Source organism: Vipera berus, assembly GCF_964194415.1.
Source record: "Vipera berus genome assembly, chromosome: Z".
Taxonomy (NCBI): Eukaryota; Metazoa; Chordata; class Lepidosauria; order Squamata; family Viperidae; genus Vipera; species Vipera berus.
The window spans coordinates 113,088,129-113,151,669 of record NC_138205.1 but is presented as its reverse complement, the minus strand read 5'-3'; the positions used below and the strand labels follow the sequence as shown (position 1 = coordinate 113,151,669).

Here is a 63,541-nt window from a genome sequence, read left to right as displayed (position 1 = left end):
TCTGCTGCTTCATCCCCACCCTGAGGACCTTCAGCACATCCTCCCTGGGTCAGTGAAAATTTGCAGGCACTGCCTAAAGCAGACTTAACCCCTCCCAATGTATATTTTTCATAACACCAGCCCTATATTTATTACTCAAGGTGGCCCATAATGGCAAGCCTGTTCTCTGCTGTTTCATAAAAGGCAGCATTTAGGATCTTTGGAAAAATACTCACCACCTGTCTCATTTTGATACCTCTGAAAACAATGCATCAATTCCACTGAGAAGGCAAGAGTTATTAAAGTGGACAGGGTTGACAGATGAGTGTGCGCACATGTGTTTGAAGTGATGACATGCTTTCAGTTTTCACACCCAGATATGTAGATAACCACCCATCCTGTTTCTTCTTTGCTCTTAAAACTGACTATTCAAAGCAACCAAAGTAAAACAAGCCAGGATTTGTATTAAACGTACTGTGTGCTTCAGTGTCCCATGCACCCAAGTATAGCAACAATAATATGATGTTGTTATGAATGAGGTTGGTTGAATATATGAAAAAATCGAGTCCATTCACAGGAGGAGGCAGTTTTATGATTTTAATAGAAATGAAATCTATTTAAAAGCATTAGGGAGGCTAGTAAATGTTCACTGAAGAAGACCAGGCAAAGATGGCATTTAGTTTCTGCCTGGGCAGGATGCTGAGTAAGCAGGCATTAACTGCAACATGTCAGAGGAAGAGGGTGGAGAAGATGAAAACAGCATTGGCCTCTTAAAATCCCTGCAGTGTAAACTGTTCTAAATTTATTTGGAAACCTACTTCAAAATCAGGGAAGACCGAATGTCAACCACGGCTGGGAGAGGAAAGAGGCAACAAGGCTTCTGAGTCAGCCATACCCAGAATACAGGCTGAAGAGATTCTCACTTTATTTGGTGCTCTACATTTTCTTAAGAGTCTTTCCCCACTATTGAGATGTTATCCACAAAACCAAACCATATAAAAGCAGCTATTTCCATTGCTGAATCCTATCTTGCTACTACTAACTAGGCATCAATTTGCGCTCCTATACAATCATCTTTGTAACCAATTTTTGCAAATTTTGCAAATCCTGTGGTTGCATTGGAACTGAGGTTGCGGGGAGGGGGGGAGTTTTGCTAGAAATTAATTTTCTTTGCATTATTGTGGCTAAAAATAATTTAAGGGTGTTTCATCTGTCACCTGGAAAGGAGATAAATGTAATGTCATAGACAGGCAACAGTGTGTGTTCAAGTCACCTTTAGGTACAAATAGGAAAAAGGACATTCCTCACTGCCCACTTAAAGCGTTATCCACAGATTTCAGCCAAGAGAATGGATGTTGACTCCAGCATACAATTTGCTGACCCAACTTGTGATCCAAATACTGCCAGATGAGAGATACTGTTAAATGCTATTGTCCTTATTTAAGGCATACAGGTCATGGTAAAAGCAGAGTTTGCGAAATTCCCCCATCTTCATTTATCACTCACTCCCCTGCCCCATTAACTAAACACTCTGCTTAATGGGAGCAGGGACTGGGGAAAGAAGTCAGTTGACTGGCTGTTTAGTCATCTGTCAAAACCTGCTCTGATTTTTCACAAGTGTTTTGCTGATTTCAGATACTTACATAGCTGGGCTACTTTTGAATGTACAGAATAGTGTTGGAAGATATGACGGCACCATGCTAAAGACCAGAAGGTGCTGGGTTGATACATGTCTAGAAAATGTATTCAGTGCCCAGATGGTAAAGTGTATCGAACTGAACCCATAGCAAAACCCTACATCAGGCCTCCCCAACCTGTGGGCCAGGGCCCACTATCGGGCCGTGGCCTATTGGCAACCAGGCTGCGTGAGTGCCAGGCACCGGCACTCACAGCCCCACTCATACGAGTGGTGGGCACTGATGCTTGCAGTCACACACGAGCGGTGGGCACTGGGACTCACAGCCTTACTCACATGAGCGGCAGGCACTGGCACTCACACCCACCGCTCACACAAATGAAGCTGTGCGCAGGTGCACCTACCCCTCGCACAAAACCATCCCTCTTCCTCCCCTTCCTCTCCTGCTCTGGGCTATCAACCTGGAAAGGTTGGGGAACCCTGCCCTACATAAAGGAAATATACTACTCCAACATTGCCATAGGTAAAAGCAGCTTTATGCCTATCTCACTCCTAAGCTGATGATCAGAGGAAGGCAATGTCATGAATACCTTAAAAAAAGATTATAGGTGACTCATAAAGGGGGTTTCCATTTGCAGCAAATGGAAATTTTTGCCATATTGTAAGAACAGAATATTATCCAGTGTAAAATACTTACTTTGTACATGTCAATTATTTGATATTTCTGGTGAAATGCCTTACAGACCAGCAGGACTATACGGTAAACCAGGGGTCTTCAAATTTGCCCGTTATGACTTGTGGACTTCAACTCCCAGAATTCCTCAGCCAGGCATGCTGGCTGAGGAATTCTGGGAGTTGAAGTCCACAAGTCATAAACGGGCCAAGTTTGAAGACTACTGTGGTAAACAATTGTCAGAAATGACACAACAGGAAGTTCTCTGCCTCGATAGAATAAAATACCTGTAGCTCAGGTTTAAACTTGGTTCATGGTGCTCTCTGAGCTCGACTGTTTGCTTGCGGCATTTCATCACATGTAATCCTCAGTTAGGCACAATTGTGAACAGTAACTCCATTGACTGTAACAGACTTATGTCAATTCTGCTACAGACATTAAGCAATGGTTGTAAATGCCCACCAGTTGCAAAGTGCCCCCATGTCACATAGGGCCAGATTTGGCCATCAGACCACAGGGATAAACTTAATTTTCTCACTACCATCGTAACTTTGAACAATCACTAAACAGGACCGTCATTAAGTGAGGTCTACCAGTACACAACTAGGTGACATCATTACTGTGGGGGAAGGTGGTGTGTGCTACCTATTTATATTTCCTCAGGTTTCTTTGACAAAATTACACCTCAACCAAAACTGGCAGGGCAAGCTACTCTATATAAACAGGCAGCAAAGCTCACAATTCCTATTAGCACTGATGATGTTACCTAGTTGGATAATTAAATATCTGCAAGCAAATAACCAAGCTCAGAGAGCACCAAGGACTCCACTGTTTTTGCTCTCCATGATCTGAATTAATGGAAGATTCTTTCATCTGTAGATATCATACCTTGGGGTCCCAGGGACACAAAGTCACCATAATTTTACTTGTCTATTTTTGTCTATTTTCTATTTTCTTTCTTTTCGCACTTTTTTACAGCCTTCATTTTTAAGATTGGAAGAATTAGTGAATCTCCTGATAACTAAATATGGGCCACATCCAACACAAGGGGGGGGGGGAGAGAGAGAGATCACCCTGCTTCTGTGAAATTACTTTTTTATGATTGGTTAAGTTTACAGGTTAGTTTGTAATCTGTCCCTTTATTCCATTATTTGGGATGATTTTGTCTATTCTTTGTTTTTCCTTAGCATTTTCAATAGGGATGTGTGCATCAATAGGGATGTATGTTTAAACTAAACTAGCCTGTTTTACCAAGATCATGGCATCTGGCCCTCTCAATTCCTGGCAAATAGATGGGGAAGAAATGGAGGTAGTGACAGATTTTATTTTCCTGGGCTCCAAGATCACTGCAGATGGGGACTGTAGCCAAGAAATTAAAAGATGCTTGCTCCTCGGGAGGAAAGCCATGGCAAATCTAGACAGCACACTAAAAAGCAGAGACATCACCCTGTCAACAAAAGTGCGTATAGTCAAGGCTATGGTCTTCCCAGTTGCAATGTATGGCAGTGAAAGTTGGACCATAAGAAAGGCTGAGCGCCAAAGAATTGAGGCCTTTGAACTATGGTGCTGGAGAAGACTCCTGCGAGTCCCTTGGACTGCAAGGCAATCAAACCGGTCAGTCCTAGAGGAGATCAATCCTGACTGCTCTTTAGAAGGCCAGATCCTGAAGCTAAAACTCAAATACTTTGGCCACCTAATGAGAAGGAAGGACTCACTGGAGAAAAGCCTAATGCTGGGAAAGATCGAGGGCAATAGAAGAAGGGGACGACAGAGAATGAGGTGGCTGGATGGAGTCACTGAAGCAGTAGGTGTGAGCTTAAATGGACTCCAGAAGATGGTAGACGACAGAAAGGCCTGGAGGAATGTTGTCCATAGGGTCGCGATGGGTCGGACACGACTTCGCAGCTAACAACAACAAGCCTGTTTTAAGGTTCCGTTCATTTTTGTATTCGTCCTCAAGATGTGGCGAATTGGTTGGTCTAATTGATCTTTGGCAGTTCTGATAGAAGGCTCTAGGACTGCCAAAAACCAGTTACAGTTCTTTTAACACGAGGCCCATGGCCAGTTACGCAAACCTGAAGTGATATAATTTAGGGCAGAGGCCTAATTTGCGGCTGCTACTGTTCAAAGTTGGGAATTAGGAATCCTTTCTGTTCCACTATAGGTATCACCCAATATCTGCCAGTAAACCCTGATCTAGCTTCTGTCCTACAAAGGCACTTCTGAAAGGTTTCAACCACACCCTTGTGCTATTTTGAGATAAGCCCTGAGTTGTGACTTCCACCTGTGTGGGCCAGGAGCTCTCTGTTCATTTATTCTATGATTAAAATCTGATTCTGCTGGTGGCATAGGCTGTCAGTGAATTAAATTTGCAAATGAATTTGCAGGGATTGCAATGAATTTGGAGTTGCTATCCCAGCATAAATGGTAGTATAGTACTATAAGTATTCTTCAGTTGCATTTGTAACCATTTTCAGAAATACTACAAGACTTTACATTTATATGACAAAGTCTCATCTTCATTTGCTATTCAGGTTATTGTCTGTTTTGTTGATTGCAGATGGAAAAATATAGACTGCAACATTAGCATGTAGGTTGCAGAATGTACTACAATCAAAAATACATCATGGTTTTGTGAAAAAATCTCAACCCTTCTGGGTGAAGGCTGGGCCTGATACTATCAGTATGAGGATTATACTCAGTTATGCATCTCAACCCTGGGTCATCCAGGTTATGTTGTCAGTCTCTTGTCCATGTCTGGAAGCAGTTCAGGTTCAATTCTGACCAGACTGAATAGCTGTAGATGTTTGCATCCTTGGATCTGGGAGCTTTCCATCTTTAGTCTTGGAGGAAGTAGCATAAGAATATAAGCGGTCCTTACTGGATCAAACCCCTGATGCAGAAGGAACACTACTAGCCTCTCAGCACTGCCTTTACAGCTAATAGATATTGAACCAATATACACGTGATGGCTTGACCAAGAAGGCTTTGCAGTTATCTGACGTGCCAGTCCCATTTCTAGTTATGCCCTTTTCAACTCAGAAATGGACTATTAGAATGCAGCTTCATGAGGCTGCCCTTGAAGATCACTCAGAAATTACTGCTGATCCAGAATGTGGTAGCCTAGGCAATGATGGGCATGTTGCGGTATGTTCATGTGTCTGCTACTCTCTAAGCTTCACTGATTGCCAGTTGGTTTCCAAGTACAATTTAAGGTGCTTGTTACTATGTATAAAATGCTTCAAGGACATTTGAGGGACCCAGAACTATTTGAGGGAGCTCTGATAGCTTCTGACCATCCAGAGAGAGTGGGTAGAATGGGTGTGCTCCAGAATCCTTCAATTAAATAGTATTACCTATTGAGACTTAGACTCACCATTTCTGTCATGGTGCTTTCCCTCTGGAACAGAACCCCCTCCTCCCCGCCAAAAAACTCCTGTATGAAATAGCACCCTGATGCTATTTCAAAAGTCACTGAAAACCTCCAAGTTTTAGAGTACATTATATTTTCCTTCTTTGATATGCTAGGGATGCTTTTTCTGAATTTGCATGATACCTGTTTTATTTTATCATCTTTTAAAGGTGTAAGTTGTCCAGAGTCCTCAGGATGCCTTTACATTTAATGAAATGTAAAATTTCTCTTATTACTTCGGGTTTCCTTTTCTCCACCCTGATCATGAATGAGCCAAATGACACATAGCCAGAGGTGTGTCCTTTCCATACACGTGCTGTGTGAAAAATCCTTTTGAATGCCCCTGCTCCATTAATTATAGTGTTTTTCCAATAGACTCTCGTGACCTGCCCTTGTAAATCTGCCAAGGTAGCTTCAGAAACAGACGCCTCTCTTTCCTGTGAAGCCAACTTTAAAAGACGAAGTCTTCATTACAATTAATTATGAGCTTAAACATAGTAAAGATTCTGACAGGTTTTTTTTTAAAAAAAATTAATGACATTTTGAGGCCTGCTGGGGAGAAGCTGCATGTCTCCTGGTTTCACCTTCACGAATCATGCTCCTTAATCCTCTTCCTTTGACGTCCTCCACCCTCACTTGCACTAGGTTCACATCAAAAGTAGAATTTTAGAAAGAAACTTGCTGAAATAGAGCAAGATGTAAGAGATTAACTGGATCAATTAATTACCTCAGTGTTCAACAAGGTAGTCAATGATGAGTTCAAGAAAGGAATAAAATGTTATCTCAAACAGAGCTGACTTTAGATATTTATTCTGGAAAAGCAAACTCATTTTAACTCATATTATTTTGTTGTAAACATTTCTATACCACTTCATTATACTTGAATATAATCACTATACATAAAAATGTAAGACTATTATATAATCATTATATATGAATATATACCTCCAGCTAGATTAGCAAAAATGTTTAAAAATGTATCAGGCAAATGTTGGAAATGTAAACATAATTTAGGTACATATTATCATATTTGGTGGACATGTGACAAAGTAAAGGCTTATTGGAAACAAATACATGCTTGGCTAGAAAAAATATTAGGAGAACATGTAGCATTTAATCCTAATTTTTTTTATTAGGTATAGTACCAGAAAAGACTAACAAACAAAATTTATACTTGGTTTTACATATTGTAACTGCAGCAAGAATAAGTTATGCACAATGCTGGAAAAATGAACAAACACCGCCAGAAGGAGAGGTAATAAAGAAGATATTGGAATGCGCAGAGATGGACAGATTAACTATGAGATTAAAAGACAAAGAAGAAACAGAATATTATCAAAGCTGGAATCTATTTTATAAATGGTTGGAAGAGAGAACCAAAGAGTAGAATTTGTATATGTATTAGCGTGTTATGAACCCAGCTCGCATGCTGTTTGAAAAACTAACATATGTATGTAGAGAATAAAAAATAACAATAAAAACTTTATACAAAAAAAAAGAATATAATCATCCATCACTGGAGGCTTTTAAGAAGAGACTAGACAGCTACTTGTCTAAAATGGCATAGCGTGTCCTGCTTGAACCGGGGATTGAACTAGGAGACTTCCAAGGTCCCTTCCAATTCTGTTATTCTGCTCTATATAGTAGGGTTCCGGGATGGTGTATATTACATAAAGATAATGCTTAATTTACCTTTGGCTTGAACTCAACTCCTTATGATGGCAATGTGCATTTAAAAAGAACCAATATGGGAATGGCTTGTCATTGCCTTCTTTGAGGGATCTAGTCTACAGCCCTAATGTTTCTCAATGGTATCCTTATCCAAGCATTAACTCCGGTTAGTTTTTCAACAACAACAAACATCAAGTTGATTTTGCTTCCTTGCTGGATGGACATTATACAAATGATTATACAATTGTTTGAAACCGATCTTTTGTATAGGAAGATGTAATACATAGACCTATAATAAAAGGCCTCCATAAAAAGTCATTTTATTTCGATAAAGAAATAGTGATGTCAGATAAATGCTTTATTGTAGTGCTGAGATGACAGTATCTAAGGTGCTAGGTTTATTTCCAGAGGAAGTCAATTCATTCATATCTTTTATCTGATTAATAATTCTTACTGGAGCAGTTCTATTTCCCCCCTTCTCCCCAGTCCTTAGCTGCTGATCTAAGAATGCCACCCTGATTTAGCATTTTCATGGATGTTTGATGCTAAAATAATCTCACGAGTCAGCAAAGGGCTCAACTCAAGAGAGATTTGAGTTTAAATCTTCACTTGGGAGTTATTTTAGCCTCATTGACTAGAAGTTAAATACTGTGAAGTATGCCTCAGTAAATTGGAGTAGATCTGACTGGAAAATCACGTACAACAAAGTGGGACATTTGTAGCTGGCAGAAAGCTCTTTACCACTTCCTGGGCAACCCCCAGGTTTCTGGAGAAATCTCCCCATTCTGCTATCAACTGATCAGTGACCAGCTATATATGGATATGGGGAAAGCCATCAGTTCACTAAAGTCATAGTTTTAGCAGAGAGGAAATGAGATTTTAATCTTGGTCTCCATTTTCCAAAAATCATGATGCATTCAAGATTCCCATTGTCTACATTTGAAGCAGCGACTTTTATCACCATCACTGGAGGAGGTGACACTTATCCTCATCTTCCACACACACTTTCCCCCCTCACTCTCAGCATTTCTTCATCATTGTGTTTCAATATAGATATCTCTTATTGGTGCAGCTTAGCTACTAATACTATTGCAGAGGAATAATGACAAAACAACCATGTCCCTATCAACTTGTGAGCACCCAAAAGGTGCCTAGTTAGCTATTAGAAGTAAATTCTGCTCTACAATGGACATTGGCTTGGTCTGTCTAATTTCTGTGAGCATCCACAAGATGGGACAGAAGATGCAGTTGAATCCCACACCTATCCTCAGATTCATAAAATAACATAAAATAACCACTTTAGATACCAAAATGTCCTTCCTTCCTTCCTTCCTTCCTTCCTTCCTTCCCATACTTCCAGTTTAAACAACTCTAATTTGCAATAAAATAAAACAGCAATTAATATGGCTACCCAACCAACATGTCACATTACTTAACTCCACATGCCCACGCCAACAGTATTGTTCAACTGCCTTATAGACTACACGCAGACACGTTTGTAGACCAAAAGAGAGGCATATCGCAGATATTTCTGGGGGCAAATTTGAAGGATTGCCGCAAGGCCCTTATCCCTGATTTCTTGCTGGATTGGGATTTGAAGCATTTTCTCTAGATATGACTGGGCTGATTCCACTTGGAAGAGATGGCTCCAAGGTACCCTGGAGCTGAGCCAAGCTGAGAGTTCTCCCACTGTCAGTAAAAAACAACATAACTGCAAATTTACTGGCAGATCCAAAGAGGGAATCAGGTGATTCATTAACTGGGGTAGGAAGGAAAACTACAGGTAATCTTCAATTTGCAACCATTCATTTAGTGGGCCTTATTCATGATGACAATGTGGAAGCTTACCGCAAGGAGGTTGAGGGGTTGAGCCTTGGTGGAGCAGTGGGCTAATGCCTCCTTAAGTAACACCAGCTGCCTGCAATTAGTGCAGGTTCGCATCCCACCAGGCTCAAGGTTGACTCAGCCTTCCATCCTTCCGAGGTAGGTAAAATGAGGACCCAGATTGTTGGGGGCAATTAAGCTGACTTTGTAATAATGCCGCTTGGGGGTTATGTGAAAGCCCTAATAAGCAGGCATATACATAGAATGAAGGCTACTGCTAAGTTTGTAAGCCGCCCTGAGTCTTCGGAGAAGGGCGGGATATAAATGGAATTAAAATAAATAAAAATAAATAAACTGGTGTAAGGAAAACAGCCTAGTTTTAAATACTGGAAAAACCAAAGAGATCATTGTCGATTTCAGAAAAGGCAGGCACAGCCACACTTCTCTGTGCATTAATGATTCAGCTTTGGAGATGGTTACCAGCATCAAATTCCTGGGTGTGCAGCTAACGAGTAGGCTGGCTTGGTCGCTCAACGGTGAGACACTGGTGAAGTGGGCACAGCAGCACCTGCATTTTCTGCATCGGATGAGAAAAGCACATCTTCCTTCCCCTGTCCTTACCACTCTCTACAGAGGGATAATTGAGAGCATCCTATCATACAGCATCACAGTCTGGTTTGGAAGCATCACTGCTTCAGGCAGGAAGGCAGTGCAGAGAGTGGTGAGGATAGCCGAAAAAATCATTGGCTGTTCCTCCCTTCCATCCAGGACATAGCACAGAAGTGTTGCTTGAATAGGGTCCACAAGATTGTCTGGGACATTACACATCCTCTTCACAACCTGTTTTCCTTGTTACCTTCTGGGAAGAGGCTCTGTGGTATCTATAGCAGAGCATCCAGATTCAGCCACAGCTTCATTCCATACATTATGAACTCTCAAGCTTCCTCCTTCCGTTATATATTCAAGATGGTATTAATAATTAATACCATTTAATATTCATTTGTATTTAATATTCATTTGTTATGTACATGTAGGGGTGTGGGTCTATACATATGCTGTATATAGTGTTTAGGTGTGTGTCATGTATGTGTTTAATTTTGAGAGCGGGCAACTAAATTTCATTTTTGATGTGTACCGTTGTGCCCACAGTAAAAAAATGACAATAAAGGTTATCTTCATTTAGTGACCAAAGTTACAACAGCACTGAAAAAAGTGACAATTGTTTTTCACACAACTGCTGCAACATCCCCATGGTCACATGATCAAAATTCATATACTTGGCAACTGGTAAGTATATTACTAACTTAACAACTGCAGTGATTCACATAGGAAATCTGACAAAAAAAGTCACAAAATGGGGCAAAACGTACTTAACAAGTGTCTTGCTTAGCAATGGAACTTTTGGGCTTAATTGTGGTTATAAGCTGAGGGCTATGTGAGTTTGTTCTTGATCCAAGGCAATTGCTGAATTTAATTTGATATGGCTTCCTTTTCTTCAATAAACATTCTTATTCAGAAGTTCTTGGATGTCTCGTGAGCTAGCTCTAGGTATTCATTCATTTGGGAAGTAAAACTTGACCATGTTTACCTCCTATTCTGCTTTTTTGAATTCCAAAAAGAAGATTATATAAAAACAATTAATTCATAGTCTGAAGAAGGAATTTCATGGTTAATTTTTTACAGAATGGAAGGTTCCTTTTTAAAAATAAACAAAACCTTCTTTGGAGGAAAAATATGTCGATTAAGATTCTTGTTCATCTGCATTAACAGAGGGATAGAATCAAGATCACGTGAAGTATTAATACCACTTTACAATGCCTTGGTAAGGCCACACTTGGAATACTGCATCCAGTTTTGGTCACCACGATGTAAAAAAGATGTTGAGACTCTGGAAAGAGTACAGAGAAGAGCAACAAAGATGATTAGGGGACTGGAGGCTAAAACGTATAAGGAATGGCTGCTGGAATTGGGTATGTCTAGTTTAATGAAGAGAAGGACGAGGAGAGACATGACAGCATTGTTCCAATATCTCAGGGGCTGCCACAAAGAAGAAAGAATCAAGCTATTCTCCAAAGCACCTGAAAGCAGGACAAGAAGCAACGGATGGAAACTAATCAAGGAGAGAAGCAACCTAGAACTAAGGAGAAACTTCCTGACAGTTAGAACAATTAACCAGTGGAACAACCTGCCTCCAGAAGCAGTGAAAGCTCCAACACTGAAAGTTTTTAAGAAGAGACTAGACAGCCATTTGTCCAAAATGGTATAGGGTTTCCTGCCTGAGCAAGGGGTTGGACTAGATGACCTCCAAGGTCCCTTCCAACAACAAATTATTATTATTATTATTATTATTATTATTATTATTATTATTATTATTATTATTATTATTTAAAGTTGTCTAGAAAATTTAATCATGGCAACTAAATTTATTTATTTTTTGTTGGTTTGAGGGAAATAATTCTTTGGAGGGAAGGAATTGCTATTCTATAAACGCAATTCAGGAATCCAGGATTTCAAGCTTGCTATAATTGAGTGTGTCTATGTCAATATACAAAAAGTGAAATGTCCTTTAAGTCAAACACAGCTCTTGCTGACTTTCTGGATGTCTCCATGTATATTACTTAGCTATGATTCAGAAGCCAGTGCCTTCTTCAGATTTTTTTGACTATCCATTCTACTACACAACTCTAGTCTCCCTAAGGACTAGCCAGGCTCAACTTTGCTTTGCTGATATGTACACACATTTGCCAATTTATATCAGATATTCTTCGTATTGGCATCTGGAAGCTACAAGTGGGACAAAGAGCCACGGAAAGATACATGCTCGGCATTACAAGACAAGATGGAAAGACCTTCACATGGATCACTAGAGAACAAACGAAAGTATACAATATCATCATGAGAGTAAAAGAATTGAAATGGAAATGGGCTGGTCACATAGCAAGAAGAACTGATGGCAGGTGGACCAAGGCAGTCATGATAAAAAGCATCCATGAAATGGATACTTTCTTGGCCAAGAGAGATCGGATACACCCAGAGAATTTGTCTCAGAAGAAACCTAAAACAAGATAGATCTATGACATCAGCACATATTGCGGGTCCAATAGGCAAAAGAAAGCTCAAGACCGTATTGGTTGGAAACATGCAGAAGAGGCCTTCATCCTGCAGTGGATAGAGTAGACAATGGCTAAAATGATGATGATGATGATGATGATGATCCTTCGTATGATAATATAAGTGTATTAACACTTAGACAATGTTAACTCAGTATATACGGTGCCACTTAGCTCTTCTCCTTTTTCTTTAATTCTGTTTATATTGTGAAAACCAGAAAACATGCATAAAAGGAACAGAGTTCAGTTTTCTTCAAAACTGTACATTTCAACATAAAATATTGTTTGTTTGTTGTTGTTAGTTGCGAGGTTGTGTCCAACCCATCGTGACCCCATGGACAACATTCCTCCAGGCCTTCCTGTCCTCTACCATCTACTTCAGTGACTCCATCCAGCCACCTCATTCTCTGTCATCCCCTTCTTCTCTTGTCCTCAACCTTTCCCAGCATGAGGCTCTTCTCCAGTGAGTCAGGATCTGGCCTTCTAAAGAGCAGTCAGGATTGATCTCCACTAGGACTGACCAGTTTGACTGCCTTGCAGTCCAGGGTACTCACAGAAGTCTTCTCCAGCACCATAGTTCAAAGGCCTCAATTCTTTGGTGCTTTCTTATGGTCCAACTTTCACAGCCATACATTGCAACTGGAAAAACCATGGCCTTGACTATATGCAATTTTGTTGGCAGGGTGATGTCTCTGCTTTTTAGTATGCTGTCTAGATTTGCCATGGCTTCCCCCCCCCCAGGAGCGTCTTAATTTCTTAGCTGCAGTCCCCATCTGCGGTGATCTTGGAGCCCAGGAAAATAAAATCTGTTACTACCTCCATTTCTTCCTCATCTATTTGCCAGGAATTGAGAGGACCAGATGTCATGATCTTGGTTTTCTTAATGTTGAGTTTCAAGCCCATTTTTGCACTCTCCCTTTTCACCAGCAACAAGAGGCTCTTTAGTTCCTCTTCTCTTTCTGCCATTAGAGTTGTATCATCTGCATATCTTAGGTTGTTGATATTTCTCCCAGCAATCTTAATTCCAACTTTTGATTCATCTAGCCCTGCCTTTCTCATGATGTGCTCTGCAGTATACAGCCTTGCCAGACTCCTTTCCCAATTTTGAACCAATCAGTGGTTCCATGTCCAGTTCTCACTGTTGCTTCTTGACCCGCATATAGGTTTCTCAAGAGACAAATAAGATGGTCTGGTACTCCCATCTCTTTAAGAATTTGCCACAATTTGTTGTGATCTACACAATCAAAGGCTTTAGCATAGTCAATGAAGCAGAAGTAGATGTTCTTCTGGAACTCCCTAGCTTTCTCCATGATCCAGCATATGTTGGCAATTTGATCTCTAGTTCCTCTGCCTCTTCGAAATCCTGCTTGTACTTCTCGTTGTTCTCGATCCACATACTGCTGGAGTCTAGTTTGTAGGATTTTAAGCATAACTTTACTAGCATGTGAAATGAGTGCAATGGTGTGATAGTTTGAACAATCTTTGGCATTGCCTTTCTTTGGAATTGGAATGTAAACTGACATTTTCCAATCCTGTGGCCACTGTTGAATTTTCCAAATTTGCAGACCTCCATCCATAATTCTTCAGGCACTCTGTCTATCAGATCTAATTCCTTAAATCTATTTGTCACCTCTACTGTGTATTCATCAGGGATATGATTTAGTTCATATCTGAGTTGCCTAGTGCTTTTCCCTACTTTCTTCAATTTAAGCCTAAACTTTGCAACGAGAAGCTCAGGATCTGAGCCACAGTCAGCTCCTGGTCTTGTTTTTACTGACTGTATAGTTTGTCCATCTTTGGCTGCAGAGCACATAGTCAATCTGTGTTGGCCGTCTGGTGATGTCCATGTGTAGAGCCATCTCTTGGGTTGTTGGAAAAGAGTGTTTGCTATGACAATCGTATTCTCTTGATAAAATTATATCAGCCTGTGCCCTGCTTCATTTTGTACTCCAAGGCCAAACTTGCCTGTTATTCCAGTTATCTTTTGGCTTTCTATTTTAGCATTCCAATCCCCCATGATGATAAGGACATCATTTTTTGGTGTTAATTCTATAAGGTGCTGTAGGGCTTCATAGAACTGGTCAATTTCATCCTCTTCAGCATTGGTGGTTGGGGCATAGACTTGGACTACTGTGATATTGAATGGTTTGTCTTGGATTCGAACTGAGGTCATTCTGTCATTTTGGGGGTTGTTATCCCAGTATTGCTTTTCCTCCTTTTTTATTGACTATGAAGGCTACTTCATTTCTTCTGAGGGATTCTTGCCCGCAGTAGTATACCTGATGGTCCTCTGAATTAAATTCACCCATTCCTGTCCATTTTAGTTCGCTGATTCCTAAGATGTCGATGTTCAGTCTTGTCATCTCTTGTTTGACCACATCCAGCTTGCCTTGATTCATGGATCTTATATTCCAGGTTCCTATAGAGAAAAAATCTTTACAGCATCGGACTTTCCTTTCACCACCAGACACATCCACAGCTGAGCGGCCTTTTGGCTTTGGCCCAGTCGCTTCATTCTTTCTGGCGCTACTAGTAGTAGCCCTCTGCTCTTCCCCAGTAGCATATTGGACGCCTTCTGACGTGAGGGGCTCATCTTCCAGCGTCATATCTTTTTGCCTTTTGGTACTGTCCATGGGGTTTTTATGGCAAAGATACTGGAGTGGGTTGCCATTTCCTTCTCCAGTGGATCACATTTTGTCAGAACTCTCTGCTATGACTTGTCCATCTTGGGTGGCCCTGCACGCCATAGCTCATAGCTTCATTGAGTTACACAAGCCCCTTCACCACGACAAGGCAGTAATCCATAATCCATATTGTTGCATCTGTACAAATCCATGTTTTTTTAAAAAATCAAGTAAGATGGATAGCATGGGATACATTCAATGTGAACTGTGAGCAGGTACTATATCCACTAGCTTAAAGTTTTGTTTCAGTTTCAGTTTCTATATTCCTGAATCTTACATACATTACAAATCTTCTCAGGGATTTCCCCAAATCTCCACAGTAAATTTTTAGGTTGGCCGTGTATATTAAGAGGAAAAAATTTCCTCTGTTGCATCCCATTATCATCAGTAGAATGTTAACTAATTCAGGATTTCCCAACCTTGGCAATTTTCAAGACACCTCTAGAATTCTCTAGCCACTCATGCTTAACCCACACTGGCTGGGGAATTCTGGGAGTTGAAGTCCATACAAAGTTGCCAAGGATGGAAAGCACTACCCTAACTTATTTGTAATCTACACTTCATAAACATAGAGGCTCATTGTCCAGTTCCGTGATGCTGCTGAAATATAACTTTTAGGTCTGGGCTAGAAAAATTGGAACTGCTGTGGAAGGAAACAAAGTGGGGGTTTTAGTATGCCAGGGCTGCCACCTAGTAACCATCCAGAGTTTTGCAGCCAATGTATAAATCTATAATTCAGCCCATGAAGCAGTCTCTGTTTCTCTTATACAGCACTAAATCTTAAGACTTCTTTAACTGAATTAAATATAGGTTGGCTTACTGCGATGTATTCAAACGTGATGTGATTGTTTCTGGTTTGCCACGTTACCTGAGCCTATCTAATACAGTTATGGTTTGTTCAACAAACCATGGTTAGACAATGGTTTGCATGTTACATCCCAGAACTATTTTTTAAAATGAACACTGCTGCTGTGTCAAATTTTAGATTGTAAACTAGCAGTATTCCAGGGTAAAGGCTTTGGTTTGTCACCATTCTGGCACTTATTTCAAATTAAATTCTACATTATATCAGTTGTGGTAAATAGCGTGACTGGAGGAAATTTTTAACAGATCTGCTTTTTTCAATGGATCTCCATAATGTCCTCAAAATATATAAAGTAGTTATTTTCCATACATTTCACCAATTTTGTGTGTGACAGAGGAAGTATCAAACACTTTTTCGGTCCTTTCAAATAGAAATAGACGAGTACAATAAATGATATGGGTTGTAATGTTTATCAAAGAGAGAAAAAGGTTTAACTTAGTAGTGAGTGAAAGTTAGGCTTTGACCTAGCTTGTTTTATGAAGACATAACATTACAGTTTGTTTCATTATGGTTTACATGCTGGATGGATAATTCCGGGGGTTGACGTCTAGACCTCTTAAAGTTTCTGTGGGTGAGAAACACTTCTCTAGCCTATAATGTTTGTAACATTATCGGCAATTCTCTTTGGGACACCAAATCCGAGGTGAATAAAACCAAGAAGCTGCTAAAATCAGCAAAGAACATCTATATGGCTGGTTTCAGATGTCTCACTAAGCTCTGTTTAGCCAAGATTCACTGAAGAAACTAGGATTAATAAAGGAGAATATTTGTAGCTCAGGTTGAAACAGCTCTTTGAGCTCGTTTGATTTCTTGCAGATGTTTCATTATCCAAACTGGGTAACGTCATCAGAATTGCTGAGTAACCTCAAGGCATCTATCTCCCTATGGTTTTGAGGATTGGTCCTGACAGGTAGTCCTCAACTTACAACCACAAATGAGCCCAAAATTTTTGTTGTTTAGTGAGACATTTTAAGCGAGTTTTGCCCCATTTTATGACTTTTCTTGCCACAGTTGTTAAGGGAATCACTGCAATTGATAAGTTAGTAACCAGTTGTTAAGTGAATCTAGCTTTTCCATTGACTTTGTCAGGTCACAAAAGGAGATCACATGACCTTGGAACACAGCATGGGTCCTAAAGATGAACCAGTTGCTAAGCATCTGAATTTTGAGCACATGACCATGGGGAATGCTGCAAAGGTCGTAACTGTGAAAAACAGCCATCACTTTTTTCAGTGCCGTTGTAACTCTGAACAGTCACTAAATGAACCATTGTAAGTCAAGGACCACCTGCATTCAACTAGTCCAGGGGTAGGCAACCTCGGCTCTTTTATGACTCATGGACTTCAACTCCAGCTGACTCAGGAATTCTGGGAGTTGAAGTCCATGAGTCATAAAAGAGCCGAGGTTGCCTACCCCTGAACTAGTCTCTAGATCAGGGGTGTCAAACTCAATTTCATTGAGGGCCGTATCAACATTGCGGCTGCCCTCAGGGGGCCGGGTGGGCGTGGCCTACTGGGTAGGCGTGGCCAGCTCTACATCGTTCACATCAAGGGTGCCTATGGGGGCCTGGGCAGGAGTGGGCCAGATCTGAGGGTCTCTGGCAGGAGGAGGGTCTCTGGGCCAGGGCCAAGGCAGTGGGGGCCGTTCCCTCACTGTTTCCAGGATGGCTTCGCAGGCCGCATGAAACCACTTCGCGGGCCGACTCCGGCCCCCGGGCCTTGTGTTTGACATGTCTGCTCTAGATCTCTTAACTAGTCTCAAAATCTAAGATTTTGTAATTGTTCATCTGGACTAGTTTCATTCTTTCATTCAATTTGTACAGGTGCCCATGCTGGTCAATGATTCGGCAATAATGTCATTGTTTATTGACGTTACTGTTTATTTTTAGCATGTTACCTTAGTCCAGACATTACAGTAGCAGTTTGCTCATGGTTAGACAATGTTTGCATGTTACACGCACAGCTATTTTTTTTAAAAAATAAAACCCTGCTGTGTCAAATTTTAGATTTAGTTCCTCCCTATTGCTGTCGGTGGCCTTACAAGAACTCACCATTTTTGTTTCTTCATTCTCTCCCCCCCCTCCCGTTTGTTTCTCCAAATTGTTTTGTTTCTCCATGCCCCTCCCCCCGTTAATTCGGTACTTATTTCTAAAGTAATAAGGGCGGGATAAAATATCTAAAATAAATAAAACTCTTTTCTTTTTTTTCCTCACTTCACCTCTTCTTCAGGACACAGCCCGGTTCTAAAGGAAAGGCGGATCTACTAGACCTGTTCACCTAACCAGCCCGTCACCTCCCGCCGCGCTAAACCGCCACGCCGCAATCCACGATCGCCTTCCGCATTGCTTCGGAAAGCGAAATCGAAAGTGGCGCAAAACTGGACCTTCTTCCCACCCAGGCGAGCTCCGCCACTGAGGAAGCTGGATTTTCCACTCGGCCCTCCTCCTCCGCCGCCCGGCTTTCCCCCTTCCAGCAAGGGAGCCGAGCGCTCAGCCTGCGCGGGTACCGAGCGTGGCGGGCGGAGACAACCAGCGTGCTCACCTGTTGCTCGCCTCCGCCTACTCCCGAGGATCCTTTTTACCTTGCGCGGGACAGGATTGGAGGGGAGTAACTAACTAACTAACTCTCCCTTGGACCGGTCAGCTATAAGGAGGAGGGAAGGTGAGAAGAGGAGCAGAGGGGGAAATGCATTCGCGCTCCCGAGTGTAAGTAAACCAGTTGCCTATTTACTATGAAGAAAAGGACGGGTTTGAACATAATAAAATTACTTCTTTCTTTTGGAGTTAATGTAACCCTGGCGTGATCTTTCGGCTGTTTACAGTTAAGGATGACATGGGAATTTCGACTCAGTCACAACTTGTGTTTGGAAAATGTGCTTTTATTTGTACTTTTGTAACCGTGCTACTTGGGAATGTAGGAAGTATTTTATGCATCGCATTTATACAGCTGGGAAGCTAAAAACTAGGAACCATTTATAGGAATTTAGGCATTAAATAGCATGATCTTCGTAGGTCTCTTTACATATTGATTGTCCTCTCAGTTTTTGCTTGATAAACTCTTTTCTATAAATCTAAGCCATTTTTAAATTAAAACAGTTTATGCTGAAATGTTTCCTATCTGAACCCATGTACGCCCATTATTTCCATCGTAGAGAATATCAAATTGGGAAAGGTGGTTAAAAACAATTTTGTCACTGTTTAACTGGTTTCACGTCAGTTTGCTTGCTAAAATCTGGTTGGCTAGTTTATTGGGCTCAGCTAAGCAATTATGAACATCTACTTTAAAAAAAAACCTCTTCAGAATACTGTAGATATGAACTTGCATTTTAAGTTATAAATGTTATATGCATGAACTTAAAAGTGTTGAACTTAGTATTTAACAATGGAATCTCGGATTCTTGTATCAGTCAGTTAGAAATGGGTCTTATTAAGGTTGGAATACAAGAGTCTCCTTGTCTTTCTTGTCAGAAATCACCAAATGTTCCCATCATTAGTGTGGGAAAAGCTCAGTGGAATATATTTATCCTCGGAGGAGGAGAAGAAGAAGAATTGGCTAAGAAATTCCCTTTTCAAGTTTACAATGAATTCAGGACCCTCCCTCCTTGCTTTGCAATATAAGAGTAGTAACTTTATTCTATTTGGTAGAACTGTTGCAAAGGTTAAGACTGCTAGAAAGTGCTTTAAACTTCTATCTCCTGTTTAGCCTTCCAGGTGCAATGGAATTTCAATTTTTCAGTTAGTCCGTAGCAATAATATTCTCTGGAGGGTACTTGTTTTTAGTTTCCTAAATATTATGCCCTAACTCACTGAATTAAGAAATAATGCTTATTTATAATACTTTGCTTGGAACTGGAGCATTCATTTTTTTTGTTAATTTCTTTCCTGTACAAATGCATGAAAAATTCAAAGAATGTTCCTAACATCCTGAGTGTCTGCCTATTGTTTTTAATTGAGATTATTCTGGATTTGCCTATGCAGAAATTATATTTGACCAGTGCAAAGCAAGAGACAAGGGAAAAAGTTATTTGCCTTTTAAAAAAAAATATTTCCCACCCCCATTTCAAATAAGAAACAGTCTGCTAAAATATAGAGTGTGGCAAAAGTCAGGTCTATACACAGTTCATTATAAACATTAGCTTAAGTGTTTGAATTGGTTACCATTTTCTTCTACACATTTCCTCATGCTTTTGATACAGGACTTTTGAGCTTCCCCAATTGCAGTAATATTTTCTCTGGGTGGGTGGGGGAATAAATCCACTGTGAATGGCCTATGGGCCTGATTTTTACCCTGCTCAGGGAGTCCTCCACTTAGAACCATATGTTTAGTAACTATTCTAAGCTACAACAGCACTAAAAAAAAGTGATTTATGACTGTTTTTCATAGTTACAATCATTACAGCATCTCCAGGGTCACATGATCAATATTTGGATACTTGGCAACTAGCATGCATTTACGATGGATGCAGTAGCCCAGGGTCATGTGATCCGTTTTTGCCACCTTCTGACAGGCAAAGTCAATGGAGAAGCCAGTTTCATTTAACAAACTTGTCACTAATTTTAACAACTGTAATGATTCACTTAACAACTGTGGCAAGAAAGGTTGTAAAATGGGCAAAACTCACTGGTATTCTCTTGATAATGTTATTGTGTCTAGGGAAGAAAACAATGGGGGCCACACTGAATCATACCATTGAAGTCATTGGTACTTCAGGGTAATGCTGTAGTAATGATAGTTCAAATCCCATTGCCTGTATCCTGAGGACTTTATTCTAGCATCATACGGCATTCTTCCTCTGTTACATTGTTAATCTAAGACAAACCTATAATTGATCTTCATTTAGTTTCATTTATATGGTTGTCCATCTCAAATTCCTGACTCTGGGTGGTTAACAAAAATTAAAAGCATTTTATTGACATGAAATGTAACACAATGCTTCTCTTCATGTGGCTAACTGAGATCAGACTAGAGCAGTGTTCCTCAACCTTGTTAAATTTAAGAAGTGTGGACTACAGTTCTCAGAATTTCACAGTCAGCATACTGTCTTTTTTGGGGCTCCTGGGTGGTCTTAAAACCTGACTTTGGTCCCTGACAGGTTAATGTTTAATGCATTTTGGGGGCTCTGTTGTGATGTGTGTTACCATTAAAATTATTTCAGTCTGGGCTGTCTATGTGGTTTTATGCTTTAATTGTTTTTACAGTTTGGAGATTTTTATGCCACAGTGTCTTATGTCAGGGGTGTCAAACTGCTGGATGTGTCATCCGGAAGCCGCGCCCACCCCATTGCTGGCAATGGCAAAACTGTCCTGATACATTGCATGACGTCATGTGTCATCATGAGTTTGACATGTCTGGTCTATGTGATTTAGGCAATAAGTAAGTAGGTAGGTAGGTAGATAGGTAAGTAAATAATTTAAATAAATAAATAAGAATAGGCAATTCAACAGCTGTTCTCCATTAGAAAAGCCAAAAGCATCTAACTCTCTTTGGGCCATCTTAAATATTTAAAAGCGAAGTTTTGGGTAACTGAGATAAGAAGCAGATGAATGGCATTGACTTGCTTGTTTTGCATTATCATTTGCATATTCATTTATGGAATGAAGAACCCTGAATTTCCGAAGAGAGAAGCTGAGTTGAGTTTTACTGATCATGCAATTTAGCAGCCACCTAGACAAGACAAGAAAGGTGGACAGCTGGACCACTCCTGGTTTCCTGTATTCATAATCCCAGGCAAGAAAGACGAATGGCATCCTATGAAAACCCTCATCCTGGCATCTTGGGTGGAGTGGGCTAAAGCAGGCTGCTAGCCTGAGACTTCAGCATCAAGTTTGTCTGGATGCTGCAATCCTGAATCATCTACCATGTTGATCTGATAGGCGTGGATTGCGTGAATCAGGCTTATGGAGAAATATCCCTGAAAAATACTTGCTTCAAAATTAGGTCATGTTTCAACTCACTGGGGACATAAAAACACATGGGGTGTCCCTCTCCCAGGGAATTTTTGGTTTATGCCTTTCTTAATGACTTTTCAGGTCTGTTAATGGAAATTTAATTGGGGTGCCACCTTTGTAGACCTTGCAATTTTTGTCGTTCGCTACATTTTAAAAGAATTCTTTGTGGTAAGCATTTTAGTATAATTTGGCAATGTCTTCTTGACTATTCCAAACAGTAAAGCAGATTTGCCTCATCTGATTTTTTTTTTATTTGCCTAATCTAGCATCATCCTGCTGGCTAGATATCATGGGACTTGTAATCCAACTATCAAGTGGATGCCTAATCAGGGAAGTGTTCAGTGCTTTGGTGTGCATATCATTTTAACGGATCTCAGCCCCTCCTTTTTCTCTAGAATAGGCCCCATAACATCCTCTTTACCTCCTAGCAAATCTCTTTTTCTAGGAAGATACATTGTACACAATGCATTCAAGGAGTGAGAAGAAGAAAATGCTTGGAAAAGACAATTCTGTGACTTTATTTCCTGGTGATAATATTCCAGTCTTCACTTAATGTCCTTGTGATCCTGGGGCAATATGGTAAACAATAGAGTGCTAAATGTGGTATTAACAAACAACTTACATCGTAAGTATTCCAAAGTAACTTAAAAAGCCTTAATCTACTCTCTTCATCTTGCCAGTCATTTTTACTAGAATTCTAAGCACTGTAACTTGGGATGCAGAAGCTAGAAATCTCATAACTTCTACAAAAAATGTTTATTGCTCTCTTGCTTGATTTACAGAACTTATAACCTTATGACCCAATCTCAAAAGACTCTGTGCAACAAGCTCCCCCCCCCAAATAAGCCACTAAATCAGAACAAAATCCAAACCAAAAATAACCCTAGAAGGCAAAGATAAAACCTCTAATAAAACCCAAAAAAGATGCCCGTAATCAGTCAGCTTCGAAAATGCTTTGAAAGAAAACAGTTTAAACTTCCCTATGGAATTGCAGCGAGTACACGTAGCCTTTATCGAATGACCACTCTTTCAGCGACTGTTTGAGGTTACAACCAGCACTGAATGAGGAGGACTTGCAGTGGGTCCTTGTAATTGTGACTATTACAGTATTGTGGCAATTCCATAATCGTGATTTGGGTGTTTGACAGCTGGCTTGTATTTACAACATTGTAGTGTCCTTTAGTCATGTGAACACTATTTGTAACCTTTCCTACCAGTTTCCAACAAGCAGGTCAGTTGGGAAACTGGCAATTGTGTGACTGTGGAACTGCCAGAACTGTGTTTGAAGGTTAGCCTAGTCCAGGGGTAGGCAACCTCGGCTCTTTTATGACTCATGGACTTCAACTCCCAGAATTCCTGAGCCAGCTTGGCTGGCTCAGGAATTCTGGGAGTTGAAGTCCATGAGTCATAAAAGAGCCGAGGTTGCCTACCCCTGGCCTAGTCGCATAACATTGTGTTTTATCACCACATTACTTAGAATAGAATTCCTGGTCCAACTTACATTGTTAAGTGGTGATTACCTGTAGTTTCTTGGTGGGAGAGAGAGATAGTCCTCATCTAGTGATTGCCTTATTTAGTGACCATTTGCAGGTACGATAATTATGAAAAAGTATTCTTGTAAATCACCTGGAGTTCTTGAGAGTGAGTTGGGGCGACCATATAGATTTTCTTAAATAAATTTTGTGACCAATCCTCATATTTGGTGTTTTTTTTTGTTTATTAAATTTGTGAGGTGACACAACCTTCACAGCAAAAGAAACCTGAAGTAAGACTGTAAGCACAGTTGCTATTTCACTTAACTATTATTTCACTTAAGAACCAAGTTTCCTTGTCCCACTTTTTCACCCCATTCCTAAAAAGATACCAATCATCAGAGGGAGGTGGTTTGCAAAGGCCAGGGAGGAGAAGTGGCACAAGACCTCTTAGGTAACCCCATTCCATTCCTTGCTCTTAGAATCCAATCTCATCTCTTTCTATTCTGATACAAGCGTGATCCACAGTTCTCTCTTGTGCTAACTGAAGACTAATTCTAAAATAAAGCCTCACCCATTTAGAGCTATTCGAATGGTGTCAACTATGGTAAAACTTTCATCTCCAGAGGCTGCAGGTATTCATTATTATCCTGAAATTACAAGAAGCATAAAAAAATGCTACGTTTCCCTTCTTTGGTCTGTATGGGTAGAGTTTGGAATTCTCTGCAAAGGTGCTCAGACAGCGATCTGACTTGATGGACAGCATGTAGGATGCCTCCTGTGATCCTCTACCTGTCGAGCCATGGATCACTAATTAATGAATCAACAGCATGGGATATTTTTGACCAGAGAAATCCAATGTAATGTACATATAAAAGGGTAGATTCACACAGTGCATATACATTAAACTAGGATAATGATGTTATAAGTTTGTTTGTTTGTTTTTTGGAGTTTCAACATTTTAGGCTTTTGGTGACTAACAAGATTTCAAGCCCTGGTACTGAGATAGCAGTTTGGGGTTTGGTCAGTAGTCAGGTCCAGATGTTCTATAAAAACCTAGTAGTTCTTAATAAACATTATAATTGTAAAAGATTTGCTCTGACCCTTCTCTTCAACTTATAACAAATGTAATTTCCTGTTTCCTTTTGTCAGATTTTTTTTTTTGCATAATTGCCCTGCTATTTTATCAGTCCCAGTTTATCTTTTTCTTCTATTTGCAAGCGTCGTACCATTTAGTATCATTTACCATTGTACTTCTTTCCTGGAAAATCCGTTAGGAAGGAAAATAAATCCCCAGAATGCTGCTGAAAATCCTTTGATTGGTTGAAACTGTGACTAGAGATTATATGTTGGAATTACAATGCTGAGGGACTTTTTCTGATTATTGGGGAAATAGTTACTGTTCTTGAAAGAGAAAATCTTTCAAAGCCTATATCACTAGAGTTAAATGCCAACACAGAAGTATTTTTTTTAAAGTAGTCTGGTGAGGCTGAGGTTGGATTATAAGTACGGTAGCTGTGGTGATAACACTATTTTTAAATACATGCAACATTAGAAAAAGTATGTTTCGGCTTGGAGAATAGCAGCCACCTTGATTATATCTGGGAGTGGGCTTACCAGATGTCCAGTAAAATGAGGACAAATTCTCCTTTTCGTGTCATGTGCTTTGTCCAGCAGATATAATATTAAGAAAATCACTATCAGTTTTTTTGAGTCTTGGGCTTTTGTGATTTCTTTGAAAAAAAATTGGGCTGCTTTCACAATGGAATTTTTATATTGTGATCAATTCAGTATTATTGCTAGCATATGTTCTTGAAAATCAAGATTTATTGGGAAAATATTGCAGTTGAAAACGCGTTGTCAACTCTACAGCAAACCTGGCTGCAGCCATCTTGCTTGTTCTAGATTGCCACATGAATGGGATGGGGTGTGGAGTATCTATGAATGGGGTGGGGTGTGGAGTATCTTTGCTAGTCTGAACAATTCTGTGTCCTGTGGGAACCAAGGTCATTCTATTGGTTAGTTTAGAGGGTTGGGCGTTTGTTAGAAAGCCCGCCAAACTATTCTATTGGGGAATGTGGATGATAGTGGATAGAGTAATTTCATATACCTGTAGACCTAAGTCAGTTGTTGTTGTTTTTTGCAGTGTTTCACTGTAGCGTTGATCATGGATGCCAAGAAATTTAAATAGTTAATAATGTGTCTTCCTTTTCTCCCATTTGTCCTTTCCAATTGTCCTCCTTATTCTTTTTCAGATAATCCTTCCTGTGCCAAACCAGACTTCATTAGGACAGTGGGTTCATGCATTTAATTTTGTCTAGAGCAGGGGTGTCAAACTCAATTTCATTGAGGGCCGCATCAGCATTGCGGTTGCCCTCAGGGGGCCGGGTGGGTGTGGCCTGGGTGGGTGTGGCCACCGGGTGGGCGTGGCTAGAGTGGGTGTGGCCTACTGGGTGGGCGTGGCCAACTCTACATCGTTGGCATCAAGGGTGCCTATGGGGGCCTGGGCAGGAGTGGGACAGATCTGAGGGTCTCTGGCAGAAGGAGAGTCTCTGGGCCGGGGCCAAGGCAGTGGGGGCCGTTCCCTCCCTGTTTCCAGGATGGCTTCGCGGGCCGCATGAAACCACTTCGCGGGCCGGATCTGGCCCCCGGGCCTTGTGTTTGACATGTCTGGTCTAGAGTTTGAATCTGCAGTAGGAATTCCAGTATGACATTCCAGTTGCAGCAAGATTGAAAGGGTGTTTTTTTTAAAAAAAAATAGCACAAATTCCATCAGTGTACAGCTAGAGAACATCCATGTGTATATTTATATATATATATTTATATTTATTAAATTTTTATACCACCCTTCTCCCGAAGGACTCAGGGCGGTGTACAGGGCAATAAATATCAAAATATACATACAAAAGTTAAAAAGAATTAAATAATTATGCCCAATATAAAACAATGATTAAAATGTTAAAACCAAATCCAAACCCCAACCCCATCAGACCAGGCTGGATTGTTCAAATAAAAAAGTTTTTAGATCGCGTTGGAAGGAGCGAAGGTCGGGGGCCGTCCGGAGCTCAACCGGCAAGCGGTTCCATAGGTCTGGCGCAGCCACAGAGAACGCCCTCCCCCTGGGGGCCACCAATCGACATTCTCTGATCGGAGGCACCCTGAGGAGGCCCTCTCTGTGGGAGCGCTCTGGGCGGAGGGAAGTTGACGCTGGCAGCAGGTGCTGCCGTAGGTAATCCGGACCCATGCCATGTATGGCTTTAAAGGTCATTACCAGCACTTTGAATCTCACCCGGAGGGCAACTGGCAGCCAATGCAGCTCGCGGAGCAGAGGTGTAACATGGGAGTATCGGGAGACCCCCAACACTACTCGCGCGGCTGCATTCTGTACCAGCTGAAGCCTCCGAGTGGTCCTCAAGGGCAGCCCCATGTAGAGAGCGTTGCAGTAGTCCAAACGAGAGGTCACGAGCGCATGAGTGACTGTACGCAAGGCATCCCGGTCTAGATAGGGCCGCAACTGGCGCACCAGGAGAACCTGGGCGAAGGCCCCCCCTAGTCACCCAATGGAGGACATTTAAATATTTGGGGGAATCCCCTGGGGAAGATTTCAGACATCTCTCCAAACGAACTGAAAAACAATTTCATTCATCTATTTTGTTTCAACATATAAAACCATCAGTGATGTAGCCAGCCCAAAACTGAGCCTTAATTTTACAACAATTAAGTTGGAATGTTTTCTGCTCTTTGTGGCTTACAGAGAGAGAGAGAAAGTGAGACTACTGAGCTCCTTGCTTGGTTTCAACTTGACACACACTGGCTGAGCACACCAAGGGCGTTTGTGAGCAATATCCCCCTTCCTTAGTTTCTCTGTGGCCACAGAGAGTTTTTTGTTCAGCTCTCTCCCTTCCGTTTTTTTTTTGTCCCTGAAATTGCCCGCTTGCTTCTTGAAGGTGTGAGTTGCTCCTCTTCACATTTTGGACAAAGCTAGTTGGCAGCTCTTAGTCACCATAGAAGAGACAGAATTCTTAAGACAGAAATGGCAAATGTGCTTTCCACTGAGCCTTCGCCCAAAGGCTCCCGGCCATCAGAAAGAAGATAAACATCTTGGACCCAGAACTGCAGCTACGCAGTCTACATTGCCTGGCAGCTTCAGTAGATCAGATGTCACTTAACCTTGGGAGGGGTTGACCCATATTTCCTGTCTCTTGTGTCGCTGTCCATTTTTCATCCTTCCATCTGCAGATGCAGATAGGCCTGATTCTGCCCACTGTGCCAGGTGAGTCAAGGGGGACCTGCCTGTCAGCTTGAGAAAAGCAGGTCTAAGTAGGTTTAGGTCTAGGTAGAATAACAAAAAGGAGAATGATTTCAGAGAAAGATTCTTTATTCTTCATCAGGTCTAAAGGTCCCAAGTAGGTAGATGAATTTGTGCTGGCTGTGCCTTTCTTTCAGAAGCCCTCCTTTCCTCTTGAATTATTTTTTTAATTTTCTTTTTCTTTCTCAGATTTCAGTGCCAAATAATTTTAGCATAATGGTACAATTCTCCAGAAAAGAGGCTTTTCTTAGAATTGCTATCTTCATAAAATATCAAATTCAATAGCGTAGATTGGAGAAATCATTGCTTAATGTGTGCTTTTTATTATAAAATCTGAAAATAAATGTGTTTTTACAAGCCAGTTCTCATTCTTTAAAAAAAAAATTACAGGAGCATTGTCTAAAGAGAACAGTTGGGGGATTTCTAATGATCTAATTATCTAAAATAATGCAATCCTTGTTTTTACAGGTTTTTAAGGGAGCCCTCTTATGAATAGGAAGGTTTCTTCTGATTGAACACTGGGAAGTGATTTTAGTTGACATGTCAGTTTTAGATTCCTGTTAAATTCCCTTCCCTTCCCCAGCTTTGTACTGGAATTATGTCAAAAATCTGCATAGAAAAAAAAGTAAATTAGAAACAATATAAAGGGAAAGTTATCTCTATGATATCATTGTACAGTAATGTAGAAAATGTTGGGAACTTTCCTACGGCAATGGGGCATATCATATCTAACTCCTGTCCTACAGTTTCTGCTATTTTATGCAGTATTTCCAGTTTTCCCCATGGAGAGAATTCCTGCATTAAATTACTGTAAAAAATGTCTTTCCTTCCTAGTTTTTCCCCAAGTTGCAGGGTCCATTTTTTTCAGATTAGTAAAGTGTTGATCCACTGGTTATGACAGAAGTTGATTTGCCCAAGTCTACTGTTACAGGCTGAGGAATATTGGCTCAAAATCACCCATGCAATTTTCATGCCTGACTTGGACTCAAACTCACAGTCTCCTGGTTTCTAGCCTGGTGTCTTAACTGCTAGATCTAACTAACTAACTAACTAACTAACTAACTAACTAACTCTCTCTCTCCCCCCCACCCTCATTTAGTAGGTGATAGTTGGATCAGAGTGGTGACCTTCTACATTCAAAGAGCTATTGAAGATATGGGTTCAAATAGTAACCACAGAAAACCTTAAAGACTATAATCAGTCTACTTGGGCGACAGGAATTGACAGTGACTTGATGTCTCAGAATCAATTAAAGTAGTTGCTATTTTCCATTGTATTGGAGAGCAGCTATGCTGGCTCAGGAATTCTGGGAGTTGAAGTCCATGAGTCATAAAAGAGCCAGGGTTGCTTACCCTGGCCTAACATGATAGATGTTGGGAAGTATAGTTCTGTAACAACAGAACAGCCACCATTCCCCACATTTGCATAAGATTTCAGTGAGTACGTTCTGCTTCAGCATGGTTGATAATATTAGCACTTAAATGTATTTTGATTATCTGCTGCAAAAGGGCATAAGACGTGAAACTCCTTTCAAAACCAAGGGTTGTCTAAAGTACCTGGAGATTTTCTTGAATTCAGAGGTACTTAAGCATATGCAACTCTGGATCAGACCTATTGCCAACACAGGTTGCTGCAAATCAGATTTGTACCCTGATCACACATTGCTTTCAGCAACTTTTTGCTCTCCAGATGTGTTAGATATTAGCTCTCCTAGTCTACAGCCATATTTGATCTTGGTAACCGGGAATAATAGTTAACATTTAGCACATCTGGAGGATAGTTTTTCAGAGGAGCATATCAATGCTTGTTTGATGTACCTCTGGCTTCAGTGGACTTTCTCCAATTATACAGGGCCTTAAAATGTGCTGGTTTGCATTTTATGATTAGGTAGGCTGCACAGCTCTACTTTTTCTTAAATGTAGAGATGTGTAAGTCGCCCTTAACATATTTCTGTTGTAGTATTTCCTCTGTTGCAATTTCTTAACCAACCATAAAATATTCCTTTTTTTAGGTAGAATAAGAGGAAGAGAACATACAGTAATGGAGTATATGAGTACTAGTAGCGAAAATAAGGAAGAAATTGACTTACTGCTGACAGATTTAAATATGTCAGAAGTAATTGACATCATGGAGAACCTGACAATTTACAAAGACAAAGGTGACCTGACAATTTACAAAGACGGCCTCATTGCTCTGCATCCAGAAAAGAACAAAAATGAGGAACAGACTGAATCTTTGCTGTTCAGCCGAAGAGAAATTTCTTTGCTTTCGTGTGTCAAGTATGGGACTGTGGAAGATCTACTTGCATTTGCCAATCAGGTGTCAAACACTGCAAAGCAAATATGCCAGCACAGGAGACAAGAATCTGGAATCATATTAAACATGGTGTGTGTTTTCTGAAACCTCCACCAGCTATTCTGCATGAATGTATTTCACATGGATCTTGGCTCAAAGCTGCGGGTTTTGTATCTGGATTTTGGAGTCTCCACAATTTAGATCTGGCTGATAAGATTTTGCTGACCAGCCATTGCTGTCCGCAGACATTCCTGTACTCTTTATCAGGCTGTAAAATATCTAAGTATGGGAGTTAGATATTATTTAATTCCAAAGTGGTGAGATGGTAAACTTTGACTTATAGTCTCAACTACTGAACCTTATTTGAGTGACTTTGGGCCTCACACTTTTTTCTCATTTCCATGTGTGCCTCAGAGTTATTGCTGTGGAGAAAAGGGAGGGGAAGGTCCTCAAGATACCACTTGAAGCTCCAGGAGAAAATTTTATTGTACAGGAAAATGGATCCTGGACTGAGCTATGGTTTCTGCAAGTGGAGTCTTTAGATTTAAGTTTTCTTTTGCAACTATAATGAACAAATCTCGGAGTGCAATACTGTGATTAGCACGTAACTGAGCTTTGCTTTTCTCAAATAGCTAAGCAGGATTGGACTTGATTAATACTTGCTGGGAGGTCAATCCCAGGTTGTAGGTTAGGCTGAACAGTCAAAAGGAGGCAATTGCGCAGCCTTCCACTTAGTACCCAAAATTTGATATGGATGTGTCAATGAAGGTGCCAGGCATTGAGCTTGCTGAGTGAGACTTTATTGTATAAGTTGATTTACTTTCTTAAAAAAAGAATTTCATCTATGAACATAAAACTAAAACAGTTTGCCCCTTTCTAAGATGTATAAAATTATCTCCCTGTGACACCCTATATGAAATTACATTGAAGCTGCCTTTCAGTTATTTTGTATGTCTGCCTCTCCATCTATCTAATTTATATAGCCAGCCATCTCATCAAGGGCATCTTTTGTGCATTCCCCAACTTTAAATCTCAGTAGTGATGCAATTAAAAATCTCATGTAAAAATACAGACTGAGACAAATATCCAAAGTCTGAGCATTAAATGTGTTAATTAATTAATTAAACATCTCACCAATAAAGATGACTGTAGATAGCATACAAAATGGTAAAAATATAAATATAAAAACAGTTTAAATTATTAAAATTATGCACTTATCTATCAGGTATAGTGCAGCGTTCTGCATTGTCTCCAAGGACAGCATATTTGTGAGTCCTTATTTATGGTTGCTGTTTTATCAATCCTTGCTCACAGTTGCTATTGGCAACCTTGAGGACTAGAAAATTAGGTATTCTTGACAAAAACAAATTAAAGATGGAGTTTCCATAACAGGTTGAAATTAAGACCAGGAAAACAGGATCCTCAAGCTTCTTCTCACTTCTCATAAAGAGATGTTGCCCTTTGATTTCTGTCATTTTTTTTAGATGAGAAAAAGTAAGTCTAGGTTATAAATCACTGTTTATAGTAGCCTCAGCTTAAAACAGTGGCAAGCAACAGCTGTGAGAAACATTTGGATGGAGCTAGTTGGCTTTTTAGTTTTGTTTTTCATATGTTCAGGACTTTTCACAAGGTTTTCTAATCAGATAGCCTATCGACAATGTCTTGCCAGCTCATTCTCCATTCTGTTTTTCAACTTTAGCTTTGCTTTGTGCCAATTCAATCATGGCTTCAAACACAATTAAATTTCCATAATACAGATTAATCTCTGTAGAGGCAGTTGAAATTCCACTATTTTAGAGCAGATGAAGTTAGGCTTAAATATAGCGATCTAGTTGCAATACTTGAACTCACCCCCAGGTATTTTGATAGCTTTCTCTTGATTTTAATTTTAATTTTCCTTTGGAGAATTTTACCTTGTTAAAAGAAAATTTTGTACTTTCAAAGAACCATTCAATCTTTGCAGTATGTGAATGATTAGATTTCAAATTTCTATCTGTTCTAAGAAAAATTTTTAGTTTCTACTCCTCTGCCAACCTCCCGATACAAGTTTTGAAGATAGAAAAGCTTGTATTTGCTTACCCGTCATAGCCAAACTTGCAACTCTGTAGAGCAAAAGGCTAGGAGATAGCCAGAATTACCTAACAAACTACTAAGAGGACTCCTTATGTAAGCCTGTTGATTAGGCTGTCAATCAAGCTGTTGTTGCCAGACAATTAAGTGCACCGTATGCTTTATGCAAGGCTAATCACCACTTGGAATTATAAATATTTCCTAGATGAATTGAATACTTCACATGCTGTTCCCATTTTATTGTTCTATGTAAAGACTGCTATGGTCATGGAACTGCTGTGTTCTGAAAAGTAGAACATCAGCAATATTGTAGCTTAGAGCTGCTATCATCTTACAGATTTTGCTTGTGAAGACCTAGGTTCTGTCCTAGATACAAATGTTTTGAAATCAGGCTTCAGCGCTGGTAACTTCATGCACATATCCATGCATTTTTCATGGCAGTGTTTTAGAAGTAGTTCATTCCTGCCTCATTTTGGTATTCCTTTATCTCTCCTCTTATTTATCTGTCAGCCATAGGTGTCCCAATGGTCTCTTAACTAGATACACTGCAGAACTGTTCTTGCTTAGCTTCTGAAATCAGCCAAGGTAAAATAATTGCTATTACCTACTAAGACTTTGTAAAGGTAAGTGAGAAAGACCTTGGGAGACTGGGCAAAAAGTCACTACCATAGGTACAGTTAGATAAGACACTGCCATAGGTACAGTCAGATAAGCATAACCTGGATAATGGGCAGGACAAGAGACCCAGAAGAGACATCCTAGTTTCTCAGATGATAAAGGAGTTGGGGAAGAATTGTATTTTCAGACTTGCAATATTCTGTCAATGTAGCTTTACAACAAAGTAGAATTTGCTCATCAGGTCACGATTTCTAACTTATTTGCCCAGTGAGAACAATATCTTGCAAGTCTGAATCCAGTTGCAGGCTATACTGTCTTTTTATCTGTCCATTCCCTTGGTAGCATCTTTTTGCCCAGTCTCCCAAGATCTTTCCCACATATCAGACTCAGGCTCTAGTAATTTGCAACAGAAAGATCTGGGGGAGAAATGTGAGACCTCAGAAAAAGCACTGCAAGGTAAAGGTAGATGGTTGGTGCATATTGATTAATTCAGGTATGTGTATTACAGTAAACACATCTGTATTACAGTGTAAAAAGGTTGTGAAGGAGCATTGTGTTTTGACTTTTTCCTTTATCTTAAACATCTTTAAATAGATCAAACCCAAAAATGGGCGTTATAAGATTGACTCAGATGTGCTTCTATTTCCTTGGAAGCTAACCTACAGAAATATTGGGACTGATTTCATTCCACGGGGGGCTTTTGGGAAAGTATACTTGGCACAAGATACAGAAACCAAAAAGCGGATGGCTTGCAAGCTGGTAAGATTTCTTAATTATCTTTGGTAATGCCTGCGACATATTGGGCCTTCTCTATAATGCTGAAATAGATGAGACTATTTGTCCCTTTATGATAGGAACAAGCATTTTGTAAATGTATTTACTCCAACATGCATATGGTAGACTCAAGTTTTGAAACTCCATCTAAGTAGGACATATCTATTTCTCTTCTTTGGAAGAGACTCCATGTATACATCAGCAAATGCTGAAGTGTCACATATGTGAGATGGGTGGACATATGAATTTAATAAATAGATAAATGTAATTATGGTAACAACCATCTGGAGGTGGATAACTATGCTGAAACTAATTAAGTCTGGCCAGGTTAAGAGAGAATGCCACTTGAACAGTCTTGGTTTGCCAATGAGAGATCCATGGAGGAAAGATAGAATAGCATTAGAAGAATGAGTCAACCAGAGCTTAATGCCCTTTGGGATGGGATGTTCTAAGCATTCTATCATAAGCTTCTGCATAGGTAAACTTATATACTGATGACAACATTCATGTGATTTAAAAAGACATATCTATTAACTCCTGCAAAATTTCTGGTTTGTATTTTGAGGATTATATAGGCTTTCTAAAGAATATGAGTTCTGCCACTGATCCCTCGGTTCTATAGTAGAAACATATAGAAGGATTTTTATTTCTAATACTTTGCCTGAGTTGTTGTATTAAAGCAGTATTTTCTATCAATAGTCCACAATCCTGATGTCATCGCCTTCTTCATGCTCCATCATTCTTTGGCAAAGTTGTTAAGGAGATGGGTGAAGATCAAAGAAAGCTGGGCTTTCTCTGTCTATTATTGAGAACAAAGGAAGATTCCCCTCCCCATTCTAGCTAGATATGCTGAATTGGTTGGGGTCAGTTTGCCTCCCCAGCATCAAAAGAAGACCTAGCTTTTCCTTGGGACTTGAGAGAGGAAGGTTGGGATTGAATGGCTTTCTGGATCTGCTTTCTTGTGGGTTTTTTTCCAAGTTAGATTTCCAGATGATTATGTGAACATGGGGTAGTACTCCATCAAATTAAGCTTTGCAGGCATTCTAGCAGAACTGTCTTTGCTTGGACAGTATAATTTAATCAGCTTATGTTTGGCATCGTAGGTCCCAGTGGAGCAGTTCAAGCCATCAGATGTTGAAATCCAAGCCTGTTTTCGTCATGAAAATATTGCTGAACTTTATGGAGCCGTCTTATGGGATGAGACAATCCATCTCTTTATGGAGGCAGGAGAAGGAGGCTCTGTCCTAGAAAAGATAGAAAGTTGTGGGCCTTTGAGAGAATTTGAAGTCATCTGGCTGGCAAAACATATTCTCAAAGGACTTGAGTTTCTTCACTCAAAGGGAGTTATTCATCAGGATATCAAACGTAAGTTTGCATAGTCGTTATATTGTACAGTATAAACTACATTCAGGATAGCCCCAGCTTCTTTTAAGGTTATTTGGTTATTTATTTACTGAAAATTACTTGAATTTCCACCCCCTCGGGACAAGGGATATCCAATTTATCTTTTATTAATACATTTTCCTCTGCAGTGAATAGATAATAAAGTTGAGAATGTTCTAAGGACAATATGTTATGTGGAAATGAAATGAGGTGAGTACTAGATGGGCTCTATGCACTGCAATCCTAACTATGACCGCTCTGAAGCAAGTGCTGTTAAATTCAGGAAACCTGTTCACATAAGTAGGCATAGGAAAGTTGGGGTGGCTGAAACTCTTACTGGGCTTAGTCAGCGGTCAGAAGCTTGCAAGCCTACTGTAAGTTTGGAGGTCTGCAAGTTCCCACTGGTATATAGGTTTGCTATTAAAGAACATTATGAAGTTTTTTTCCTTCCCATCCATTTATGTTGTAACCCCGTGAAAAGAATAGAGTGATGCAGTCAGGATTAAACATTCTGAGAATGGAGGCATATATCTTCTATTTTAATTAGACAGATTCTGGACTCATGCATACCACTAAGCCATGTCTTGCCCAGCCATGATTTTATATTTACTTAACTATGATTTTATCTTTTAAACCTGACAACAAACACATGTTACAAACATGATTGGCTAATTTTACACAGAATACTATAGGCCAAAATCAAATAAATCACATTATGGCATAGCATAAAGTGTGCAGTAGAAGTTTTGTATTCATGAATGACAGATGGCAAAAACAGGAACTCTGAATTTGGGACTCATCTCTCCTTTCTCTCATCTGCAAGAATTACTTTCTCTGTCCTTTGGACCCCCTGGTTGAAAGTTACAAACATCTAGCATTCCTGAAGGGCATCAAGTTGCTCTGGATCATAAGGTTTAGGCAGATACTTGCAAAGGAGTTTAACTGCATGAAAGGCCTCTGTTCAAAATTCAGTAATATTTGGCATGGGGGTCGGAGGTGATATCTGTCATTGTAGTGTTGATTATCCCAAAGAACTTCATTTCCTGAAATTAATCCAAAAATTCCAAATGTACAATTTTTTTTAAATTTTTTAAACTCTCTCTCTCTCTCTCTCTCTCTCTCTCTCTCTCTCTCTCTCTCTCTCTCTCAAGTAGTGGACAGTTGATCCAAAACAATCTGGTTGGCATGCTTGCAAGGTTTTCGTAGATTCTCGCGGGTGTCTGTATGTGTAGGTCTAGAGTCTCGGGTTTCTTCCCGCGTTCCTTTCATCTTCAGAAAGTTGTGGCAACGTTTCGACGAAATCCCATCCGTCATCATCAGGCCGGAGTATTCCTCCTGCTGCTTTCAGGAGCAATGCGTGGTCTGTCTGTTCCTTTCCTTCCAACTGCCGGCAGGAAAGGAAAGGAACAGACAGACCACGCATTGCTCCTGAAAGCAGCAGGAGGAATACTCCGGCCTGATGATGACGGATGAGATTTCGTCGAAACGTCGCCACAACTTTCTGAAGATGAAAGGAACGCGGGAAGAAACCCGAGACTCTAGACCTATATATATATATATATATATATATATATATATATATATATATATATATATATATATATATATATATATATATATATATACATATACATATACATATACATATACATACACATACACACACATACACAGGTGAAACTCGAAAAATTAGAATATCGTGCAAAAGTTCATTTATTTCAGTAATACAACTTAAATGGGGAAACTAATATATGAGGTAGACTCATTACATGCAAAGCAAGATAGTTCAAGCCGTGATTTGTCATAATTGTGATGATTATGGCATACAGCTCATGAAAACCCCAAATCCACAATCTCAGAAAATTAGAATATTACATGCAATCAATAAAACAAGGAGTGTACATAGAACAATATCGGACCTCTGAAAAGTATAAGCATGCATATGTACTCAGTACTTGGTTTGGGCCCCTTTTGCAGCAATTACTGCCTCAATGCAGCGTGGCATGGAAGCTATCAGCCTGTGGCACTGCTGAGGTGTTATGGAAGACCAGGATGCTTCAATAGCGGCCTTCAGCTCTTCTGCATTGTTCAGTCTCATGTCTCTCTCTTGGCAATGCCCCATAGATTCTCTATGGGGTTCAGGTCAGACAAGTTTGCTGGCCAATCAAGCACAGTAATCCCACGGTCATTGAACCAGGTTTTGGTGCTTTTGGCAGTGTGGGCAGGTACCAAGTCCTGCTGGAAAATGAAGTCAGCATCCCCATAAAGCTCGTCTGTGGAAGGAAACATGAAGTGCTCCAAAATCTCCTGGTAGACGGCTGCATTGACCCTGGACTTAATGAAGCACAGTGGACCAACACCAGCAGATGACATGGCTCCCCAAATCAACACAGACTGTGGAAACCTCACACTGGACTTCAAGCATCTTGCAGTGCGTGCCTCTCCATTCTTCCTCCAGACTCTGGGTCCTTGGTTTCCAGATGAAATGCAAAAGTTGCTCTCATCAGAAAAGAGGACTTTGGACCACTGAGCAACAGACCAGGTCTGTTTTTCTTTAGCCCAGGTAAGACGCTTCTGACGTTGTTTGTTGTTCAGGAGCGGCTTGACAAAAGGAATACGACATTTGAAGCCCATGTCCAGGATTCGTCTGTGTGTGGTGGCTCTTCATGCACTGACTCCAGTCTCAGTCCACTTCTTGTGAAAGTCCCCAACACTTTTGAATGGCCTTTTCCTGACAATCCTCTCCAGGCTGCGGTCATCCCTGCTGCTTGTGCACCTTTTTCTTCCACACTTTTCCCTTCCACATAACTTTCTATTAATGTGCTTTGATACAGCACTTTGGGAACATCCAACTTCTTTTGCAATTACCTTTTGAGGCTTTCCCTCCTTATGGAGGGTGTCAATGATGGTTTTCTGCACAACTGTCAGGTCAGCAGTCTTCCCCATGATTGTGATTCCTACTGAACCAGACTGAGACCATTTAAAGGCTCAGGAACCCTTTGCAGGTGTTATGGCTTAATTAGCTGATTAGAGTGGGACACGTTGAGCCTAGAATATTGCACCTTTTCACAATATTCTAATTTACTGAGATTGTGGATTTGGGGTTTTCATGAGCTGTACGCCATAATCACAATTATGACAAATCAGGGCTTGAACTATCTTGCTTTGCATGTAATGAGTCTATCTCATATATTAGTTTCCCCTTTTAAGTTGCATTACTGAAATAAATGAACTTTTGCACGATATTCTAATTTTTTGAGTTTCACCTGTATGTATGTATGTATGTATGTATGTATATATATATATATATATATATATATATATATATATATATATATATATATATATATATATATATATATATATATATATATATATATATATGTGTGTGTGTGTGTGTGTGTGTGTGTGTGTGTGTGTGTGTGTATGTATTGTAGTTGTTAGCTGCGAAGTCATGTCCGACTCATCGCGACCCTATGGACAATGTTCCTCCAGGCCTTCCTGTCCTCTACCATCTTCTGGAGTCCATTTAAGCTCACGCCTACTGCTTCAGTGACTCCATCCAGCCACCTCATTCTCTGTCGTCCCCTTCTTCTATTGCCCTCAATCTTTCCCAGCATTAGGCTCTTCTGCAGTGAGTTCTTCCTTCTCATTAGGTGGCCAAAGTATTTGATTTTTAGCTTCAGGATCTGGCCTTCTAAAGAGCAGTCAGGGTGGATCTCCTCTAGGACTGACCGGTTTGATCGCCTTGCAGTCCAAGGGACTCGCAGGAGTCTTCTCCAGCACCATAGTTCAAATGCCTCAATTCTTTGGCGCTCAGCCTTTCTTATGGTCCAGCTTTCACTGCCATACATTGCAACTGGGAAGACCCTAGCCTTGACTATACATACTTTTGTTGACAGGGTGATGTCTCTGCTTTTTAGTGTGCTGTCTAGATTTGCCATTGCTTTCCTCCCCAGGAGCAAGCGTCTTTTAATTTCTTGGCTGCAGTCCCTGTCTGTGGTGATCTTGGAGCCCAGGAAAATAAAATCTGTCACTACCTCCATTTTTCCCCCATCTATTTGCCAGGAATTGAGAGGGCCGGATGCCATGATCTTGGTTTTCTTAATGTTTAGTTTCAAGCCACCTTTTGCACTCTCCTTCTTCACCCGCAACAAGAGGCTCTTTAGTTCTTCTTCACTTTCTGCCATTCGAGTGGTATCATCTGCATATGTTAGGTTGTTGATATTTCTTCCTGCAATCTTAACTCCAACTTTTGATTCCTCTAACCCTGCATTTCTCATGATGTGCTCTTCATATAAGTTAAATAGGCAGGGTGACAGTATACAGCCTTGCCGGACTCCTTTCCCAATTTTGAACCATTCAGTGGTTCCGTGTCCAGTTCTCACTGTTGCTTCTTGGCCCACATATAGGTTTCTCAAGAGACAAATAAGATGGTCTGGTACTCCCATCTCTTTAAGAACTTGCCACAGTTTGTTATGATCCACACAATCAAAGGCTTTAGCATAGTCAATGAAGCAGAAGTAGATGTTTTTCTGGAACTCCCTAGCTTTCTCCATGATCCAGCATCTGTTGGCAATTTGATCTCTAGTTCCTCTGCCTCTTCGAAATCCTGCTTGTACTTCTGGTTGTTCTCGATCCACATACTGCTGGAGTCTAGTTTGTAGGATTTTAAGCATAACTTTACTAGCATGTGAAATGATTGCAATGGTGCGATAGTTTGAACAGTCTTTGGCATTGCCTTTCTTTGGAATTGGAATGTAAACTGACATTTTCCAATCCTGTGGCCACTGTTGAATTTTCCAAATTTGCAAACCTCCATCCATAATTCTTCAGGCACTCTGTCTATCAGATCTAATTCCTTAAATCTATTTGTCACCTCTACTGTGTATTCATTAGGGATATGATTTAGTTCATATCTGAGTTGCCTAGTGCTTTTCCCTACTTTCTTCAATTTAAGCCTAAACTTTGCAACGAGAAGCTCAGGATCTGAGCCACAGTCAGCTCCTGGTCTTGTTTTTACTGACTGTATAGAGTTTGTCCATCTTTGGCTGCAGAGCACATAGTCAATCTGTGTTGGTCGTCTGGTGATATCCATGTGAGGAGCCATCTCTTGGGTTGTTGGAAAAGAGTGTTTGCTATGACCATCATATTCTCTCGATAAAATTATATCAGCCTGTGCCCTGCTTCATTTTGTACTCCAAGGCCAAACTTGCCTGTTATTCCAGTTATCTTTTGGCTTTCTACTTTAGCATTCCAATCCCCCATGATGATAAGGACATCATTTTTGTTGTTAGTTCTATAAGGTGCTGTAGGGCTTCATAGAACCGGTCAATGTCATCCTCTTCAGTACTGGTGGTTGGGGCATAGACTTGGACTACTGTGATATTGAATGGTTTGTCTTGGATTCGAACTGAGATCATTCTGTCATTTTGAGGATTGTATCCCAGTATTGCTTTTCCTACTCTTTTATTGACTATGAAGGCTACTGCATTTCTTCTGAGGGATTCTTGCCCGCAGTAGTATACCTGATGGTCCTCTGAATTAAATTCACCCATTCCTGTCCATTTTAGTTCGCTGATACCTAAGATGTCGATGTTCAGTCTTGTCATCTCTTATTTGACCACGTCCAGCTTGCCTTGATTCATGGATCTTACATTCCAGGTTCCTATGGAGACAAAATCTTTACAGCATCGGACTTTCCTTTCACCACCAGACACATCCACAGCTGAGCATCCTTTCGGCTTTGTCCCAGTCGCTTCATTTTTTCTGGCACTACTAGTACTAGCTCTCTGCTCTTCCCCAGTAGCATATTGGACGCCTTCTGACCTGAGGGCCTCATCTTCCAGTGTCATATCGTTTTGCCTTTTGGTACTGTCCAAAGGATTTTCATGGCAAAGATACTGGAGTGGGTTGCCATTTCCTTCTCCAGTGGATCACGTTTTGTCAGAACTCTCTGCTATGACCTTTCCGTCTTGGGTGGCCCTGCACGGCATAGCTCATAGCTTCATTGAATTATGCAAGCCCGTTCGCCACGACAAGGCAGTAATCCATGAAGGGGGTATATATGTATGTATGTATATATATGTCTGTGTGTGTGTGTGTGTGTGTGTGTATGTGTATGTGTATATATATATATATATATATATATATATATATATATATATATATATATATATATATATATATATATATATATATATATATATATATATATATATATATATATATATACACATATACACACACACACACACACACACACACACACACACACACACATATACATACATACATATATACCCCCTATATATATATATATGTTAATTTGTCAAGGCTTTTTGAATGCACCTTGCTAATTAACTCTTTCTTTCCTGCTTTGGCCTGACTCAAGGCTTATCCACAGGATATAGTCAACTTATGACAGCTCATTATTTGTGTAAATTATTCAAAATAATTTGAATAACACACACACACACACACACACAAAAGATAAAGTCGGGGCAAATTGCTAAGCACATTGATTTGTACTTTAGATTGTAAGCCGCCCTGAGTCTTCGGAGAAGGGCGGGATATAAATGGGATTAAAAAAAATAGTGGCTGGGATCAGAATGGGACTGTTTCAGACTGATAATAGACATGCTCCTTTTCCTCTTATGTGCCCTCCCTAACATTCTGCAGGGCAGCATTACACTGAGTTTCTCTCAGATCTGCAGAACTTCACTTGACTGACCAGCTAGGATTAAGGTGATCACTTAGTTTAGTATAACTCTTCTCATTGCCTTCTTAAGAGAGCATGGTAAACTCTGGAATAGCAGTTGTTGCCCATATAAATATGACGCTACTCCTGAAAGGGCTGCTAGAGTCTGGATCCCTCTGTCCTTTCCCCAAGACAATTAGGTCCTCCCCGCTCCCAATTGCTGACCTGACGTCTCAAGGTCTCTTGCTCTGTCCCTCGCCCTGGCCATTAGCGCACTCTGGTTGCTCACCCAGGCAGCTCCACTCACCCGGCTCAGTTCAATTCCATCGTCCTTCGGTGCATCTGGCACCTCCTCTGTTAAATTGGCTCACCCACTCATCTGGATCAGCTCATTTCTGCTGTCATTTGGTGCATCTGGCACCCTCTCTGTTCACTGGGTCATTCACTCACCTGGATTAGCTCTCCTCCTGGTGTATCTGGTGCTCCTTGTGGGCACTGGTTTGGCCACTTGCCTGGTGGCCTCCCTCTCTTGCCCCATTGCCTCCTGTGCAGCCCCACCAAGCAGGGACCGTGTGGTGGGGTGGTGGCAGGTCCCATCTTTCTCCTCTTCCTATGTTTACTTTGCATCCGTCTCTGTTTGCCTCCTGCCATTTCTCCATTTGCCTCTCTCTCTGTCAACCTTTCTTCTCTACCTCTCTTCCTTTTGTCCCTCCTTTGTGCCACATGCCTGTTCTTTTTATATCCTCTTCCCTTGGGCCATCCCTTCCCCCCTAATTTGTGGCAGGTTGTTTGCCCAACGATCATCCATTGGCTGAGCATCGCTCCCTGCAACTGTCCCAACTCCTGCCACACTGAGCACAGTGGTCCCAGGACATCCCCAGCCGAGCAATCACCCAGGTCCCCACAGTGATTGGGGCTGCCAATCAGCTGGGCTCTCCTGCCTCTCCCTTGCCCCAGTTGGATCCCCCTGAGATCCCTCTGGAAGTGGTGCAAGGTGATCATGCCCTGGGACACCCGCAGCCAAGCTGCTCAGTTGATTAGCACTGCACCCCATGGTTGGCCGTCCCCACTACACACACTCCCTGCTACACAAAGCAAGGAAGAAGTAAAGGAATTCTAACACAGCTTCCTTTCTGTTTGTTTTTTTACTTTGTTCCGCTTGAGTTAGGAAAGAATGGGACATAAGAGAAGATACAGGAAGGAACTGCCAGACCTGCCCCCTTCTTGTTGTAACTCTACAAATGGCAAACGTTTTTTTTATTTCCTGGCTGATGACAAGTAAAAGAGGGCAGTAAATCTGGAGGAACTGACCAAATGGCTTGATTATCACACTCTACCATCCAAAACTAGGACAGTGCCATGTAGCAGTGACCTAGAACAGATGCATTACTGAAGAAGCAGGATAGAGTTTGGCAATGTGAGTAGAGAATTGCACAACAGTACAGGCTGAAGTAACTAGCACTTGAATTCAGCCATGAGGAAAGACCTTTGGAAGTTCTAATATTCACCATCATTCTGAGCAAAGTTCTGGTCCTTGTTACCTTAGGTCTGCTTCATTCCAAAAATATATTTTAGGCCAGTCAGTTTTCCCCAATTTGGTACCTTCTAGGTTTATCAATCCAATTGTAGTCCTAAATATATCTGAAGGACTGCTGGCTGGAGGAGTGTGATAGCATTGAAATGCTGCTATTAGGCAAGTGAGAATCAGAAATCTGAGCTGCAGACTATGCAAAATACGTCATGCATGTTCTGTACCAGCCTGCTACCGGCCCTGCAGAAAAGGCAGGGACAACCCCTTTTACAAGAAGGCAAGAGGCTGGAACTAAGCCTACAAAATTTATGGATACAAAAGCAAACAAGACACGAACCATGAAACAGGAGCTATTCAAGCGGTTGCCTTCAGCAAACCAGCCCTCCCACGCATTCCCCTTTTATACAGTTCAGGGCGTGGCTTCTCTCTGCCTCCTTCCGAGGTGCCCCATTGCCTTCCTCTGTTTACTCCTGATTGACTGCTTCCTGCATCGGGCGTCCTTGAACAGGGCCAGCTGTGGGTCATCTTCATCCACGCTGTCAGGCTCACACAGCTGGGTCTGCGTCGTGACCAGGTGGGAGGGGCCTGGCTGAGGTCTCTCATCAGCAAGCTCTCCAACCCCCTCAGCAAGCTCTTCAACACCCCCCCCTCCTCCTCTGAGTCGTCCGACCCAACTGCCGAACCCACAGGCTGACCCTGAATCACAACAATGCACTTGTGCTTATGTTAACTCATAATCGTTCATAGTCGTGCAGTAAGACAGGACTTACTCTCATACAACAAGAAGGGGATTGCTAAAGAACCACTTTGGTATTTGAACCAGAGACACCCCAAGAACACCACCCATGTTGAGGAAGCTACAGGATTTTGATCACTGAATAAATTCTTCTCCTTTTTGACTAAGAAAGCTCTGCTAAAATAAGTGACAGTTAAGCTTGATTTAGCTTGTTCAAAACAGTGTAGCCATTGAGAGGAAGAGTAGGGTTTGAGAGGAAGAGTAGTTGCAGACCTCCTAAATTTCAGTTACATGTTGTATGAAGATGCATGTCCTGCATGGTGATTGGTTTATGCAGCTTCCTGATGATGCTTTGTTGTTTGAGTGTCCCCTAGCCAGAATGTTAATATTCACAGAAATGTAAATGCAACAGCTATTCAACTTTCTGAATTACAGACATTACCTGATATGCAGTCATGGAGACGTCTAATAAGCCACTGGAATTTCTTGCTTAAATTGGTCTGCCCATGATTTAGTTGAAGAGAGAATGGGGAGGAAGAGAGTGATCATATTTTTCTTTCTCCCTTTTTTCTCATCAACTATAAAGTTCTCCCATCATCACTGCCACTGGGGCTACTTTGAAACTTAGGTAATTTCAAAGACATCTGAGCAGTTATGGCATTATCCATGTGAAATGCTATAACTATCTGTGGGGGAAAGTGGCAAGAAGGTGACAAGCAATAGGGAGAAAGCAGAACTATTTAATTCGTTTTTTGCATCTGTCTTTACACAAAGGGAAAAAACAGTCCAGCCTACCCAAACCAGTGCCATAAAAAACAGAATAGAAACGCAAGTTAAGATAGGCAAGAAAATGGTAAGTGAGCACCTGTCCAGCCTAGACGAGTTCAAATCACCAGGACCAGATGGATTACACCCCAAGGTTCTCAAGGAACTGGCAGACGTGATCTCAGAACCACTGAACTATATTTTTCAAAGATCCTGGAGCACTGGGGAACTACCAGAGGACTGGAAGAGAGCTGATGTAGTTCCCATCTTCAAAAAAGGGAAAAAAATAGATCCAGGAAACTACAGACCTATCAGCCTGACCTCAATACCTGGGAAGATTCTGGAAAAGATAATCAAACAACAAATCAGCGAACACCTTGATGCAAACAAAGTCATCACTAAAAGTCAACATGGGTTTGTCAAAAACAGATCATGCCAGACAAATCTTATTACATTCTTTGACCAAGTGACAAAATTAGTGGACCAGAGGAACGCTGTAGATATAATTTGCTTGGACTTCAGTAAGGCATTTGATAAAGTAGATCACAACCTACTACTTGATAAGATAGAAAAATGTGGGTTAGATAGCATTACCACCAGATGGATTTGTAGCTGGCTGACAGGCCGTACTCAGCGTGTGGTCCTCAATGGAACCGCATCTACATGGAAGGAAGTGTGTAGTGGGGTGCCCCAGGGCTCTGTTCTGGGCCCAGTGCTCTTCAATATCTTCATTAATGATTTGGATGAGGGGATAGATGGGGAACTCATCAAATTTGCAGACGACACCAAGCTGACAGGAATAGCCAATACTCCAGAAGATAGGCTTAAGATACAGAAGGATCTGGACAGACTCGAACACTGGGCACTATCTAACAAAATGAAATTCAATGGTGAAAAAAGTAAGGTTCTACATTTAGGCAGGAAAAATCAAATGCATAGGTATAGTATAGGTGGTACCTTGCTCAATAGTAGTAACTGTGAGAGGGATCTCGGAGTCTTAGTAGACAATCACTTCAATATGAGCTAGCAGTGTGCTGCAGCTGCCAAAAAAGCCAACACAGTGCTAGGCTGCATTAACAGAGGGATAGAATCAAGATCAAGTGAAGTACTAATACCAGTTTACAATGCTTTGGTAAGGCCACACCTGGACATCCAGTTTTGGTCACCACGATGTAAAAAAGATGTCGAGACTCTAGAAAGGGTACAGAGAAGAGCAACCAAGATGATTAGGGGGCTGGAGGCTAAAACATAGGGAACGGTTGCTGGAATTGGGTATGTGTAGTTTAATGAAGAGAAGGGTGAGGGGTGACATGACAGCAGTGTTCCAATATCTCAGGGGCTACCACAAAGAAGAGGGAGTCAAACTATTCTCCAAAGCACCTGAAAGCAGGACAAGAAGCAATGGATGGAAACTAGTCAAGGAGAGAAGCAACCTAGAACTAAGGAGAAACTTCCTGACAGTTAGAACAGTTAACCAGTGGAACAACCTGCCTCCAGAGGTGGTGAATGCTCCAACACTGGAAGTTTTTAAGAAGAGACTGGACAGCCATTTGCCTGAAATGGTATAGGGTTTCCTGCCTGAGCAGGGGGTTGGACTAGATGACCTCCAAGGTCCCTTCCAACTTTATATTATTATTATTATTATTATTATTATTATTATTATTATTATTATTATTATTATTATTATTATTATTATTATTATCATCATCATCATCATTATCATTATCATTATCATTATCATTAAATAGATATTTCACATATCAGAATTTTAATTTGCCTTAGGACCCCAATCCCCACAAAGTCTGGAATGTTGTGAAACTCCTGAAGAGTGGATTATGTCTACCAGTGGCTCAGGTTGTTGCTGAAGGTCCACCAAAGTGGGTTTGTGAAATGTGTCTCATACCTTGGGCCTCACTGGATGCCCAGGAAGTCTCTTAACTTGGAATTGTCCTTGTGAGCTTCTTCAAACCCATAATTTGGTTCTCAGAGGGACAATGACATAAGGGGACAATGAGACCAAGCTCAGAAGCCCACCTCTAACAAGATATCTCTATTATCTCTTCTGTCCCTTCTGATGTATCTTGAGGCCCCATTCTGTATGGATATGCAGCTCAACATCAAATAATCCATCTACAAACTGATCCAAGTGCAGGGGCAAAATAGCTATAATGACTTTTTCCCATCCAATTAGGAATCACTGGTAGAAGAAATCCCAAGTGTATTTTTGCTTGCTGTGTGCCTGTTTAATAATTGCTTTCCTTTTAATTCCTGCCTGTGCATTATTTTCTGTGTTAAACTAAAAGTGTTCCCTCCATAGCCTAATCCTCATTTGTTCCTTTAATTTCTAGCAAGCAACATTGTTTTCATGTCTACCAAAGCTGTTTTAGTGGATTTTGGACTTAGCGTTCAAATGACAGAAGATGTTTACTATCCCAAAGAACTTCGAGGAACAGAGGTAATGATTCTCCATGAGAAGATAGCCTTATTGCCGCCCCCTCTGTATCATAGTAATTGCAGAAGAATGAGATAGAACTCTGGATAATAGAAATGTTGGCATGAACTTCCCATTCTTCTCTGTCCCCTTCTCCAATTTATTATGCATTAGTAAAATCACCACCATAGTGTGGTTAAGCAGCTTCGACTTATCATTTAGAATTTATCAAGATTGATATTAGCTAAACATTCTTATTGGATAGAATTGCACCAGCATCCTTTTGTCTAATGGTAAAGGGAAACTAGAGAAACACGACAAAAGAGTGTTTCAGATCTAGACAGGTTCAAACAGAAGCAAGCCGCCCTACACATTTGGTCATTATTATCAATATAAATCTTTATTAAATCTTAAATAGGATAATCTATTATGATTTCTTGCCCTATGTTAGTTGTCCACAATGCATCGCTGCATCACTGCACCAACAATTCTCCTATTTCTCTGAGCAAATGGTCAAATTTTGCATGACTTAAGTGAGATCAGAAAAAAAGGCAAAGATTTTTTTAAAAATATCTTCTAGATCAAACTGCTTGGCTTTAAAGATGATTCCAGAGTAAAGTTGTCACAGAAGCTAATTTTCTTTTGGATTTTATTTCAGATTTACATGAGTCCAGAAGTGATTGTCTGCCGAGGCCACAATACAAAAGCTGACATCTACAGCCTAGGAGCAACCATCATCCACATGCAAACTGGCATCCCACCATGGGTCAGTCGATATCCTCGTGCAGCCTATCCCTCCTATCTCTACATAGTAAGTTTATTTAATTAATTGTCCAATAGATATTCAGCTGCCAGTTGGCAACCTCTTTCTGTAGACTTTATAATAGTGCAGACCTTGTAGTAGTGCAGTGATTAGAATAGTGTTTTTCAACTTTGACAAGTTGCATTGACTTCAGTTCCTAGAATTTCCCAGCCAGTCTTCCTGGCTGGGAATTCTGGGAGTTGAAGTCCACTTATCTTAAACCTAGCAAGGTTGAAAAACACTGGGTTAGATAATTGGGTAAAACCTTTTGGTTTTGTAAACGTGATGAGGTTTTTAGAAACCGAACTGTGTTGATTTGCTCTCAGTGTCATGCAGGGTGTGTTAAGTAGCAGAACTGGAAGAAAATCATAGTATAGTAGGACTTGTTGAAAATCTGGGGAAATATACTTTCTTTTCCAGCATTAAAGTTTTGTATTCATTAACCCTAACCCTAATCCCAAACAAAATACAAGGCAACATGAGTTGGCAACTACATTGCTTATTGTTTATTATAATCTTATTACCCCTGAACGGGCTTAGACAGTAAAATATGATAAATAACATACAATAATTATCATATTATCAATATTTTAAGTATACAAAATATTAACTGCAGTTAATCTAAATCATATGCCAATCATTGAAATACAGTGCTTATAATACAAAACAGCTGATAGGTTCATGCCAAGCTCTGGGGTACAGGTGATCCTCAATTTTTGAAAGGTTGTTTAGCAACAGTTCAAAGTTAAAATGGACCTGCTCAGAGTTACTCATCACATGATCGTTTTTCAGGTGCTCAGTGATCAGCCTGCATTTATAGACCATTTGGTTCTATGGGTATGATTAATGACCTTTTTTTGCTGGAAACATGGTTTCTTCAGGTTTCCAACAAAAAACACTATTTGGGATAATGGATTTGCCTAAAAGCATCATGTTCATGTTACAACCACCACAAGAAATTGGGTGCAGTCACATGGTGATCTGCTTAAAAACTAGAACAAATATAATTCTGGGTTCGGTCACAGTCATAAGTCAAGGTCTACTTGTCTCTCTCATTCTAATCTCAGTTCACAAGGGCACATTGGAAAAGCCATGCTTTTGCTTCTGTGTATCACATACGCATCCAGTGCATCCTGCTGCTGTTGGTGCCACCACCATGCGGTGTGTCCTGTTGGTATTGCCACCCCCGCGAGGTGCATGCCGCAGTGCACCTCATGATGGCTGTGGAAAGAGCAGGACGTACCTCGTGGTGGTGGCAACAGCCAGATGCACCTCACAGCAGTGTGATGCACCTTGCAATGGTGGCAACAACGGCAGGACATGCCTCATAGCAGCAGCTACAGCAGAGGACGCACTTTGTGGTGGTGGCAATGGCAGCGGAACTCACCTTATGGCAGCAGCAGCAGCCCTGTGGCATGGTAAGCGGGTATAGGGTGTGTGTGGGGCAGCTCCCCCCGCCAGCTCCCCCCTTCCCCTCCACCTTGCCTCACCTCGTGTCTTAGCAAATAAGTAGGGCTTATTTTGGGGGGTAGGGCTTATATAAGGCCCACCCCAAAATATCAAGCTAGGGCTTATTATTGGGGTAGGTCTTATTTTCAGGGAAACACGATAAGTACCCAACCTGTTTCTTTAAACAAGGATTCTAATCAGTGCTTCTGCATGCAGTATATTCATGCTTATCATCCTCTATTCCCATAGATATCTAAAGAATGCTTCTCTTGGCAGGATGTGTTTGTATGCATATGTATGTGTGTATTTGGGTGTGGTGGAAAGGATTGTTGCTTTGGGTTTCTTTAAATATGCAAGGAGTCAAACTTGAAGGCTTCCAAAATTCCTTCCAAATGTGTGATTGCCCGCTAGTCCAACCCTGGGGAAGAGACAACTTCAGTTGTCAAGTATCACAGGAAAAAGGATTAAGTGGTTGCCTCTCAGTAGCACCACTACAATCTAAATTTCTGTGCGGAACCTTCCCCAACTGGTTGTTTGGGAACTCCCATGTTTCTGTTGTATTAGAGATAATCATAGCTGTTCTACTGTATTCAGTCCAGACAATTGAGATGGTGGTCCCATAATTACCAAGCAGCATAGAGTTAACGCACATATTCACAGAAAACTAAGGTCAGAGGGGAGGTTTTTGGTATTTGGGATGGGAAAAAATAGAAGTATACTTTGTCATGTGAGGTTTGACTACTGAAATATAGTAAAAACAAAATATGGATATGAAGCTATGAAGGAAGCTGGGATGCTGTTGTGATACCTCTCAGGCCTTTTGCATTCCCATTGTGTAAAACTTCACAAACCTCCACAGGATTGTGGATATGGGAACGATTTGGAGAATGACGATGTTTTGTTGATCTGCGTGGGAGGGAGATAAAAACTGCAACCTGAGAAATTTGCAAGGAAAGATGAATTTAAAAAAAGCAGCTTTGAACAATTCAGCTTACTTGTCTCTCTACAGAATCTAAACTTGACCAGCCAGAGCATTAAAATTCATCAGTACTGTTTTGAATGTAATGAAAATTGGTCCAAAGCTTAGTTGATTAAAATTAGGCAGAATTATATGATCAGAAATAGAACATTAAAAATATATTTGATATTCCTATATAGACTCCTTTCACGCATACAGGCCCCGCCTCACTTTGAAACCAATTTTAAGTATTTCCAGATGCAAAGCTGGCAAATTGTGCCTTGGGAGTTTGTGCTTTGTTCCTATTTTGGGGGCAAGCTTTAATGTGAAACTAGCTCTGCTTCCAGAATTCCTCTGGCTTTTGGTCTCAGGAGTAGAATGGCAATTTTCCAACCTGTGAATCAGGGAAAGGAAATTCCTAGAGTGGTAACTTTACACCGCGCATATATTCGCATATATTCGTGCAACTCTAGGGAACTTTTTCCTGCCTCCTCTTAAGCATCAAGTTACAATCTTCCTTTTTTAAACATTCTTTTGGTAGATCCATAAACAGGCTCCACCACTTGAGGACATTGCTGAGGACTGCAGTGCTAATATGAGACAATTATTGGAAGCTGCTCTTGAAAGGAACCCCAACCAGAGACTTTCGGCTACAGAATTGCTCAAACATGAAGCCTTGCACCCATCACGGGAGGAACAGCCTCGGTGTCAGAGTTTGGATTCAGCTCTTTTTGCACGAAAGAGGTTGCTGCAGAAGAATGAGTCGGAACTCGCTGAGAATATTTCAGGTACGGTCTGTTCTTATCTCCAGCTACTTCCAGACAATGTTGGTCCTTAGAGCAAAGACCCACACATTTCCCAAGTCTCTTAATAAAAGTCTGAGGGGCAGCAAAACCAATATTTAAGTGCAAGGCAGAATCCTTCTCAATTGAAAAGGCTTTAGATGAAGTGTATCATTCCACAAAATCAGTTCAGTGACAAGTTCACATTGGCACCTAGGAATCTCAAGTATTTTGGACCTTCCAAAATTGTGTAATCTAAGTGGTCCTCGGGTTACAGTCACTCACTCAGCAATCATTCAAACTCGCCACAGGACTGAATGACAGGAACTTACATTGGGTCCTCAGAATTCTGGTCATTGCAATGTTCCTGCAGTCAGTCTTGCAATTCTAATACTTGGATTGCCATTATAACCCAAGGACTATCTATAATGTTCTGCAGAATCTGGAATATTAGATTATTTTCTAAAAAAGCTATAAGAGGAGAAATCACAATAGAAGACAAACTTAAGTGCAGTTGGTTGCTGTATCTTCTTCATTTTCCTAGAACATTATTTTTGTCAATAATGTATTTTAACAGTGCAGTCATAGTTCATCAGGTTATTTTTCTCCTAGCCAATGTAAGGTCAATATGGTTTTTATTTAATAATTGTGGACTTCATTCCTGATTTTCTTGTATTCGTTTGTCAAATAATTCCTGTTCTAACAGAGCTAAGACAAATCTGCATCAGCTCACATAAAGCTCTATTTTATATTTGATTTAAAACTTCATTAGAAATGTGCTCATCTCTAATTGGTTTACAAAATTAACTAATTCTCATGCTCATTATACATTTAGTGGATGCCAAGGAGTGATTTAATGAAGAACACTTTGAGGCTTACTAAAGGAACAAACATCTATTTAGTTGATGATAATGTTTAGCTAACAAGAGTAAAACCTTATCTTTCCCTTTGAAGTTATCTTTGTTGGGAGCCATCATTATGTATACAGTTCCTCTACTTATTTATAGAGGAAAGAGGGAAATTCATAAACCATAGAATCACAGAACTGTGGAATTGGAAGGGTCCACAAAATTAGTCCAATTCTTTGCAATGTGGAGGAAAACCAATTAATGCATCCTGAAACGGTAATTGACCAATCTCCAGAGATGGAGAACCCCCAGTCTACATAGTTAATTGTTCTGAAACTACTTTTCTAGTGTATAATATATTTTTTCCTTTAATTTTTCCTTCTTAGATTCTTCAAGTCTTGGGATTACTGAGGAATCGGATTTGCTCAGGAGACAACGTTCATTATATATAGACCTTGGAGCATTAGCTAGCTACTTTAACATACGATTATGACTAGATTTGAGGATCACTCATGTGGAACTGAACAGGAGTAGTATATATAGAGGGGTAGGAGAGAGAGAGAAGCTTTAATTGGCTGTGCTTGGATTCTTTGAACTCTAACAATGTTTAACGAATGTACTGGACGAATTCCGTTGCTACTTCTAATCACCCCCCATCCCAGTGCTCTGGTAACTGATTTTTAATACAGTTAGACTGACTGGTTTGCTTTGATTATCAAGTGAAATAAGCATCTCCTTTTTAAATAATATTTTGGGACTTTTTTTGTCATACTTCCTAACTCTCAGTGCTGTTGCAATGATCTCCTTTTTTCAGACTGAGGGTGTGGCAAATTTAAGAATTCTGTACGTAAGCTAAGAACATTTCCAAGAAAACATGACTGAATTCAATGTCACCTAGTTCCTAATTAATATGTATTATTTAATTCATGTATATCTACTGGTTTTGAGGGAAGAAAGCCCCTATTGTGATTTGCACCTCCTGTTTAGATTTTTAATTATCAAGCTGCTAGACAGAGAATTATCAAAATGTCTGGTCCCCATACTGGCTGCAGATATTTTCCATAAAAATAATTCTTTGGCATGAATAGGAACTATGCCAGATATTGAGATAAACTCTGTCATGTGAATGTAATTAGACAAAGACTTAGTAACTAACCATAGGATATTTTAATGTTAATACATTGTATAATGACTCATGAAGGTGAGCTTAATTTAATTTAAGAACTACATGTTAAAAATAGACATGTAGTTAGTTAGGTGTTATGATTATTTTATTTCCTATGGAAAGAATACCTCTTTTTATTTTTGAAGATTTGAGTGCTTTTAAAACAGTGTTTTGAATGATAATAAAACTGGTTCAAGAACAAAGCTTTGTACATCCTGTGGGATGAATATATCAACTTTTATAAAACAGTTTAGTAGTTTATTAAGCTATTTTTTTAAAAAAAGAGGCATACTATGTATGTTATGAATAGAGTGATTAACAACATCATGGTTTAGCTTTTATATTTAAATGTCTTTGTATGCAAAATGCATTTGTATCAATTTCTTGAAGTCCTAATTACTGAATCAGTTATTGTAAAAAAAATAAATTTCTGTTAAACATATTTACTGTTTGGGATGAAAGTGATATGAAATTATTAGTTTGTTTTGTTTCATTTCTCTCTTGTTGTTAAGCCTGTTTATTTCAAAGTTGTTGGGAGGGCAAATTTTCAGAGGCTGCTACTTCTGGTTTTTCTGGAGAGTCACAGGGAAGCTTCTTGTGAGAAGAAGGATAGTCAGGTTCTGTCTTCTACATCTGTCTGTCTACATCTATCTATCTATCATCCACCCAATCTACATCTCAATGCAATTATATGACACTTGGCAGTTCAAAATAATAAAGCAGAATAATCAAACCAAAACATCACAATATACATTAAAGCAATATATAAAGCAATACACAAAAAGTCTTAAAAAGCTCTGTTTTTCAGGAAAGCTACTAATATGTTGGAGAAAAGTGGACCACTACAGAAAATCAATACTTTTGGTTTTAGGCCACCTAATTCCCTCCAAATGAGAACAGCCTCCTGTTTTCCCCACCACAATATTAGTCTACCTGGTGGTCATGAGGGTGGGAGCCATTTGAGTCCAATTCTCCCCTCACAAGTAAGATCACAAGCTGATAGTAAAGGCCCCTTGTTTACAACACAACTCACCATGGCCAACTCACAACGGCTAACAGGACAACTTGTTGTAGGACAAGAATTACACTAGCATCAAAGAAGTGGAATAGAATCATTAAAGAAAATGCCAAAGGAGAGACAACATGAAATCTGAATAAAAAAATTAAAATAATGTTTAATTATTTTAAATAAATTGAATTATTAAATTGTACAGCAGCAAGCTGTCCATGGTGAGTTGGCCATGGTGAGTTGTCCCATTCCACGTACGTGCCGCATGCATGCGTGAGCACACACACACATAAGAGACTTGTCTGAAGTTAAGAATGACAAGGATCCAAGATTAAAGACAATCCAGCAAGTCATATCCACTTCTTTGAAAGTAACAGGTCAAAAGGAAGTCCAGATAAATTGGCAAGAGAATCACCCTACTGTATAAGACTCGACTCAAGTGAAGTTCAGATTAGGCATTACTTAATTGGTTCTAAATTAAATTTATAGATTGCTTGTCTCATAGAAACTGGGTAGCATTTGTGAACAAATGTAATTGTAAATTACATTTACAATATGATTTAGTTTGTTGCAAATAAATTTTGCATTTTTCTTAAATCTGATCTACCAAGCCTGTCAAATTGCCTTATGCATTTTTTATTCATAGGTTTATGATATGTTAATTAGCAAACATAAGATGATCTGAAAATATTATTTGTGTCATGAAATTCATATTTGAGTAGAGGTTTGTGACCATAGTACATATTAGATTTTTCATTCACATTTTTTTATATTTATATATTTATATTTATTAAATTTTTATACCGCCCTTCTCCCGAAGGACTCAGGGCGGTGTACAGGGCAATAAATATTAAAATACGAAATACAAAAGTTAAAAACATTAAATAATTATGCCCGATATAATACATTAGTTAAAATCCATGTTCAAACCCCAAACCCCAAACCCATCAGACCAGGCCGGCTTGTTCAAAAAGAAAGGTTTTTAGATCATGTCGGAAGGAGCGCAGGTCGGGGGCCATCCGGAGCTCAACCGGTAAGCGGTTCCACAGGTCTGGCGCGCCCACACAGAACGCCCTCCCCCTGGGGGCCACCAATCGACATTCTCTGATCGGAGGCACCCTGAGGAGGCCCTCTGTGGGAGCGCACTGGACGGAGGGAGGTTGACGCCGGCAGCAGGTGTTGCCGTAGGTAATCCAGACCCATGCCATGTAGGGCTTTATAGGTCATCAGCACCTTGAATCTCACCCGGAGGGCAACTGGAAGCCAATGCAGCTCACGGAGCAGAGGTGTAACATGGGAGTATCGGGAGATCCCCAACACAACTTGCGCGGCTGCATTCTGCACCAGTTGAAGCCTCCGAGTGGTCCTCAAGGACAGCCCCATGTAGAGAGCATTGCAGTAGTCTAAACGAGAGGTCACGAGCGCATGAGTGTACGCAAGGCATCCCGGTCCAGATAGGGCCGCAACTGGCGCACCAGGCGAACCTGGGCGAAGGCCCCCCTAGTCACACCTCCTATATGATCTTCTAAGGAGAGCTGTGAATCTAGGAGGACCCCCAAGTTGCGAGCCCTATCTACAGGGGGTAAAAACTCACCCCCCATAGTAAGAGATGGAATAGTCTGAATTTCCCAAGATGCCGGCATGCACAGCCACTCAGTCTTGTCAGGGTTGAGTCGAAGCCTGTTCCTCCCCATCGAGACCCGGACCGCCTCCAGGCACCGGGACATCACGTCGAGGGCATCACTGGGGTGGTTTGGAGTAGAAATGAAAAGCTCCAAACTCCAAAACCACGAATGATCTCACCCAGAGGCTTCATATAGATGTTGAACAGGAGAGGTGAGAGGACCGACCCCTGAGAAACTCCACAAATGAGAGGCCTCAAGGTCGACCTCTGCCCCCCTGCCAACACTGACTGCGAACGTCCCAGAAGGTAGGAGGAGAACCACTGCAAAACAGTGCCTCCCACTCCCAACCCCCTGAGATGCCGCAGCAAGATACCATGCTCGATGGTATCAAAAGCCGCTGAGAGATCTAATAGGACTAGGACAGAGGAACAACCCCTGTCCCGAGCCCGCCAGAGATCATTCACCAGCGTGACCAATGCCGTCTCCGTGCTGTACCCGGGCCTGAAACCCGATTGGTACGGGTCCAGATAATCAGCTTCCTCCAGGAACAAAGGGAGCTGATGTGCCACCACGCTCTCAACAACCTTCGCGAGAAAGCGAAGGTTGGAGACTGGACAAAAGTTATTTAACACAGCTGGGTCCAGGGCAGGCTTCTTGAGGGGACTCACCACCGCCTCCTTCAAGGCGGCAGGAAAACTACCCTCACTCAAGGAAGCAGTTATCACTGCCTGGAGCCAGCCTTGTGTCCCATCCCGAGCTGCATAAACCAGCCAGGAGGGGCACGGGTCCAACAAACACGTGGTGGAGCTCAGCTTCCCCATGATCCTGTCCATGCTTAAATACGTCACTCATATTCTGAAAGAAACATGGCACTTAGGTAACAATTTAGAGCGGTGTGTGGTTCTGGTGTGAATTCCTACAATGACCATATTCCTAGTTCAAAATGGAATCCACCATTTTTGTGGCAAAGGACAGCTGGAATAAGGTGGAGGACCAGTTATTCCCACTGTATAGATATACAATTTGGTTCTATACAAATAAAAACTTAGGAATAATTACTATCATTTAAATAGAAATACACTAGCTATCATCTAAGGGAAAGGGACCAACAATGCCTTGCATGCATAGTTAAATTATATATTTTACTGCCATAAAACTTGATGTCACCAATTTAGTGGATTTTAAAAAGAACTAGAGACTATCAGTAGTTAACTAGTTTTGATAGTTGTACGGTACTGCCTGAATATAAAATCAAGCTATTGAAGAGCATCAGTTGAAGATGATTATCATTCTCATATTCGGCTTGTATGGTTTCTTAATACGTATATTAAATTGTCTGTTCTTTGATGCAAAGTGTCTTATTAGATGAGCCTTTGACCTGATCCAGAAGACACCCAGGGAAGACTTCTGGTTCTTCAAAGGTGCAGATCGGAATAAAAAGTACTGGGTAGATAGTTCAATCAGTCATACCTGAGATAATTGTTTGCCCTTTCTTAAGTGAATATGGATTAGGCCATGATAAAATCAAGGCTTTATGGATCAGAACATTATGAAACCAAGCAGTTGGTGAAAGCTTTACTGTAGAATGCATTATTATGAACTCTTCTATGTTACACTATGGCGGTACATTTACCAGGAAGGCAATGTGCTGGGAATTATAATATCTGATTTGTTATACATAAATAGGCAAGGGCAGAGGCAAGTGGTAACTCTGAAGCCTCTTCTAGCATGGGATATACTCCAAATGAGTCAAGATATATAACTCCTTATATTCTCAATATGTCAAAATTCCTAGATTAGGAAAAGCTGTTTTATAAAATTTAGCTAGCTCTCAACATCTCTATGCCATTTCTTCAAAACTCATACCTTAGAATCCCTCTTAAATAGTTTAATGTAACAGTAAAGGCTGAGTCACTTTCTCCAACAGGTACTCCTCATCCAAAGGGAAAAAGTAGGTAGATGGATGATATAGATGATTGATAGATAGATAGATGAGAGAGAGAGAGAGAGAGAGAGAGAGAGAGAGAGAGAGAGAGAGAGAGAGAGAGAGAGAGAGAGAGAGAGAGAGAGAGAGAGAGAGAGAGAGAGAGAGAGAGAGAGAGAGAGATATTACTCTCTTACTATATATGTTTATATGTGTAGGACATTCCAAGAGTGGCTTGTTAATTTCCTCCCACATACAAAAAGTCAAGAATCCTGTGGCACAATGAAGATTAACAAATGTTGTTGACTATATTACCAGATCCATGAACTATTCTGAGGAACAAGTATATATCTCTAATTGGATGACTGGATACCGATGAAATAAATTGCAGTCTATGAAAGCATGTGACAAACCGTCCAGGTGGTTCCGCCCCAGGCGCCTAATGGACCCGGATCGGTTCCAGAGGGCGCTTGGGCCTATACCTATCACCCTTACCCACAGCCCAGTCGATGCTCTGGTGGAGGCCTGGGAAACGGCTGCCACCAGGGCACTTGACTGCGTTGTACCCATGCGACCTCTGACCCGGCGCAGATCCCGTTGGGCCCCATGGTTCTCTGTGGAACTCCGGGAGATGAAGCGTCGGAGACGAGGTCTAGAGAGCGGTTGGAGATCCAGCCGATCCGAATCCGACCGATTGCAGTTAAGAACCTTTATAAGGTCTTATCTTGCGGCGATAAGGACGGCGAAGTCTAACTACTTTGCCGCCCTTATCGCGTCCGCAGATAATCGCCCGGCCGCCCTGTTTAGGGTGACTCGCTCCCTTCTTAACCAGGAGGTGAGAGAGGATCCCTTGCAGGGATGAGCCGAGGAGTTTAGTCATCATCTGGCGGACAAAATCGCTCGGATCCGGACCGGTCTGGACTCTGACTGGGCAGAGTCTGACGTGGAGGAATCAGGCAGTCTTGAGCATGTTATCTGGACTGAGTTCGACCCTGTTTCCCCTGATGATGTGGACAGGATCATGGGGAGACTGAGCACCACCACCTGTTTGTTGGATCCGTGCCCCTCCTGGCTAGCTTATGCGGCTCGGGAGGGAACACGAGGCTGGTTCCATGCAGTAATAACTGCTTCTTTGAAGGACGGTGTCTTCCCTGCCGCCTTGAAGGAGGCGGTGGTGAGGCCCCTTCTCAAGAAGCCTGCTTTGGACCCGGCTGTTTTAAACAACTATCGTCCAGTCTCCAACCTTCGCTTTCTGGCGAAGGTTGTTGAGAGTGTGGTGGCGCATCAGCTCCCTCTGTTCCTGGAGGAAACTGATTATCTGGACCCGTACCAATCGGGCTTCAGGCCCGGACACAGCACAGAGACGGCATTGGTCGCGCTGGTGAATGATCTCTGGAGGGCTAGGGACAGGGGTTGCTCCTCTGTCCTGGTCCTATTAGATCTCTCAGCGGCTTTCGATACCATCGACCATGGTATCCTGCTGCGGCGTCTCAGGGGGTTGGGAGTGGGAGGCACCGTTCTACGGTGGTTCTCCTCCTACCTCCAGGGCTGCTCGCAGTCGGTGTTGACAGGAGGGCAGAGATCCGCCCCGAGGTCTCTCATTTGTGGAGTTCCTCAGGGGTCAGTCCTCTCGCCTCTCCTGTTCAACATCTATATGAAGCCGCTGGGCGAGATCATTCGTGGTTTCGGGGTGGGGTATCACCAGTACGCTGATGATACCCAACTTTTTCTTTCCACCCCGAACCAACCCAGCGATGCCCTCTCCGTGATGTCCCGGTGCCTGGAGGCGGTTCAGGTCTGGATGGGGAGAAACAGGCTTCGTCTCAATCCCGCCAAGACTGAGTGGCTGTGCATATCGGCATCTCGGGTTAACCAACTTATTCCACCTCTAACGATGGGGGGTGAGGTGTTACCCCCCGTTGATAGGGCTCACAACCTGGGCGTCCTCCTGGACTCACGGCTCAATTTTGAAGACCACATAGGAGCCGTGACCAGGGGGGCTTTTGCACAGGTTCGCCTGGTGCGCCAGTTGCGTCCCTATCTGGACCGAGACGCCCTACGCACAGTTACTCATGCGCTTGTTACCTCCCATCTGGACTACTGTAACGCTCTCTACATGGGGCTGCCCTTGAAGACCACTCGGAGGCTTCAACTGGTGCAGAATGCGGCCGCGCGAGTTGTAATGGGGGTCTCCCGATACTCCCATGTAACACCTCTACTCCGCGAGCTGCATTGGCTTCCGGTTGCCCTCCGGGTGAAATTCAAGGTGCTGGTTATTACCTATAAAGCCCTACATGGCCTGGGTCCGGGCTATTTGAGGGAACACCTGCTGCCGGCATCAAACGCCCTTCGCCCAGTGCGCTCCCACAGGGAGGGTCTGCTCAGGGTGCCGCCGGTGAGAGATTGCCGGCGGGTGACACCCAGGGATAGGGCCTTCTCAGTGGGAGCGCCTGCCCTCTGGAACCAGCTGCTGGTGGAGCTGAGGACTGCCCCCGACCTCCGATCATTCCGCCGGGGCCTGAAGACCTGGCTCTTTGAGCTCTCGGGCCCAGGCTGAGGAGAAATTTTAATTGGGGTTTTAAGTATACAGGGTCAATTTAATATTTTTTAATTTGGTTTTTTTAACTTTTGTATGGTGGATTTTTTAATTTCCTGTAAACCGCCCTGAGTCCTCAGGGAATAGGGCGGTATATAAATGTAACTAAATAAATTACTTAGTTAACATTTAAAGTACAGAGTGTTTTTAACAACAATAGACCTCCATGGATAATAAAACAAACTTGGGAGTCACATGTATATATTTCAATGCAACTTTCAACAAGCAGTGCTCTAGTTTAGATGGTAGGATTTGTTGAAAATGTCATATTGAAGTGTGGAATGGGATAATTCCCCTCACTCAACTTACCATGGCCAACTAGCCATGGTCACCTCACCACAGCCAATTCACTGCAGCCAACTCATCACAGCCAACTCACCTCAGGACAATTCAGCATGGCCAACTTGCCATGGGATAACTCTCTGTGAGATAATTCAACAATTCAATTTAATTATTTAAAATAATTTTAAAAATATTTTAATTTTCATCATTCACATTTATTTTGTCCCTCCTTTGGCATTCTTTCTTTAATGATTCTATTTCACTTTGTCTTCATTACCGGTATTAGTGTAACTCTTGTCCCATGGCAAGTTGTCACATGATGAGTTGGCCATGGCAAGTTGGCCATGTAACTGAGCTTAATCTCAATATGGGAAACTGTGAGCATCCTAGACCATGCTAAGTCCAAAAACACTACAGAATTCCTGGAAGCCTGGCACTCAGACAAATCCAACAGGCACATAGAGATAAACAAATCTACATACCATTCCAGGAGACAATAAAAAAGTTAAAAAGGAAGCAAAAGACAGTCCACTCAGGGGACTCCCATCAACAAGCCACCAGTATATAAACAGAGAGCCAACCCCACTTTCTTCTAGCATTGATGATATTACTTAGTTGGGTAATTAAGTGTCTGTTTATTTATTTACCTATTTCTTAAAAAACTTACAGGTAGTTTTGTAAAGTTAAAGTTTCTCAAAAGAAACTTTTGAGTTCTGAAGTTACAATGTCTGTGCCCCTTACAGCTATTTGCAGTAACTCTGCTGTCATGTGACTGGGATTTCTCTGGAAATCAGCATTTTCTTTCCAAAAAATCCCCACCCAATGGGTTTGTTTAACAACTGCCACATTTGCTTTATGACCACTACATTTGCTTACCAATTGTCATAAAGTAAGTTGTAAAATTGGGTTTGATCACATGATGACCAGCTTTATGACTGTCACAACTTATGACCATAATGGACAGGCTCAATTGCAGTTGTAAGTCAAGGACTACCCTTATTCCCATAGATTTTGCCATGTTCAGACTTTGTATCAATTCTTTTTTACAAATTCCTTTGGGAAGGATTTGCCTACCAAATTCATAAAATGCAATAGTATGAAATGCTTTTCTTTGTGATTATTCCAGAATATTGCTCTTGAGCTTGAGAAGATCCTGAGAAGGTTATTTTTGTATCACCCAGGGGACAGTTGTGCAAACAGCCTTCAGCTTCAGAGCAGATGGCCAGCTGAGTATGTAAAGGAAGTGTGGCAATGTTGCTGAACACATGGCCAGTGAATCTTGAGTGGCATCTGCACATGGTGGTTTTGACCTGTAGTTACTTTATGCTAGCCTGGGCCCCAGTTTCTCTTCCATTTTTCCAAATCATGACTCAGAAGATGAGATGAGAATTTGGAAGTAGTGGAGCAAACTTTGCCTCCATGGGACAAGACACAGAAAACCATTATTATATACTAGACTAATTAAAGGTGTTTCTTAACCTGCTGATCCCTTGACGAATTGAGCGCCTCTGCCTTAACAAAGGAACCTATATTCCTGTACAAGAGGTATTTTGGTTTTTGGTCCTTGTCAAGGGAATATATCCTCTAGGACAGGGAGAGATATCTTCCTCAGAGGACTCTTCTTTTATAAAATAATCACAATTCCTTATGATTTGAGTATACTGAGCCTAGCCAAGAATGAGCCACCATAACTTCACAGCCTGGTTTATTGGAAGCTGATTCAACAAGGAGCCTAACAAAGGATTTCAGGAACTCATAGCTCAGCTCCCAATTCCCTGGCGTGGCAAATTATGGGGACTATAGTAAACAGACCTAATACCATCATGTTTGCTGCCATAATCATGTTCAGAATATTGGCATGTTCAGAATATTGGCATGTTCAGAATATTGGCACAGAATATTGGCATGTCACAGCAGCCTCTTCTCCTTCTTTTAAAGTGTTTAGCAAGAACAGTGGAAGGAAACCCAAGAACATCCCCATATTTATGGGAAGGGGTGATCCCCACCCCCTTCTTTATGCCCCCTGCATTTTGAACAGCCATTTTGGTGCTTCTTAAAGGTGACTGTTCTGAATGTTTCTTGATGATTGTCATTCTTATGCTGTGTTGCTATTTGTTGTGATTCTTATGATGTGTTGCTAATTGTTGTTATTCATTATACTATCTCTATTATACTGTTTTCTGTATTTGGTTTGTACATTTCCCCTATTTTAATAAAACCCTTTAATGGCTTTAAACATGGCCCAGAGGTGTTCATTTTGAGATAATCTAAAACTACAAGAAAAGAAGAGGACAACCATCATCAAGGTGGATGGCTCAATTATAGCTACAATGGGTGCATGGTTAGAAGACCTGAAGAGTCAGGTTGGGACCGATTATCCCAGGGAAGTTTATCTATGTGGTCTCTAATATTCAACATTAACCCAAGGACATATAACCAAACTGAGGAAAAAAATTGCAGACACAACAGTGTTCTCCCAAACAAGGAATGCAGTTGTAGATTCATTAACGCTAAGATCTAAAATTAGATAACTTTCCTATAGCAACAATTGTCTGCATAGGTTGTTTATGTTCTTAGTTCACTTCTGGTCCAGGGAATTTTTATAATCTTTTGGTGATGCAAGCAATTGTTTTTGTCCATCCAGGGGAAATTTTTTTCCCCCAGCTTGATGCTTCTCATGAGATAAGATCTGGGTTATCCTAAAATTAGCTTTGCGCCTATCTTGCTTGATGTTCACGTTTGAGACCTGACTCATAACTTGCTTTTGAAAATTGGTTCCTCATAACATTGGTCAGTTCACAGCACATGCAAGAGTAAATTATCACAGTTTCTGTTAGTGACACATCATAGCAGTAGCAAATGTACATGAAAGACAGCTGCCTAACCAGCCTTTCTACTTCCTTACATCAGGAAAAACAGAAGCGCTGCTGGTTTCCTATGTTAGGAATTATCTAAAGGGTAATGCTTTATGTTCTGATAACTCATGGTGGAAAAAATATCAATCTAAGGTTACATATTTCAAAATGTTTCAAGTACTTAGGAACAAATATTGAAATAAAACTAGGTATACAAGTGGAAGTGAAAGAAAAAGATACAAATCCAAAGGTAGCTTTAGCATTTTAACATCCTTAGATATTATGTATCTGAACTATTTCTAGCAAAAGATGCATTGAAAGCTTTAGAGTTACCTGCAAGTAACCAAGCAAGAAAACGTGC

At 41.0% G+C, this 63,541-nt stretch overlaps 1 protein-coding gene across 1 annotated transcript; it reads left to right on the top strand.

Annotated features, from left to right (window-relative positions):
* The first annotated feature begins 18,020 nt into the window (after positions 1 to 18,020).
* Positions 18,021 to 53,322, top strand: MAP3K8 (mitogen-activated protein kinase kinase kinase 8). Its single transcript, XM_081343061.1, has 8 exons — positions 18,021 to 18,562; positions 29,598 to 29,967; positions 33,160 to 33,324; positions 34,443 to 34,704; positions 46,803 to 46,909; positions 47,544 to 47,696; positions 50,636 to 50,882; positions 52,111 to 53,322. Exons 2-8 carry the CDS (start codon positions 29,623 to 29,625, stop codon positions 52,215 to 52,217), a joined length of 1,386 nt encoding a protein of 461 aa, XP_081199187.1. The 5' UTR covers positions 18,021 to 18,562; positions 29,598 to 29,622; the 3' UTR covers positions 52,218 to 53,322.
* The last annotated feature ends 10,219 nt before the right edge of the window (positions 53,323 to 63,541 follow it).

Coding starts and splice junctions, on each gene's coding strand:
- MAP3K8 (XM_081343061.1), top strand. CDS start 29,623: ATGGAGTATATGAGTACTAGTAGCGAAAATAAGGAAGAAATTGACTTA. Junction 46,910..47,543: donor AAGAACTTCGAGGAACAGAG/GTAATGATTCTC, acceptor ATTTTATTTCAG/ATTTACATGAGTCCAGAAGT. Junction 50,883..52,110: donor ACTCGCTGAGAATATTTCAG/GTACGGTCTGTT, acceptor TTTCCTTCTTAG/ATTCTTCAAGTCTTGGGATT.